Below are 72,089 nucleotides of genomic sequence, written 5' to 3' on the forward strand. Positions count from 1 at the left end.
ACGTGGCATTTACTTCCTAAAATCCATCTGCCCTTAGCGCAGGCATGCAGGTAGGAGGGTGTACTTAGCTGAGAATACCCCTCCTTCAGGTGAAGGAAAAAAATGCTCACGAAGACTTCTGGGATGTACATTTTTTTTTGGGGAATTTCATATAAAAAAATGTGAAAAATATTGTTATTTTTGCAAAATTGACGCTGTTTTTTTGTTTATAGCGCATGATCAAAAAATCGCACAGGTGATCAAATACCACCAAAAGAAAGCTCTGTTTGTGGGGAAAAAAAGGACGTCAAATTAGTTTAGATACAGCGTCGCTCGACCGCGCAATTGTCCATTAAAGTCACGCAGTAAAAAAAAAAATCGCAAAAAACCCCATGGTCAGGAAGGGGGTAAAATCTTCCAGGGCTTAAGTGGTTAAAGCTACAATAAACTATCAGCATTTCAATGGTGATTGACCATGGATCATTGTAGCCATCTCATGTTCCAGTCCATGCATAGCCTTTGAGCGCATGTCAGCCTTTTGTTATTCTCAGTTTCCCAGCATTTTATTCCTGTGCTTTTTGACAGCAGCACAGTTGAGTTTAGACTACAGTATTGTACTTTTGTTGCACATGAATTTTGTGAGTTCTAAACTGCCCACTAGATGACACTTGCAATTCTTTGCAGTGAGATTTGCGCCAACTTTTTTTGTATTGACGCAAATCGCACCACAAAGTACCGATACTTGGTATCGGTGAGTACTTGACTGAAAGTATCGGTACTTGTACGCGCCAATAAAAACCCGGTATCAGTGCAACCCTAGTGGGAAGCTTGTTGCTGTAAAAGGTGCAGGAGCTGCTTTTGCTCGACAAGCTTCTCACAATGCTGTTTGTTGCGGTTGCAGCGCGATTTATTCTGGACATTTCACTTAGTTGCATTATAAATAACAGGTTAACTTAGCCAAGAAAAGAATGATAAAACAGCAAATTGCAACCTTGTTTAGCTTAATCCAATGTAGGCCTCTGACAACATTTAAAAAAGTCTTGTTTTTCCTCCCCCTCCCCCACCCGGAGGCAGCCATGTCTGCACTGTGCTCTGAATGCAGCTGCAGGCTAAAGAGAAACTGAAAGTAAGTGAAGGTGCAAAAATCTTTTTTTAGTTTCTATTCTTGGGAGCGGTCGAGAAGCAGGAAGCTTTTCAAAGTCGTCTTTTAACTTCTTAAATCGGACCTATAATTCCGTGAGTATGAAATTAATCTATAGGGGATAATAGCATATAGGACTTGTAGCGTCTGTGTTCTATGGGATCTTTGTTTTTTCTTTACTTCCTCTATATCTGCTCGTCTCTGGTTTCCTTTTCTAATAGGTGTTATTTGATAACCTTCGCATAGGCCCCTAAACTCTAATCCGGATAGCATACCTCCCAGGCTCCCAACTGTCACTCTTTCCTGCTTAGTTGTCCCTCTTTTTTGGTCTGATGTATTGACTGTTAGAAAAATATGTACTATGTAACTACCAAAAGTATTTTATTACACAAATCCTTTCTCCCCACCTCGGCCTCTTTCACACGGCCGCTCCGTATGTCCGTATATCACCCCATCCGTTTGCGGGTGATATACGGACATAATGCATGTCAATGGGATTGCGGATGTCAGCGGATGACCATCTGCTGGCATCCGATTTGCGTCCTTTCAGTTCTGTTCCGTTTTTTTGGAAAGGAACAGAACCCTATTTTTCTTGCGTTTAAAAAACGGAGCGGATGCAAAATCGGATGTCAGCGGATGATCCCCATAGACATACATTATGTCCGTATATCATCCGCAAACGGATGGGATGATATGCGGACATAGGGACTGGATGACACAAATGTCATCCGTGTCCGTGAAAAAAAAAAAAAAAAGTGGGAGATAAAAAACAGAGCGGCCGTGTGAAAGAGGCCTTAGTTATTGCATTTTTTATTTTTAAAAGCTGGCAGTATGTCCTTTCCTACATGCTGTGTGCTAAAAGGTGGGAAGTATGGGATAGTAATCTCTGAAAGTGAGCAAAAAAAAATAATTAAGTGAAGTGTATTTTTCCCTAAAAAACTGCTTTTGAAAGACCGCTGTGCAAGTACAGCGTGGCATAAAATATTGCAACGACCGCCATTTTATTCTCTACGGTCTCTGCTAAAAAAAAATAATTAAAAAAAAAAAAAATATATATATGTATGGGGGTTCTAAGTAATTTTCTAGCAAAAAAAACAGATTTTTACTTGTAAGCAACAAGTGTTAGAAAAAGGCTTAGGGCTCTTTCACACATGGAGTCCCTCGGACAGACTCCGTTTTTCTCAGCGGCGGATCGATACGCTGATCCCCCGCTGAGCAGGAGGATGACAGCTGTTCTCCGTGCTGTTTACGGAGACAGAGCTGTCAGGTCCCCATGCATCTCTATGGGGGAATCGGATGGGAACGGACCGTCTGTCCGTTCTCATCCGATCTGCTGGACGGATGGAAAATAGGGTTTCCATCCGTCCAGATTTGACGGATCGGATGTCAGCGAAAATGTCTCCGCTGACATCTGATGCCCCATAGAGATGCATGGGGTGACCATTCAGATCTGCCAAAAAACTGACAGGCGGATCCGAACGGTCCGCTAGTGTGAAAGGGGCCTAAGTCTTTAAATAGGATCCCCAGGCACCTGTCAAAAAAAAAATCAGTCAGCAGCTACAAAAAGTGGAGCTGCTGACCAGGGCAGATGCAAGGATTTTGTCGCCCCCCCCCCCATATGCTCTCCCACCCCCCATCCCAAGTTGCTGAAGGGGTTAAAACCCCTTCAGTGACTTACCTCGGCATTGGGTCAGGCTCCGCCTACTCTCCTCCCCCGCCGAGGGCTCCTGACTTCTACCACCTGCTGAGTGCCCCCATAGTAAGCCATTCTATGCATTAAGGTAAAAAAAAAACCTTCTGTGTGCAGCAGCCCCCCCCACCCCCCCCCCCCCCCAATCCAGCGATGTCCACAAGAGACTTGCCTCTCCGGGACTTGCACTCTTGATTGGCTTTTGTTAGTAGCTGGAGTCATTGGCTCTCCCTGATTTCAATCACAGCCAGTGAGCAAATCAGGAGATGGAGGGGGCAGAGCTGAGCCAGAGCTCCGTGCGTGAATGGAAACACAGAGCTACGGATCGGGAGGACACCTACTTGGGTGCCCCCAGAGGAGGCTGCTTGCTGTGGGGGCAACCGGCAGGAGGGAGGGGCCAGGAGCACCAGCATTGGACCCAGGCAGATGAGATTCCAAGCTGCTTTGTGCAAAACCAACTGCAAAGAGTAGGTAAGTATAACATGTATGTTATTTATATTAAAAAGAAAAACCAAGGCTTTAAATATAACTTTAAAGTTATTTTAATGTCTCATTTAAAAAATAATAATAAACATGTTTGGCTGCATTCACATGTCAGCGTATGGATCGCGGGCAGAATCGCCGCGATTCCGCCCGCGATCTGGAGATTATTGCAAATCGCGGGACGCCTGTGCGTTGCCCGTTGATTTGCAATAGCCCCCCAAATGCTGAGCGATGTTGCCGCGATTTCCGCCTGCCGAATCGTGGTAACATTGCGCGCAAAAAAAATCGCGGGACGCGTTACGCCCAAAAAAGAGAGCTTCTTTGTAGCGTATTGCGTCCCGCAATTTTTTTTGCGCGATGTTACCGCGATTCGGCAGGCGGAAATCGCGGCAACATCGCTCAGCGTTTGGGGTGCTATTGCAAATCACGGGCAACGCACAGGCGTCCCACGATTTGCAATAATCTCCGGATTGCGGGCGGAATCGCGGCGATTCTGTCTGCGATCCATACTCTGACATGTGAATGCAGCCTTATACTTACTTGCTCTGTGCAGTTGGTCTTGCACAGAGCAGCCCTGATCCTCTTCTCCTCGGGTTCCTCTTTGGCTCTCCCTGGCCCCTCCCTCCTGTTGAATGCCCCTACATCAAGCAGCTTGCTGTGCCCATTCAGATACAGAGCTGTGACCCAGCTCTGTGTACAGCAACCCCCCCCCCCCTCCTTATACTTACCCAGCCCCGCCCCTCTCTCTCCTGATTTGTTGAATGATTTTGATTAACAGCAGCGGGAGCCAATCGCACCATGCTGTTATCTCAGCCAGTAAGGAGGGGAGTCCCTGGCAGCTTAGACACTCCTACAACATCGCTGGATAAGGACAGGTTCAGGTAAGTATTGCGGGGGCTGCTACACACAGAAATTTTTTTTTTTCCTAATGCATAGAATGTATGAAGATAAAAATTCCTTCTGCCTGTACAATCCCTTAAAGAGGTTGTAAACTCGTTTAACTTTTTTTTTTTTTTTTTTTACAACCTGAAAGACAAACACATAATGAACTAGTATGCATCACATACTAGCTCATTATGAAATACTTACCTTACAACGAGCCCCCGCCGTGCCGCTCACTCACCTGTATGACGGGCGACATGTTCAGTCGCCCGTCTTCCGGGATCGCGGTATCCAGCCATCTGATTGGCCGGAGCCGTGGTGACGTCACTACCGCGCACGCGCGCGGGAGCGGACGGTCACGGCATGGGACTCTGAAGGAACGGCACCAGCGGCCGTTCCTTCAGAGCGCATGCGCCAGTGACGTCACTGGCTGCATGTAAGGTAAATATCTCCTAAACGGTGCATGTTTAGGAGATATTTACAGTACCTATAGGCAAGCTTATCATAGGTTTACCTATAGGTAAAAGTTACAGAGGAGGGTTTACTTCCTCTTTAAAGTACAAGGGGGGGGGGGGGGCAAGGCAGGATCTGCATGCAGAAGGTTTTTTTATCTTTATGTAAAAAATGCATGAATGTGAAAAACCTTCAACATTTATAACCGCTTTTAAATATTATTAGTATCCCTTGCTGTTGTGGTCTATTTATTCATATGAGTTGAACATTAAGGGTCCATTCACATGAGCAGTCCGCCCGGCGGACTCAGTTTTGCTCAGCGGGAGATCGATCCGCTGAGCAGGTCTGCCTGCCTGTCCGTTTTCATCCGATCCCATCAGATCTGATCCTCCAGATGGATGGAAAATAGGGTCACCATCCGTCTGGATTTGGCAGGCAGGATCGGATCGGATAGCGGTAGGTGTCAGCGGAGATGTCACCGCTGACATTCGCTGCCCCATAGGGCTGAAAAACTGACAGGTCGATCTGATCAAAAAGCCAGTGGTGAAAGGGCCCATAGGGGTACAGTGGGTACGGAAAGTATTCAGACCCCCTTAAATTTTTCACTCTTTGTTATATTGCAGCCATTTGCTAAAATCATTTAAGTTCATTCTTCTTCCTCATGAATGTACACATAGCACCCCATACTGACAGGAAAACACAGAATTGTTGACATTGTTGCAGATTTATTAAAAAAGAAAAACTGAAATATCACATGGTCCTAAGTATTCAGACCCTTTGCTCAGTATTTAGTAGAAGCTCCCTTTTGATCTAATACAGCCAGGAGTCTTTTTGGGAAAGATGCAACAAGTCTTTCACACCTGGATTTGGGGATCCTCTGCCATTCCTCCTTGCAGATCCTCTCCAGTTCTGTCAGGTTGGATGGTAAACGTTGGTGGACAGCCATTTTTAGGTCTCTCCAGAGATGCTCAATTGGGTTTAAGTCAGGGCTCTGGCTGGGCCATTCAAGAACAGTCACGGAGTTGTTGTGAAGCCACTTGTGAAAGAGGCCTTTAATAAATAAACTCCACATTATTTAATTAGACGTTTAACCTATTGAATACTATTACTTTTTTATGATTTCAGAAAATTAAATATGAGCATGGAGGATTTACAGATATTACAAGAAGAATTAGAGCAATTAAAGGTATTTTCCTTCTTTTTTTTTTTTTTGTAAAAGGGGGTGTGCTGTTATTTGTGTTTCTCTGGTAAAAGTGATGATTTTACTAAATTTTAGGTTCAGCCAGTGTTAGATTAAGCAGTATTAAGTCCAAAAGCAAACATTTATTATATATGTCAGCTTACAATTTCTATAATGTGATGGCTGCATTAGTTTCCTTTTTTAGGCTTTCTTTATTTTCATCTGGTGATCCAGGCAGCAAGCTTTTCACAGCAGAATGTATCAGTTTACATGGATGAGACAAACCATTTAACGCTGACAGAGGTGATGAAAATAATCAGTTTTTATTTTATCATTCAAAACTTTTATCCCAAAAGGAAAAACAAAAATTGTTTGCTGTAACTAAGTTTAGAGTGTGAGCTAAAGTTTTGGCTTGAATTTATTATTTTTTTTTTTTTTGTGGTTTTAAATCTGCTAATACATTTAAGCTACGATCACATCTAGGCATTGCTATTTTACATGCGTTTTACAATCGTTGTGCAGGTTTTTTTAGTTTGACAAGTAACCAATGAAAAAAAATAAAAACGCCTGTAATCTAAGGTGACCAGATTTTTAAAATGAAATCCGGGAACATTTTTTTTTTTTTTTAATTGGCAAATTGCACAGGACTGCACAATACACAGAGCGCTGGGCACAGGACTGAATAATACACAGAGCGCTGGGCACAGGACTGAATAATACACAGAGCGCTGGGGACAGAACTGCATAATACACAGAGCGCTGGGCACAGGACTGCATAATACACAGAGCGCTTGGCACAGGACTGCATAATACACAGAGCACTGGGCACAGGACTGCATAATACACAGAGCGCTGGGCACTGGACTGTATAATACACAGAGCACTGGGCACAGGGCTGCATAATACACAGAGCACTGGGCATAGAACTACATAATACACAGAGCCTGGGCACAGGACTGCATAATACACAGAGCGCTGGGCACAGGGCTGCATAATACACAGAGTGCTTGGCACAGAACTACATAATACACAGAACCTGGGCGCAGGACTGCATAATACACAGAGAGCTGGGTGCAGGATTGCATAATACACAGAGCACTGGGCACAGGACTGCATAATACACAGAGCACTGGGCACAGAACTGCATAATACACAGAGCGCTGGGCACAGGACTGCATAATACACAGAGCGCTGGGCACAGGACTGCATAATACACAGAGCGCTGGGCACAGGACTGCATAATACACAGAGCGCTGGGCACAGGACTGCATAATACACAGAGCGTTGGGCACAGGACTACATAATACACAGAGCGTTGGGCACAGGACTACATAATACACCGATCACTGGGCACAGGATTGCATAATACACAGAGCACTGGGCACAGGACTGCATAATACACAGAGCACTGGGCACAGAAGTGCATAATACACAGAGCGCTGGGCACAGGATTGCATAATACACAGAGCACTGGGCACAGGACTGCATAATACACAGAGCACTGGGCACAGAACTGCATAATACACAGAGCGCTGGGCACAGGACTGCATAATACACAGAGCCCTGGGCACAGGACTGCATAATACACAGAGCGCTGGGCACAGGACTGCATAATACACAGAGCGCTGGGCACAGGACTGCATAATACACAGAGCGCTGGGCACAGGACTGCATAATACACAGAGCATTGGGCACAGGACTACATAATACACAGAGCGTTGGGCACAGGACTACATAATACACCGATCACTGGGCACAGGATTGCATAATACACAGAGCGCTGGGCACAGGACTACATAATATACAGGAAGGTGTTATTGTCCAGCAGGGGGCGTCTGCATCTGAGCCACCAGGCGGTTTCTCAGCCAGCATGGGATGCCTTGTCTACATTGGACTGTCCTCGGAAATCGGGGACGTCTGGTCACCCTACTGTAATCTGCCAAAAAAGAAGCTCATGTACTTTTTTGAGCGACGGGCGTTTTGCTTAAAGAGGAAGTAAACCCTCCTCTGCAACTTTTACCTATAGGTAAGCCTATGATAAGGCTTACCTATAGGTACTGTAAATACCTCCTAAACATGCACCGTTTAGGAGATATTTACCTTACATGCAGACAGTGATGTCACTGGCGCATGCGCTCTGAAGGAACGGCCGCTGGTGCCGTTCCTTCAGAGCCCCGTGCCTTGACCGTCGGCTCGCGGGAGTGATGTCACCGCGGCTCTGGCCAATCAGATGGCCGGATGCCGCGATCCCGGAAAATGGGCGACTGGACATGTCGCCCGTCATACAGGTAAGCGGGTGGCACGGCGGGGGCTCGTTCTAAGGTAAGTATTTCATAATAAGCTAGTATGCGATTCATGTGTTTCTCTTTCAGGTTGCAAAAAAAAAAAAATTGTATGGGTTTACAACCTCTTTAAGGCGACAGAACGCTCAGATGTGAACAGGGACCTATGAAATGAATGGGATCTGTCTTGTTGGGCGTTTTTAGAGCTGAGTCTTAGAGCAGAAAATCGCCCAAAAATGCCCAGATGTGAACAAAGCCTTAAACACTACCCCCCCCCCCCCCTCAGACTGACAAAGCTGCTGTCTGTTGTATCTCCCTGCTCGTTCCTCCAGAGTTGTGTCTCACTAATAGGTGTGTTACTGGCCAGATCACCAAGTGAGAACAAAGGTAAAAAAGCCAAAGAAAAGAAACGAATGCAGCCACCACATCTAAGGATTGATACGCTGCAATATAATACACTTTTAGTTGTGGGTTTAATACTCCTTTAAGTAGCGTTTTTTTAAATGGTCTGGTTCATGGGCTTAGTAAAATTTCTATCTTGGACCATTGTAAGTATCCATATCTAAAACCTAATAGATTGCTGGGAAAGCTGACAATTATTGTAATATTTGGCACTACTACAGTTGCCTTGATCCCATGGGTGCTGTGTTGAGCATGTTCCCCACCGCATACTGACCACAGGGGATCGCTCGTGACACCACCGCCTTTCACAGAATGCCTTGTATTTTTTTTCAGTGAGTACAAGGTGGTCTATGTTTGGATGAGGCAGAGATTGTGATGTCACCGCCCTTTTTCTCCACCTTGTTCAATCAGAGAATGCCTTGTATTTATTGAAAGAAGAGGATGACCTCTGTCCTGTGGGTAGTATGCAGGGGCGTTGCTGCGCAGCACAGGGCCCAGAAGATCGCTGCAGTAACAGCAGTGATTGCCAGCCTTCACGGTGAACACTGAGGCATGAGATATGCATACTTACATAGGTCCAAGCTGAACCAATGAAACTTTACCATTACAATCATTTAAAAGCTTTAAATTAAAAATGCTACCTCCGAACAAACACCACAACATGCCTGCTGTTACCATTAATACCCAGAAAAACATTTGCACCCCCCCCCCCCTCATTTCGTTTCACTTTGTTACTGGGATCTTACTTTATGGCTGAGCTCCACCTTAAAACATAGCCCAGATTCCCTTTAAATATGTATGTATGAGCAAAAAAAAAAAAAATGGTGATCCTGCCAGAAGTCCAATGAGGTGCTCGCTTCATGTGGTGAACTAACAGCTTCTGCTGCACTAAAATGTCAAGCAGTAATAAAGTGTTTGTTACCCCAGCATTTCATATTCCTGATATGTGCCTGCTGCACCATGTACTTGTATGAAAAAGTATCCTGTTCTCTTTGTATTGCTTCCTTTGTGTGAAATCCCTGGTGTTCCTGCCAGTCCCTCTGCTTTCCTATTAGAAACTGACCGCACTTAGCAGAGAAGCAGAGTGGTCAGTTCTCTAGCTCTACTGAGAACTCAGCCTGCTCTCCTCCAAGGATCACTCTTGTCCTGACACGCCCCCACTGCACAGCCATTCACTGGGAAGCTCAGTGTGCTGTTTTTTTTCCTCCCCCCAGCTCTTATGCAACTGAGAGCAGAGGGAATGTGATCACTTGATGGGAAATGGGAAAAAAAAAAGATATTTATAATGTTTTTTTTTTTTTTTTAATATCTATACACAAATGTTTTGCCTTTCATTTCATTTTTAAATGGCTTGTTTTCCAAGGTGATCGTTTAAAATCACTTTAAGATTATAGTTCCGGTCGTCGCCACCCACAATCAGCTTTAGGATCCTGGTGGAGTGATATCTGCCTCGGCTTCGATCAACAGAGTGGCACAGCTGCTGAGAGCGGGAGATTATCAGGTGGTGGCAAGGGGCTTTGTTCCTGAAACACAGACTCCACAGGGTAGATTATTAGCAGTTTTTTGTGGTAAGAGAGTAATGGGCCATACACACTATACAATTGTCTTTAGATTTTTTCCTTTTACCAAAACCATATAATATGAGGTCAAATCTAAACACTTTCAATTTGTATGCAATCAGGCAGGCCCTCGCACTACATAGAAAAGGTAAATCCAAAGGAAATCTAACAACAAAAGTTGTATATTGTGTATCCAGCTTAAAGCCCCGTTTACACGTACTGATCGTCGGCCGAACGATCGGCCGTCTTTTGTCCAGGGCTGTCGTGTCTGTTGAAAACTGCAAAAGACTGCACACGAATTTTGTCGGCCAACAACAGCCGACTGCAGAAGTGATGTCATGTGATGGTTAACTTTCCTTGTCATTTTTCTTTTCTGAGCATGCCCAGTCTTGCTAATCTGCTGTCTGTCGGCCGAAATCTGTACTGACTGGCGAACAATCGGCCGTTCTGGTGTCGGCCAACAAAAATTTTAATGCCTGCACACCAGATTCTGTTCGGCCGAAAATGCGCTGTCGGCTGTCGGAAGCATCATACTAACAAGCCTACAATCGGCTGATCGGTTGTCGGCCGAATATTTACGGCCGACAATCGGTACGTGTGTACGGGGCTTAAGACTCAATTATGTGTATGCAGACAGTTTTTTAAGAGTTAATTATGTGTAAATGGGACATAGGCTGCACTGTATTTTCTGTACTATTACTATTCCTGACAACAGGAGTAGTAATAGTATATAGTGCAAGCACTGTCTGCAGCCATAGGACCCATGATCCTAATGATTTCATAGTACAGCCTGGATGCAGTACATGAGGAAGCAGGCTGCAGAAAGTGTTTTCGTCCCTGATTCGCTGGGATCATCCCAGGATTTTATGTAAGTCCCAGTGTCCTGGCGAATCAAGGCTGAGTCCCAAAGCAGAGCTCATTTGGCTCCATTGACTTGGCACTTGGCTCCAGTGACTTGCCCAGCACGGGCGTGCTAGTGACACTTGCCTGCAGCTTGTACAGGGTGTTTGGGGTTCCACATGCCTGAATTGAACCTCTCAATGCCAGTCTGCATTTCTCCTCCACTGCACAGCGCACTGAAGCCGCCTCTCCCTGCTCGGCTCTGATGTTTTCCTGTGTGCAGAGGAGGAGGAGGAGGGACACTGCTGTCCATGTGCTCCACTGATCTGAGGTCTGTAGTAAATACAGTGGGGAAAATAATTATTTAATCCCCTGCAGATTTTGTAAGTTAGCCCACTTACAAAGAAATGAAGGGTCTATCATTTTTATCATAGGTGCATTTTAAATTATAGAGACAGAATATCAACCAAAAATCCAGAAAAAACACATGATATCAATTTTATAAACTGAGTTGCAGTTTAGTGAGTAAAATAAGTATTTGATCCCCAAGCAAAACGTGACTTAGTACTTGTTGGCAAGCACAGAGGTAAGACATTTCTTGTAGTTGGTGACCAGGTTTGCACACATCTCAGGAGGGATTTTTGGTCCACTACAAATCTTCTCTTTATCCTTTGGCTGTCGCTTGGCAACTCAAAGTTTCAGCTTCCTTCATAAATTTTCGAAGGGATTAAGGTCTGGAGACTGACTAGGCCACTCCATGACCTTAACGTGCTTCTTCTTGAGCCACTCCTTTGTTGCCTTGGCGGTATGTTTTGGGTCATGCTGGAAGACCCATCCACGACCCATCTTCAGTGTTCTGGCTGAGGGAAGAAGGTTCTCATCCAAGGTTTTACAATACATGGCCCTGTCCATTGGGCCCTCAATGTGGCTACGTTGGCCTGAACCTTTAGCAGAGAAACGGCCCCAAATCATAATGTTTCCACCTCCGTGTTTGACTGTAGGGATGGGGTTCTTAGGGTCGTAGTCAGCATTTTTCTTCCTCCAAATACGGCTAGTCGAGTTAATGTCAAAGAGCTCAATTTTTGTCTCCTGACCACAGCAATTTTTCTCACTCTTCTCTGAATCATTTAGATGTTCATTGGCAAACTTCAGATGGGCCTGTACATGTGCCTTCTTACAAAGGAGGACCTTGCGGACGCTGCAGGATTTCAATCTATGGTGGTGTATTGTGTTATCATGGTTTGTTTGGTGACTGTGGTCCCAACTAGCTTTAAGATCATTCAAAAGCTCCTCCCGTGTAGTTCTGGGCTGATGCCCCACTTTTCTCATGATCATTCTTACCCCTAATTATTGTTGGTTGCTAGGGGATCAAATACTTATTTATCATGTCCGCTCTAGCACCTCCCTTACAGGCAATTTAGTGGAGCCAAGTGCCAGAACCTGTTAATATCTTGGAAAGGTCCCACCAAAACTGGGACAGTTGGGAAGTATGGATTCACATTAGAAGGTGGGAGGATTTGTTTGTGTTTTAGGTGGAAGGATTTGTAATGGAACTGGGAGGGGACTTGTGTTGGCATGGGGGATTTGGGGTAAACAGGATGTTTGCTGGGGAGGATGCAGAGGGAGAAGATTTGACCCAGTATGGGAAGAGAATTTGTGCTGGGGGAGGGATTTTTCCTGGGGTGTTTTGAAGAGGGGGAAGAAGGGTTTTTGCTGGGATGGGGGGTGGGTTTGCGCTAGAAGTGGGGAAAGGATTTGTACTGGGAAGGGATTTGGGGGGAGGATTTAAACTGCGAGGAGGATCTGTGCTACAATAGCGAATAGGGGGGGGGGGGTATTTGTACTTAAAGAGGGAAGAAAATGCTTGCTGTAAGAGGAAATTTGGGGGGATTTGTTGTGCAAGAGATGGGGTACGGGAGGGATAGTGGATTTGAGCTGGGGGGATTTAGACAAGTCAGGCGGGAGAGAATGTGTACTGGAATGGGGGGGGTGTCGGGAAGGAGGACTTGAGGGGGGTGAAAGAGGATTTATTCTGAGAGTGGTATAGGGGGGCATTTGTTCTCGAGGAGGAAAAGGATTTGTTTTGGGAGGGAGAATTGAGGGGATGGGGATAGGTGTAAGGATGGGGAAGCATAAAGAATTTAGCTGGGACTGGGAATTTTGGGAGAGTGGAGAAGGACTTGTGCTGAGGAAAGGGAAATAATATTTGTGTTGTGATGGACGATTTGGGGGGGGGGGGTTTGTTCTGGAAGGGGGAATGAGTGTGAATTTTTGCTGAAAGGGTAAAGTGGACTCTCCTTACCCCTACACTGTGCCCTACACACCCCTGCACCCCTGCATTCCTGTCTCCGAAATTCTGTGCCTTACACACTCCTGTCTCCTGAATTATGTGCATTACACACTCCTGTCCCCTGCATTCTGTGCTTTCTGTGCATTACTTACTCCTGACACCTGCATACTGTGCATTATGTACTCATCGACCCTGCTCTCTGTGTGCCATGTACTCCCAAACCCAGCACTGGCTACAGCCCTCTGTGTTATATACTCCTAATCCTTGAACACCATGTATTACACACCCTGGACCTGCAATCTGCATTAGGTAGTAAGTAAATATGAAAAAACAGGTAAAGATGCGCTGAATAGAGGTGGGGATTGCTGCACTTAAAATTCCTGAATAGTGGCAAAATAGTAGTGAAAGATATATATATAAATATAAATAAATATCCTGAATATGCATAAATATAATCAAATACATTTGATGAAAAATAATGTATGAATAAATAATGATACTTTAAAATCAAAAAATGTATCCAACCTAAAAACACACACAAGTGAATAATGTGATAGTGTTGTAAAAAAGAAAAATATGAGTTCCTAAAAAACTGAATGTAAAAGACAATAGTGAATTCTTAAAGTACAGTATATTCAAACTTAGTCCCATGTAAAGTCCCACTCAGTGACACATCTAAAAATAGGTTGATAAAAATCCAGGTGCTCTGATTGTGAATAAAGGTAGTGGCCGCTTACCAGCAAGCTGCGGGTAAGCAGCTGTGAGTGAAATGACTTCTTAATGCAGGAATGCGATCCCCCTCCGTTTTGGTTCTCAAGCCGACATCCTCTTCACAGAAGCAGCTGATGTAAAGGTGAACGAGCAGGCTCTTCAGAGTACAAATCCAATCCCCTTTCGCTCTCTGCTCAAGCTGACATCGTCAATGCAGCAGCTGGCGGTGCTCCATAGGCAAGAACTGTGTATCGGAAGAAAGAGGACTCATAGTGCATTATCCTCTAAATATTAGTTTATTTAAATAAAGGTACACTTACATCAGGTCATGGAAAAGGAAGCAAACAAAGTGGATAATGAACAGACACGGCCGCCTGCAATGTGGACCATGTAAAGTAACAGGCGCTGGCTACTCTGTCCGACGCGTTTCCCCCTCTGGCAGGCGCCAACTAGGAGTGCCTGTCACTTTACACGGTCTGCACTGCAGGCAGCCGTGTCTGTTCATTATCCACTTTGTTTGCTTCCTTTTCAATGACCCGATGTAAGTGCACCTTTATTTAAATAAACAAATATTTAGTGGATAATGCACTATGAGTCCTCTTCCCATACACGGTTCTTGCCTATGGAGCCTCGCCAGCTGCTGCATTGTAGATGTCAGCTAGAGCAGAGAGCGAAAGGGGATTGGATTTGTACTCTGAAGAGCCTGTTCGTTCACCTTTACATCAGCTGCTTCTGTGAAGAGGATGTCGGTTTGAGAACCCAAATGGAGGGGGATCGCATTCATGCATTAAGAAGTCATTTCACTCACAGCTGCTTACCCGCAGCTTGCTGGTCAGCAGCCACTACCTTTATTCAAAATCAGAGCACGTGGATTTTTTATCAACCTATTTTTATATGTGTCACTGAGTGGGACTTTACATGGGACTAAGTTTGAATATACTTTAAGAATTCACTATTCTCTTTTATATTCGGTTTTTTAGGAACTCATATTTTTCTTTTTTATGCTATTACACTGTTCACTTGTGTGTGTTTTTAGGTTGGATACATTTTTGCTTTTAAAGTATAATTATTTGTTCATACATTATTTTTCATATAATTTATTTGATGATATTTATGCATATTCAGGATAGCACACTTTACATATATCTTTTTCATTGTTGGGTATCCTAAACCTGACACTGACTGCAGCACCTGCGCATTGCACATCGCCAGCCCCAGAGCTCTGCTTTACACACTCCTGCACTTTATTCACTCTATTGTACATTACATACTTCTCACCAAAGTGTTCATTGTCTCAACAGTTTCTGGTTGCTATGCAGTCCCTGACTATTTTAAAGTTCTCCTTTAAGGTAGGCTCAGACAAAGTGTTAGTTTTTTTTTTTTTTTGCTGACTTTGGTGGAGTTTATATATGTCTGTGAGACTCTTGCTTGTAGCACAGCTATCAAAGCATATTTTATAGGTACATGGAAGCCTAGGTTTTGTTTAGCCCCCGTTCACATCAGAGTGATCGTTAATGCGATTTGACAGTCAAATCGCATGCCAAATCACAGCCTATTGCTGGCCACAGCACTGTCCCAATCAGTGCTGCGCCGCACTGATTTCCAAAAGTAGTTCCTGCGCTACTTTTGGTGACTTCGGGGGCGATTTCAATAGACATCTGTGCAGGAACTCACACAAATGTCATTCAAATCACCCTCAAACTCGCACTGAAATATGGGTTTGAAATTGTGCGAGTTTGTCTGAACACGCACTATTTCAAACCCGCGTTTAGTGTCAACATTCCCCTAGCCAAGCTCCTTAAATACTTCCCACTGTTATTCCTTTGGTCACACCCATTTTTCGTGTGCGCCGCAGGTCACTTCCTCCCTCAAATGTCCCTCATTCTGAACTTCAAATGTTAGGAGGTATACTATTATTATTGCGCACCAGAGATGTAGCATGCGGAACTTTTGGTGTGCTTTCAGACTACGAACAAAAAATGCCCAATCTAATGGAAGTCTATGGAAAAGTGCAGGGAACTGGCATGCAAATCATGGGTTCAATGTAAAAGGGGCCTCATAGTATACAGTGCAATACTGCCTGCAGCCATGAACAAAGCATGCAGCCACCACAGGTGTCATCATCCTCACGTAGCACCCTCCTAGGTAGGTGCTAGAGAGTGAGTATAGTTTGGCCTATCAGAGGAGCAGCAGGTAAACTCTAATTGCACTCTGCTTATCAGGGAGTTAGGTCTGCTCAGTATGTGATTAATCTGGTCTAAGGGAGTGTCCCCAGCTGATCCAATGGGGAGGTACATTGGATAGTGTAGGAAACCGGGCCAATGACACACAGACTTTTGATACAGCCACAGGGATTGGCACAGACCGTTTGTCTCGGTGCATTGTGGGGCAGGGTATAAAAAGCCAGGGGCACATGAGGTAGAGGTCTTTGGCGGGAAGCAAAGTCCCAGAAGGAGGGTGACGGCTGTATCAGAATAGAGGTACTCACCGAGGCCGAGATGCCGAGAGCGGTTGGCTGTTGCGACTAAGAGCACTCCGCCCCTCTGGAGGTGATACAGAGGGTGGATGGCACAAAGAGGCACAAGCTACCAGCAGGCAGGGTAGAGCTTGCGTGGAGGTCCTGTAGAACTGGAGCAGAGACTGATCAGGATCCAGCAGAAGAAGTAGGTAGGAAGTCCGGAGCAGGCTGAGGGTCAAATACAGGTTAGCAGACAACCCAGGTCACAGGCTGAGGGTCAAGGCACTGGAGATAGGAGGCAAGACTGAGTCACAAGCAGAAAGTCAAGGCACAGGAGACTGAAGGTGAATCCGGGTCGCAGGCAGAGGGTCAAACACAGGAGGCAAGAGCAAAGTCCGTAAAACAAGCCAAGGTCGGGTCCAGGAGAAGAGCAGAGTAAGTCAGGGTCGATCCGGATCACAGCAGGTAGATGATCAAACAGCAAACAATAACTCAGGAACAGGAAGCTGAAAGACAAACCAGTAATTTCTCTGAGCACTTGCTCAGCTTTTATAGGCAGCCAGGAAGTCATGTGAAAGTCATGTGGTGTGTGTCATGTGACGGCCAGTCTGCAGCTGAAGGTTTCTCTGACAGGCTGCCTCTTCTTCTGCAGCAGGTGATGGTGGTCATAGGCAGTCGGCCTGGTGAACCAGTGGTGTGAAGCTGAACCCAGAGGTGCAGGAGAAGCTGACTGGAGGAGTTGGGGCATTGTGAAAATCTGGAAAGCAGTATTGTGAGTACAGAGGATCTTGCCCAGGGGTCTGCCCAGGAAGGGGACCACTCCCGAGTGTATAGTCAGTGGAAGGGTGTCCGCTGGTACTGAGAAAGGGAGTACTGGGGGAGTACCCTGAAGAGAAACACAAACAGGAACATTTACCTCATCTTCATTCAAGTGGCAGGATGAAGTAGCGGCCTTGCCGCATCCTTAAGTGAGATGTCCTCAGAATAGTGAATAGTTCAAGGTTGGAGTATCCCACTCATCCCTTCTCCCATCCCAATATAAAAATAAAACAACAAAAACATTGAAAAATAGACTGATCATTGACTGAGCCAAGAACATAAAGTGTTAGGATTTCTGCAAGCAGTTGCTATGGGTAACCCAGGGGAATCCCTAAAGTGTGGAAATCCAGCAGTCCTCTAGGGGGCATTGCTACACTCCTTTTTAGGATGATCGCACAGTACCATTTAATATAGTACAGTACTGTACATTATAAAGAAATATGTCATCATCATCATCATGATCATGTAAGCATAGCAAGATAATTCCTTTTAGGCCTCTTTTACACTTGTGGTTGGTGGGGTGGTAAAAACATACAGCTCTGCTGTGCATTTTTAATACCCCCCCCCACCACCCCATCTGGTCTGTATATGTCGTAGCCACTGTTTTTATTTGAAGTAGCTGATTGGTGTAGGGTTGGACAGATGACATAACGAACCCCGCCTTAGCCATTCAGAGGAAGCTTTGTATTCATTCACTGAATACAAAGCTTCCTGTGAGCACTCAACTCAACTCTATTTTGCTCCAGGAGTGGGCCTGGAAGTCCCCATCCCACTGCTGGAACACATGCTGTATACTGGATGTAACTGAGGCTCCATACAGTTAATACAGTGCACCTGCTAGTGCAGTAAACAGTTCATTTGTGCCAGCTTGGCGCAAATGAACTATTTAACCATTTAACCACTTGCCTATCGGGCACTTATACCCCCTTCCTGCCCAGGCCAGTTTTCAGCTTTCAGGGTTTTCACACTTTGAATGACAATTGTGAAAATGTTATCATTTTTTTTCACACAAATGGAGCTTTCTTTTGGTGGTATTTAACCACCATTGGGTTTTTTTTTGCTAAACAAACAAAAAAAGACAGACAATTTAGACCCCGTTCACAGTGGGGCGACGCTACTTGCCGGGGCGACCTCACAGGTCGCGGTGCGCAGCTCGCACCGCGACCTCGGAGCGGGCCGGCATGGACTTCATATCATTGAAGTCAATGCAGGTCGCTTCAGGTCGCCCCAAAGAAGCTCCTGACCCTTTTTCTAAGTCGGAGCGACTTGTGTCGCTCCTATTAGAACGGGTCCGCAGCTTCTCTATGGCAGGCGATCTACGGCGACCTGTCAGGCGACCAGGTCGCCCCAGTGAGAACGGGGTCTTAAAATTTAAAAAAAATATATTTTATATTTTCATAGTTTGTTTATAAAATTTTGCAAGCAGGTAATTTTTCTCCTTCACTGATGGGCACTGATGAGGCTGCACTGATGGGCACTGATAGGCAGCACTGATGGGCACTGATAGGCATTGGTAGGTGGCACTGAAAGGCAGCACTGATAGCTGACACTGATGAGGAGGCACTGATAGGTGGCACTGATCAGCACTTATTGTTAACACTGGTATACACTGATTGGCAGCACTAGTGGGCACTGTTGGGACTGCTCTCCTTATCAGTGCTGATGTCCTTTGGACTCAGCAGATCATAGATCGGGGTAAAGGGCCAATCACAGCGGCCCTATACCATGTGATCAGCTGTGTCTAATGAGGTAAGCACAAAAATACAAGCCAGTTATCCGCTCTCTTTTTCTCTCCTCACACTGTCAGTGTGAGGAAAGAACAGCCAATAACCAGCTTGTGTTTACATCCTTTTTGTGCTTAGATCATTGGCCACAGCTGATCACATGGTAAAGAGGTGCTGTGATTGGCTCTTAATCCTGATCTATGACCTGCTGAGTCTGAAGGACTGTGGCACGGAAGGGTGTCCATGTATGCCCTCCTGGCAAAGTAAGCCCACGCTGTAGCCCTCTTTTGGCTATAGCATGGACAGTAAGTCGTTAACCACTTGACCTCTGGAAGGTTTTACCCCCTTCATGACCAGGCCGTTTTCTTGCTGTTTAGCACTGTGCTACTTTAACTGGTAATTGTGCGGTCATGCAACACTGTAACAAAATTACATTTATATCTTATTTTTTTCTCCCACAAATAGAGCTTTCTTTTGGGGGTATTTCATCACCACTGGGTTATTATTTTTTATTATATAAATAAAAAAACAAAAAAAACAAAAAAAAAAAAACAATATTTTCTACTTTGTTATGAAACATATCCAATAAAATCAAATTTCTTCCTAAGTTTAGGCCAAAATTCTGCCATATGTCTTTGATAAAAAAAAAAAAATCCATTAAGAGTATATTAATTGATTTTTGTGAAAGTTATGGCATCTACAAAATATGGTATATATACTGGAATTTATGCAGCTATAGACACTAGTGATGGGCCAAACACCCCCCTGTTCGTTTCGCACCAGAACATCTCGAACAGAGCTAAAGTTCTAGCAAACTCTATTAAAGTATTATTTTAAAGGCTTATATGCACGTTATTACCATAAAAAAAGTGTATGGGAACCCGGGTACTGCCCTGGGGGACATGTATCAATGCAAACATTTTTTTTTTTCTATAAAATTATTGTTTTTACAGGAGCAGGGATTTTAATGATCCTTGAAGTGAAACAATAAAAATGAAAAATTCCTTTAAATATCGTGCCTGGGGGTCCCTTTAATGTGCCTGTAAAGTGGCTCACTGTACAATGTATTGAGCCTGCTGCAGCAATACTGAAATTTTAAAGGTAAAAATGTAATTTAAACTTGCTCGCGGCTGTAATGTATTGTCGACTCCCAACAATACAGATAGATAAGATGAAAAAAATGAGGTAGGGTTCCTCCCCCACATGCCATACCAGACCCGAGAACCCCACGCTAAAAAAAAAAAAAAAAAAAAAGCGTGGGGTGCCCATGTCCACATGTTAATGGAGACAAGGGCCTCTTCCTGACAACCCTGGGCTGTGGTTGTGGGGGTCTGCGGGTGGGGGGCTTATCAGAATCTGGAAGGCCCCAGACCCCCCCCATGTGAATGGGTATCTGGTGCATCGTACCCCTACCCATTCACCAAAAATGTGTAAAAAAAAATTAAAAACCACAGAACACAGTTTTTGACAAGTCCTTTACTAAAAAGAAAAAAAAAATAGTGTCCCTCAATGTAAATTCATTGCCCGCTGCACCCGAAAAATAGAAACAAATTAAGAAAATGCTTTGCCTCTTCAGAGGCTGCCCGCCGTATGCCGTTCTTCAGCTTTGACAGCTCTTTTATAGGCAAGGGGCGGGGCCACCCGGTTACCTCACCCGGTGGCGGCACCCCTTCTGACGTCACATTCTTTGCCAGTTAATTTCCATACGCTGGGACTCTGCTTCCCGCCCAAGACACCCTGTCATGTGCTCCCCTCAGACTTATACCTCATCCCAGGATGCATTGCAGCAGATTCTGCCCTCTGGGATAGATACAAGCCCTGGTGTGCTATTGGTAAGGTTTCCTCCACTGCCCAATAAGAGCCCTCATTGGACTCAGTGGGGAGACTCCCCAAGCTCAACGGGCACACCTGGGAACACATGACAGCCTAGCTGAACAATCAGACCCTCCCGATAAGCAGGCAGGCCCCCCCCTATGGGTTTTTCTAGCACCTACCTAGGAGGGTGCTACATCAGTAAAAAAAAATATAAATAAAAATGACATGAATCTTTCCCCTAGTTAGTAGACGTGATAACTTTTGTGCAAACCATTTAAAATATGCTCATTGGGATTTTTTTTTACCAAAAATATGTAGCAGAATACAAATTGACCTAAAATGATGAAAAAATTAGATTTTTTTAAAAACAATTTTGGGAATGTTATAAAGCAGAAAGTGAAAAATATTGTTTTTTTTTTCAAAGCGTTGTCGCTATTTTTTTGTTTATAGTGCAAAAAATAAAAATTGCACAGGTGATCAAATACCACCAAAAGAAAGCTCTATTTTGTGGGAGGGGGAAAAAAGGACATCAATTTTATTTGGGTACAGCGTTGCACGACCGCGCAATTGTCTGTTAAAATAACGCAGTGCTGAATCGAAAAAAATGGCCTGGTCATTAAGGGGGAAAATCTTCCGGTCCAGAAGTGGTTACGTTTATACAGCATTGAGTTGGACAATATGCATAAAAATTATGATTTCTGCAAAATACCCACTTGCCTAATAATTGTCCACACAGTGTACTAGTAATGGCGGTGATCAGTGACTTATAATGTGAATGTTATAGTGTGGTGGGCAGTTTGACACTAACTGACACTGGCTGGAAGGGACACAAACTAACACTGGCGTTGCTAGTGACACTAAAACAGTCATCAGATATAATACTGTAGACTGGTACTATTGATACTGGCTGGGTGACAGGGTGATCAGGAGAGCAGGAGAGCAATTAAAGTGGAGTTCTGGCCTATTTTGCAACTTCAGTGATTCCTGGAGTGCTCGCTATGCTGATCAACAATTGGGCATTTTCAATTTTTTTCATGGGTCCCTTACCTTATTTTCAGGGCATTTTTAATTGTACTTCCTCCTTCTCCCCCCTCTGTGGCCACTGCCACCGACATCACTTCTGCCTTTGCATTGCATCCTGGGAGCTGTTTGTCATCACTCCCAGGAGGCTGGAATCAGGAAGAACTCCCAGAACACTCCCTGGAATCAGGAAGAAGGACACAGCAGATTACACTAAGGCTTCAGATGCCCACGTCTAAGATGGCCGCGCCCAGACAGCGTTTTTAAAAGTAAGATTTTGACTAAAATCCAATACTGTACACCTTGTAAGTATGAGAATAGCGATTCTGTAAAGGGCAATGGATTAGTATTATAGGGGTATTTTTAGTTAAAAAAAGGTATTTGAGGCCGGAACTCCGCTTTAAGGTTAAATGTGTGCTACGGTTAGGAATAAATAGCCAGATTGCTGTTCTGTGTGTTTGCAAACACAAGCCGATGAGCATGTATAGGAGAAAGATTCACACTTGGCATCTTTGCCTTGTTCTGCACTGCACATTCCCTATTCCACCCTACCACATTTTGCACTTTGTAAGTGTCTAGTGCCCCACTCATTTCATAAAATGCCCCTGCTTCAGGAAGCTGTCTGCTGTGGATACCATACATCTCAAATTAAAGTAGAAATAAAGACCAAGACTTTTTTTTTTCATTTTGAATAGAGAAAGGGAGGGTTATAACCTCTGGCAGAATTATTTTGCCAACTGTATCTCAATAGGGAAACTTCCCTTCACTTCCAGTCCCATAGCCACAACAGGAAGTAAGATGAAATCCCTCAAATGTGAGAGAATCCCTGGTTGTGAACAGAACTAATGTCTCAATTGCAATATTACCCCTGTTCTCCTGTTCTAGTGACAACCTGAAATTTGGGATTCTTTGGGATTTCTTTCTCTTTCACTCTCGGTGATAACGGTAAACAGGTCAAATCTCCCCAATGCAAATACAAACGGTAATCAAAATCTGACAGATGTTCTAATTCCTTTTCATTCTTTTCAAAACTGAAAACAAGTTTTGCTCTCAGCAGGTCCATCTTACTGAATAGGCACGTTGGGAAGTTGCCCGGAGGCCCCACTTGCCCGGGGAGGCCCCACCTGCCCATGGACCCAGTCCCAGCCAGGCATTAGTCCAGATTACTGTGTGCATCCCGCCGCCAAACTTAGCAGGTGGTAAGCGCCTGTCGGCCCTGCGCAGCTGTCAGGTCACTTGGGCCGTGGAGGGGGAGCCCACAACTGAAGGAAAGCCTGTCCGCCACCACCGGAACAGGCACACACAGGACAGTCGAGTCTGACACCCGTCCGTGTGTGTGTTCACCGGACCCAGCCACCGAACTTGGAAGCTGTCATTAGCCTTGCACTGCTGTACCGATAAATATAGTCTTATTGATAATTTACATTTTTTTTTCTCATGGGTGATTGTGTAGGCAGGGCCCCAGTGCCCTGCATTGCCCAGGGCCCTTTAATGCTCTTAAGATGGCACTGGCTTTCAGCTATACTTTAAAGGATACGTCCAGGCAAAACCTAACTAATGCTAAACTTGCTCTGTGTCACATTCTAACCCTAACCTATCTAACCCTGTAAAGCAAAAATCATTGTATTTACCTATTCTGCAGCCAATCTGGTCTGGTCTCCAGTGACGGAAGCTCTGTGCAGGAGAGGACCAACAGCGACTGTGAAATGCCTGGTAAGTAACGTCACCCATAGACTTACTATGGGTCTTCCGTTGTTGAGTGCCTCTCTTGCACCTGCCTCCATGCTGAAGCCACCGCTGACAGCTGATGACGGGACCGGATCGGGTGCAGAATAGGTAAGTACAGTGATTTTTGCTTTACAGGGTTAGATAGATTAGGTTTAGAATGTGGCACAGAGCAGGTTTGTTGTTAGTTAGGTTTTGATTTTGTACTCCAGCCCTTTCTAGGTTCTCAAGAGGTTCTCCATCTCCCTTCTGGATTTTTCTTTTTTCTATTTTTACTATACATAAAATGCAGCAATACAAGTGAGATTCATGACACTGAAAGTATAGCCAAGAGCAATGATAATAGGTAGATGAGATATAAACTGTATTGGATAGAATGGTCCTTTAAATATACCGGTATTCAAATTTTGCAGGCCTGGTCCAGCCCTGGGGTAAAATGTTTGATTCCGAAGGTTTGGGCACCTCTATCTTTCAATAATAAATAACTGGCAAACACTCTCTCTTTGTTTTGCTCCTAGAGTCAGTGTGAGCAAGCAGCCAAACAGAAAACAGTTAAAAAAATAGAAAAACAAGCAGTGAAAGAAAAATATGAGGAATTGGAACAAGAGCTGGATGAGTTGGAGGCGAAAAAAAAGAAACTTCAAGATGATTTAAAAGATCGACAGAAACTTTTCAAGGTAAGTCAATCGTTTTCATTGCCTCCTGTATGAATTAAGTAATTATGAGTAGCCACATGACCTCCGTAAGATTTACCCCTCTTCATGACCAGGCCATTTTTTTCTTTTTGGTACTGCATTATGTTAACTGACAATTGCATGGGTCATGCAACGCAGTACACAAAACTGAAAATGTTATACTTACCTGACGGTAAGTTCCCTTTCCTGATGCATAAGCATGACAGCATACACATTTGTATGGGTATAGGCCCCGCCCCTCGCCCAATCGGGACTAGTTATACTATATAAATGAGTCGCCTCCCCTAAGGCGGCATTCTCGTAATTAGACTCAAATGCAAAACCCCCAAGGGAGGGACCTGTATGCTGTCATGCTTATGCATCAGGAAAGGAAAATTACCGTCAGGTAAGTATAACATTTTCAGTTTTCCTGACAGAAGCATAACAGTATACACATATGGGATGTAGCACACCAACAAAACCCATAAGGGAGGGCCTTGCTAAAGTGTTTTAATCAACATATCTTTAGACTTGTTTAGAACTGAAGTCAACTCCCCTGTTTCCAGTGTTGCTTGATTACCTTTGTAATAGGCTTTTTTTTAGTATATAAACCTACTTGGTATCCTGTAAAAATAATTCTGGATCTATGAATTCTGCCCATGAGCACACCACCCATCTGATGGAATCTGACAGAGGGAATCTAACATGGAGAGTCCAGGTACTACTATGAATCACCACTGAGATTCATTCAGTTGGGGCCTAATCGCTTTAAAGCTTCCTATTGCTTGACTATTTTTGTTTCGTGAAGGATAAAGCCAGAAGATGCCAAACAGGCAGCCAAAGTGGCAGATGTTTGGGTTATTATCTAAACGCTTGAACAGTGAAAGTTTGGTCGGCTCACCCCTAGTTGGCATGGTAATTGTTTTAAAAGAAAATGTTGCACTTTAACCATTCAGAGCAGAATTCTTTTTAAAAGAACAACCCCCCATGCACCTTTTTCGCAATCCCCTGCCATTCTATTCCAAAGTATTCAGTAAATAACCAGTACTTTTAGGCATGGAAAGCATAGGCCTGGGAAAGGAGTGGGGCGGCTCTGACATGCGTATGCATGTCCCCTTTGCAGTCCACCGGCATATGACTTCACTTCTGGCCTGACGCTTAACTCCACAGAGAGCTATGCTTCCTGCAGAGTTGTATAAAGTACTCGAAACCCATACTTGAGTAAAAGTATATGTGCTTGATCAAAAAGTGACTTGAGTAGAAGTGGAAGTGCTCGATCAAAAAGTGACTTGAGTAGAAGTACTAAAGTATTCAACATTTTTTCTACTTAAGTATTGCAAGTAGTTTTTTTTTAAATTTTGCTACTCAAGTACTGAAAGTAAAAGTACCAGTAGTTTTTTAAAAAAATTTGCTACTCAAGTACTGAAAGTAAAAGTACAAGTACTGTGTTATGTAGTTATTAAAGAAAGAAGTCAAAAGTTTATTACAATTAAAGTTAAAGTTATTAAAGTTAAAGTTATTAAAGAAAGAAGTAAAAAAAAGTCAAAAGTACACATGACATTATACACATTTTTTGGAGCTTCATGAAACCTGCCATCTACTGTTCTGGCAGTGGTCATTTTTATAATTGTAACGAGTAACTATGCTGCACAAAAAAAAAAAATATCGGAGTAGAAGTATTGAAATCATCGAAAAAATGTAGTGAAGTAAAAGTGGAAGTAGTAGAAAAAAATTCTACTCCAGGAAAGTACAGATACCGCCTTTCGGTACTTAAGTACAGTAGTGAAGTAGTTCTACTTAGTTACTATACATCTCTGGCTTCCTGGATCCATTTGTTTCATGGTTTCTTTGCATCACCTGGCCTGGGGTGGTGACACAGCTTCCTGGCCTGGAGTGGTGGATATCCTTGGACCACTGAGCTGCTGGTTCCATGGGATGACAGGCGATGATATGTGAGTTGCCACTTGTCTTTTTATTCATTAAAGGTTTTGTACACAGTCTGCACAACTGGCATCTCCACATATGCTCCTAACCTACAGCAAGCTTTGTTTAGGCTTGTTACTTTCTGTGAGAGGTCTGGACCAAACTCAGGAGTTTAGAGCCTGGTGCTGGGACCAGTGGAAAAAAAGCCAGAACCACATTTTGTAAACCAAAATGCCAGGCAGTGTGTAGGTGTTGATCTTCTGTGTCACCAGTGATAACCAACCAATGGCTCCCCCAAGGAATGGTTTCTAAGGGAACCTGGTCTTCACCATGGACCTCCACATAGATTTGGATTTGATGCATGACTCTCCTTGGTATCAGCTCTTGGCTTTGCCCCACTGGTGACATCTTATATTGTAACAGGCAAGCAAACTGAACTGCCATATTTTCAGGCAATAGTTCAGAATGAAAGCATGCAAGGAGACAGCGATCAGGCTGTCTTGCATGTAGAATGTTGAGGCAGAAAGTCCAACAACTATAACCAGATTGTAGTAGAAAAGTCTGGGTCCAATCCAGAGTATCAATCAGAAGTCTCCAAACAGCATACTGAAATGATTCCAGGTCCAGCATTAAATGTAAGCTCAAGTGCTGATACGGTGCATTGAATTGAATTCGCCTTTGATGCCAGATGATGCCACTGGCATGCTGAAGTGTGCCACAACAGCAGTATTTTACCTCAACCAGTAGGTGAAACAGGCATGCTTTTTCTAATCTAAGAGCAGTTGTGTAATTTATATGGTATCTGCTCTTCTAGCTGTGTGGAAGGATGGCAGAAGGTAGGTGGGGGTTGCCAATTCTTTACCATATCTGCTGTATTTTACCTATGTGACCCCTTTGTAATTGCTAAATTGCTGCGTATTTTACCTACGTGACCCCTTTGTAATTGCTAAATTGCTGTGTTTGTGTGGTATAAGGACGAAATGTTGGAGCTAAGATCACAGCATGACGACCTGAGAGAGGAAGAGTCTGAACTTCAGAAGAAATTAATTGAAAGCGAAAAAATGTGTAGAAGGATCCAGGATAACCTAATGGTAAGTCACACATAAAAACTAAAACCAAAAATATTTTAAATGAATAAGGTAAAGTAATTACAGTAATCTAGTCTGGATAATTAAGCTCTAATATAGGTTCCATAGAATGACAAAGTCTCAGAGAGAAAAGTAGCTGCATGGCCTCTCCCTCATTTATGCATTCCTCTAACTCCTTTTTAGGCTCCGTTCACATCTAGGCGTTTTGGGGCGTTTTTGGGGCGTTTTTCTGCTCTAGGATCAGCTCTCAAAACGCCCAACAAGACAAATCCAATTCATTTCAATGGCCCCTGTTCACATCTGAGCGTTTTGAAGCTGTATACAAAACGCCCAACGCTCAAAAAAGTACATGAGCTTCTTTTTGGGCAGATTACAGGCGTTTTCCATTGATCTCTATTCAATCTAAAAACGCCTGCACAAAAATCGCGGTAAAAATCGCGGTAAAATCGCGGTAAAAAACGCTGCAAAAATCGCGGTAAAATCGCGGTAAAAAACGCGCGAAAAACGCTACGCTCAGGTGTGAATGTAGCCTTAATACACTGTATCTTTTCCTATGACAACTAAAAAAAAAAAATCTTTTTATTATCCTTTGTTTTTTCCATCAAAATAGTTTATTAAAGAGTAAGAAAAAAGGGGGTTTACAAACATTTGCTCTAATGAGCGCATGAAAATATAACACAAAAGTTTTTTCAAAATTGTAACAGCAACATGTGTACAATGACAAGTCAGGTAGAAATGTCCAAAGCATGGGACACATATAGTGTCCATATGAGCAACAATCAGAGTACAGATAGCCGTGCTTATATAGTGTGATTAGAGGGGGGGCATTGTGACAGGTGTGACCACTTGTTACACTGCCCCCCTTCACCTGTCACACTGCCTCCCTCTTATCACACTGCCCCCCCACCTGTCACACTGCCCCCCACCTGTCACACTGCCTCCATCTTATCACACTGCCCCCCCCTCTTATCACAGAACTGCCGATCACCCCCTCCACTGTATAGTTAGCTGCCAGCCGGAGATACAGCGGGAGGTGTTTGGTCTTGGGCCCCCCCCCCCACAGTGGTGGAACACCAAGGCCCAGTCGCAAGTGCAACTGCTGCGACCCTGGTAGTTCCGCCACTGAAACTTGCTCAGTTTGTTGTGTATTGCTAGAGAGTTTTTGTTTTCTTGGGAGAGTGCATCTGATCTGATCTGAGGGCCAATCAGCACTTTCCAGACAGAGGGTCAGGGGTCCTGCAGCCTTATAGGACAGTCAGAGGAGAATGAAAATCTCAATCTTTAACCAGACACTGATAGAAGTCACAAGCCTGCTACAGTATCTCACAAAAGTGAGTACACCCCTCACATTTTTGTAAATATTTTATTATATCTTTTCAAGTGACAATACTGAAGAAATGGCACTCTGCTACAATGTAAATTAGTGAGTGTACAGCTTGCAAAACAGTGTAAATTTGCTGTCCCCTCAGAAAAACTCAACATACAGCCATTAATGTCTAAACCACTGGCAACAAAAGTGAGTACACCCCTAAGTGAAAATGTCCAAATTGGGCCCAAAGTGTCAATATTTTGTGTGGCCACCATTATTTTCCAGCACTGCCTTAACCCTCTTGGGCATGGAGTTAACCAGAGTTTCACAGGTTGCCACTGGAGTCCTCTTCCACTACTCCATGATGACATCACGGAGCTGGGGGATGCTAGAGACCTTGTGCTCCGCCACCTTCCGTTTGGGGATCCCACGGATGATCAATAGGGATTAGGTCTGGACACATGTCCATCACCTTTACCCTTAGCTTCTGTAGCAAGGCAGTGGTCATCTTGGAGGTGTGTTTGGGGTCATTATCATGTTGGAATACTGCCCTATGGCCCAGTCTCTGAAGAGAGGGGATCATGCCCTGCTTCCGTATGTGGCAGTACATGTTGGCATTCATGGTTCCCTCAAAAAACTGTAGCTCCCCAGTTCCGGCAGCACTCATGTAGCCCCAGACCATGACACTCCCACCACCATGCTTGACTGTAGGCAAGACACACTTCTCTTTGTACTCCTCACTTGGTTGCCGCCACACAGGTTTGACACCATCTGAACCAAATACGATTATCTTGGTCTCATCAAACCACAGGACATGGTTCCAGTAATCCATGTCCCTAGTCTGCTTATCTTCAGCAAACTTCTGGGGCGACAGCCATGCAAACCAATTTGATGCAGTGTGCGGTTTATGTTTTGAGCACTGACAGGCTGACACCCCCCTCACCCCTTCAACCTCTGCAGCAATGCTGGCAGCACTCATATGTCTATTTAACAAAGACAACCTCTGAATATGACACTGAGTTCTGTTTTGTTCTGAGTGGAACCTGTCCTGTTAAACTGCTGTATGGTCTTGGTCACCATGCTGCAACTCAGTTTCAGGGTTGTGGCAATCTTCTTATAGCCTAGGCCATCTTTATGTAGAGCAACAATTCTTTTTTTCAGATCCTCAGAGAGTTATTTGCCATGAGGTGCCATGTTGAACTTCCAGTGACCAGTATGAGAGAGTGAGAGTGATAACACCAAATTTAACACACCTGCTCCCCATTCACACCTGATACCTTGTAACACCAATGAGTCACATGACACTGGGGAGGGAAAATGGCTAACTGGGCCCAATTTGGACATTTTCACTTAGGGGTGTACTCACTTTTGTTGCCAGCTGTGTGTTGAGTTATTTTGAGGGGATAGCAAATTTCCACTGTTATACAAGCTGTACACTCACTACTTTACATTGTAGCAAAGTGTCATTTCTTCAGTGTTGTCACATGAAAAGATATTATAAAATAGTTACAAAAATTTGAGGGGTGTACTCACTTTTGTGAGATACTATATAAACTGCTGATGAGAAAAGGTATTTTGCAGTTTATATTTACTAAAATAATTGCACTTCCATGTTCTGTGTACTGTGGGAGACCAGATATAGTGAATGCAGGCTCCTGGGTTTAGTAACTTTAAAGTCTATACAGAACTTCAAGTCCATCTAGGAATATCCTGTCTAAAGGGTGACAACACTGCTGCGTGATTTCACTTCACAATGATCAGCGTTGTCACCCTGTTAAAGGAAGTGGATAAATAGTAGATCTACTGGAAGAAAACAGGTAATACAACTGTTACAATGGGAATTTACAACTGCTGTGTTATTGCTAGTGAATATCTTCATCATATGTGTCATTTTTTATTTTGCCTATAGTTAAATTTCCAGTCCCAGCTTCAGTAGGAACCAAGTGCTGACTCTCATACATTAAAATATACCTGTGGTGCTGATAAAAAGGGCAATCCAGTTTTCAGTCTTTTCCAATATTCCCATCAATCCTTTGTTTGTTACCTTGGTTTTGTTTTTGCACCAGGTTAACAGTCAATTGCCTCTAAAGAATATAAATTTTAAAGAGTCTCTGACCACTGCTGAAAATGAAAGAGACGATGCACCTATGGACATCACCTACACTTGTTTCATGACTTCAGGTCGCCCCTTTATTCTGGGGGCTGGACAGGCCCTGCTGACATTTGAGGAAGAGGAAGGTATTTTTACTCAGTTCTGAAAAAGTATTTTTATATGTTGTTGATCTACCTCATTATAGAAGGATTGTATGTGGATGATCTTGGTACCTATATGGTGATGGTAAGTAAGACTTCACCATTTTTATTCTGCAGCAGGTTACAAAATAAAATAAAATCTGTGGTTGGCTGTTATGTCTACACTAGTATATTTCTTCACTCTCTCTTGTTTTAAAAAAAAAAAAAACATTATTTTAGGGTGTTTGTGTTTTTTGTTCTCCGTGTCCTCATTGGGGAGATTTTCCCTCACTTCCTGTGCCAGGGACATGCAAATTCCTATGTCCTGGGCCCAGGCGGCAACAAAAACCTGACAGAAATTCAAACCCTTCCCCATTTAATCAAAACCTATATTTTACAATGTAAACCCTTGTTGGTAAACCTTTTTTGCAGCATAAAATGGCTAAAAAAAAATTCTAGGATTTTGCAAAACTTAAAGCCCAACTTCAACCAAAACATTGCATTATGTCTTGGAGTGGAGATCTTTTTTTTTTTATTATTATTTTGTTTATTTTAAAATCTGATTTTCATTGCTGTCTGATTCCTTTTGAGATATTTTTTGGGAAGGGATGGAAAATCTTTAATGGGCACATTTACAAACCCAATTATAGTATCTATTTTTACTATTTATTACAGATACTTGTATAGCGCTATCAATTTACACATCGCTTCACATATATTGTTTGTGAATACTTGGTCTAGTGACCAAAATACAGCGCTTGCTTAAATTTAAATATAATAAATACTAAAATAGTAGGTAAAGTGCAATAGTGTGGGTTAAGTTAACACAAGTGAAAATAAATATATAAATTCAATGGTTTTGAATAAAATCGTGCATAAATCTTATAAATAGCAATTCATCATATAAACAATAATTAATGATAAAACAATAATAATCCTTTCAAAAAAATGTCCACCGTTCATATAAAGTGCTTCTGCTCAGACTTGATATACAAGACTCAGATGTTCCTTGTTCCAAATAGATAATAAGGTTGGGTCACTTACCAAATGATGTGGGTACTGAATGCCTTACGGCACCAGAACCAATCAGGCTTAATTAGCCCCCTGGGCTCAACGGATCTCCTCGAGATATCCCCTGGGATGGCAACAATGGCAGCGGATATCCCCTGGGATGGCAACAATCCCTCAGGCTTCCGTGTTAGCCATCCGATTTATATGTATGAGAAAGAAAAGAATGCTCCGGATAGTGCAGTATAAGGTTAAGTTTATTTACCCTAAGTAGGGTTATCAGCTTTAAAAAGTTTTCCAGTCGTTTGCATTGGTGGTCAGCGGTACGGTGCGGGCTGCACGTCCTCTCGGAGCAGCTTCCGACTTCCGGTTCCGGCTAGCGATCCAACCAAACGCGACGTGCCCTCGCTATGCGTTCCAAGCTAACGCGTTTCGTCACTTCCGGTGACGTCTTCAGAGCTTAGGAGGCATAGCGAACCGTAGGACTTATATAACTCGAACTCCGCCCCTAATCCCGCCCGCAATTATGTAAATTGGCAAGCCGGAAGAAGAGTTACTGCGGAAGTGTCCCCATGTTGTGTATTCCCTTATCGGTATTTAATTTTTCGGACAATACCCATATAAAAATGTCATCTCAAGGAATGGTGCAGCCACGCACTATATACCTATGGTGACCAGGTTAAAAACACATGTATGTTCCATATATAGCAATAAACTAAGACTACATACATAAATTTTGTTGAACCTGAGAGTCTCCCCAGTTAATCTCAACCATATAATAATATTAAAAATACATATTTTAGTTCCTTTAGCAATATGCAGGTTATCAATAAATAGATTAACCACCTCAATACTGGGCACTTAAACCCCCTTCCTTCCCAGACCAATTTTCAGCTTTTAGCGCTGTTGCATTTTGAATGACAATTGCGCGGTCATGCAACACTGTACCTAAACCAAATTTGTGTCATTTTTTCCCCACAAATAGAGCTTTCTTTTGGTGGTATTTGATCACCGCCAGGTTTTTTCTTTTTTGGTGCACAAATAAAAAAAGACCTAAAAGTTTGAAAAAAAAAAAAAAGTTTTTTTGTTTAGGTTATAAAATTTTGTAAATAGATAATTTTTTTCCTGCACTGATGACACCACACTGACAGGCACTGATGAGGAGACACTGATGGGGTGGCACTGATGGGGTGGCACTGATGGGGTGGCACTGATATGCAGCACTGATGGGCACTGATAGGTAGCACTGATATGCAGCACTGATGGGCACTGATATGTGGCACTGAGAGATAGCACTGATATGCAGCATTGGTGGGCACTGATAGGCAGCACTGATGGGCACTGATCGGCGGCACTGATGGGCACTGATGGGCACTGATAGGCGGCACTGATGGGCACTAATGGGTGGCACTGATGGGCAGCACTGATCGGCACTGATGGGGGCACTGATGGGCACTGATAGGCAGCACTGGTGGGCAATAATGGGCACTGGTGGGCGGCACTGATAGATGGCAATAACGGGCACTGGCGGGCAGCACTGATAGATGGCATTGGTGGGCAGCACTGATAGGGGGGCACCACTGGCAGGCTCTCTGAGCCCTGTTTGCCATCCCTGGTGGCCATGGTGGGCATCCCTGGTGGTCATGGGTGGGCATCCCTGGTGGCTCTAGTGGCATCCCCTCCCCCCAGGGCTGCACTGGTAATCAATCATCTGATTACCAGCACAGACCCCCCCTGTGATCAGTGAGTAATTAGAAATACTCACTGATCACCCCGGCTGCAGAATCGATCCTCTGATCTTCTCCTCACTGACAGGATCTGTCAGGAGGAGAAGAGATCGAAGCCGTTACAACGGCTGTATTGACATTACATGACGGCTGTGATTGGTCACAGCCGTCATGTGATCAGGAGGGCCAATCACAGGGCCCTCCTGCCGAGGCTTGTTGCTCTGTGTCCTAGGGACACAGGCACATCGAGATCGCGCCGCTGCGCGCGCCCGCGGCGGCGCGATCTCTCTCCTTCTGAAGGACGTTCCGGAACGTCCATTCAGAAGGACGAGACTCCCACCCGGCCGTATATGTGCTATGGCCCGGGTGGGAGGTAGTTAAAATAACAAATATTGGTTAAAATAATTACATATACCTGCTTTAAATTTAGGCTAACAGTACGCAATGGATATATTAAGTTACATATTTTACTTACCCTACAATATTATTGACCATACACCTCTGAATAAAAATTATCATATTCCATCAATATATATCAGTTCATGGACCGGTAATAAAAATTATCATAATTTGTCAATATATATCAGTTCATGGACCGGTATTAATAAATTCTGTCTCTAAAAGGTTAGGTCGCTGAGGTTAAAGTGCCTGGATCTAGTGATCTCTTTTCCTTTTGGAACCTACTCCCTCTATAGCCTCTCAACCTTTTTCCCCCCTCTCTTCCGGGTTGGGGTGGTGGGGGGGTAGGGTTTATAATAATGTGGTGGGGGTGGTGGGGGGGTTGTTGCCAATAGCCTCCCCTTCCCCCTCTTCCCCTCCCGTAATAGGGTCGGTCCCAATTTTTATTTCCCTTATAGGGCTGTTGATAATAGGGTTCCCTATATTGGGGGTAATTACCCGAAGGGGGTTCCCTGGGGGGAAGGGGAGGCTATTGGCAACAGAATTTATCTATTTCAATCACGTCCCCGATGTTTTTACTAATTGACATAGTATAGAATTAATATAAATTTATTTTATCTGATACATCCTCTCCCTAAATAATTTAATATATTTTAATGTATTTTAAATGGTTTTATATTAATACCGGTCCATGAACTGATATATATTGACAAATTATGATATTTTTTATTACCGGTCCATGAACTGATATATATTGATGGAATATGATAATTTTTATTCAGAGGTGTATGGTCAATAATATTGGGGGGTAAGTAAAATATGTAACTTAATATATCCATTGCGTACTGTTAGCCTAAATTTAAAGCAGGTATATGTAATTATTTTAACCAATATTTGTTATTTTAATCTATTTATTGATAACCTGCATATTGCTAAAGGAACTAAAATATGTATTTTTAATATTATTATATGGTTGAGATTAACTGGGGAGACTCTCAGGTTCAACAAAATTTATGTATGTAGTCTTAGTTTATTGCTATATATGGAACATACATGTGTTTTTAACCTGGTCACCATAGGTATATAGTGCGTGGCTGCACCATTCCTTGAGATTACATTTTTATATGGGTATTGTCCAAAAAATTAAATACCGATAAGGGAATACACAACATGGGGACACTTCCGCAGTAACTCTTCTTCCGGCTTGCCAATTTACATAATTGCGGGCGGGATTAGGGGCGGAGTTCGAGTTATATAAGTCCTACGGTTCGCTATGCCTCCTAAGCTCTGAAGACGTCACCGGAAGTGACGAAACGCGTTAGCTTGGAACGCATAGCGAGGGCACGTCGCGTTTGGTTGGACCGCAAGCTGGAACCGGAAGTCGGAAGCTGCTCCGAGAGGACGTGCAGCCCGCACCGTACCGCTGACCACCAATGCAAACGACTGGAAAACTTTTTAAAGCTGATAACCCTACTTAGGGTAAATAAACTTAACCTTATACTGCACTATCCGGAGCATTCTTTTCTTTCTTATACATATAAATCGGATCGCTAACACAGAAGCCTGAGGGATTGTTGCCATCCCAGGGGATATCCGCTGCCATTGTTGCCATCCCAGGGGATATCTCGAGGAGATCCGTTGAGCCCAGGGGGCTAATTAAGCCTGATTGGTTCTGGTGCCGTAAGGCATTCAGTACCCACATCATTTGGTAAGTGACCCAACCTTATTATCTATTTGGAACAAGGAACATCTGAGTCTTGTATATCAAGTCTGAGCAGAAGCACTTTATATGAACGGTGGACATTTTTTTGAAAGGATTATTATTGTTTTATCATTAATTAATTGTTTATATGATGAATTGCTATTTATAAGATTTATGCACGATTTTATTCAAAACCATTGAATTTATATATTTATTTTCACTTGTGTTAACTTAACCCACACTATTGCACTTTACCTACTATTTTAGTATTTATTATATTTAAATTTAAGCAAGCGCTGTATTTTGGTCACTAGACCAAGTATTCACAAACAATATATGTGAAGCGATGTGTAAATTGATAGCGCTATACAAGTATCTGTAATAAATAGTAAAAATAGATACTATAATTGGGTTTGTAAATGTGCCCATTAAAGATTTTCCATCCCTTCCCAAAAAATATCTCAAAAGGAGTCAGACAGCAATGAAAATCAGATTTTAAAATAAACAAAATAAAAAAAAAAATCTCCACTCCAAGACATAATGCAATGTTTTGGTTGAAGTTGGGCTTTAAGTCATGTCCCTGGCACAGGAAGTGAGGGAAAATCTCCCCAATGAGGACACGGAGAACAAAAAACACAAACACCCTAAAATAATGTTTTTTTTTTTAAAACAAGAGGGAGTGAAGATATATACTAGTGTAGACATAACAGCAAACCACAGATTTTATTTTATTTTGTAACCTGCTGCAGAATAAAAATGTTAACTTAACCCACACTATTGCACTTTACCTACTATTTTAGTATTTATTATATTTAAATTGAAGCAAGCGCTGTATTTTGGTCACTAGACCAAGTATTCACAAACACTATTTCACCATTTTTATACAGCAGCTGCTATTGTCACTAATTTTATTTATTTATATATTTATTTATTAATTTTAGATTGCACTTTATCACCTATTCAACCCTTTTCCAGAGGCGCGTGGAAATACACCTGTATTTTTTTTGCGCTTCACATATATTCAGTGCTGGGACAAGGTCATCTAGAGCCCTGGCAAAGATGCCAAACTGAGCCCCCCTCAAGATGCATGAGCATTATGTGTCAGCAAAAATCCTCCCCCTCCCCCCCAAAAAAATTAAAAATTGAACACTAATCGGCATGCTTACCCCAAGAGCATAAATTCCCCCTCCTCCCAGTACAACCCCCCCCCCCCCCCGCTGACATCCCCCCTCCCAGCACAAATCTTTGCCCCCCCATCCCTCAAATCCCCCAAACACAAATGCCCCTCTCAAAAAAGTCACCCCTCCTACGATAAATCCTCTACCACTCAAATTTCCCTTCTGAGTATTCATTACCCCCCCCCCCCCACTCCAAATTAACACTTTGAATTGTCCCTTCTAGCACAAATCCCCCCCCCCCCAGCACAACTCTCACCTCATTCACCATAACAACTCTTCTAGCTCAAATCCCCCAACCCCCCCCCCCTTCTAGCACAAATTATCTTCCCCCATCCCCCCTCGCAACACAAATCCCCCCTAAATTACCATTCCTAGCAATTATCACCCCCTGCCACCCCCCTAATAGCCCCTGCCAACACAAATCTCCTTCCCCTTCAATCTCCTCACAGTGCCCCCCCATCACATGAAACCACAGTGCCCACGGCAGCTTCCCCTCCTGCCCACCCCTTGTACCAGCCCTGCATATATATTGTACATTCACATCAGTTCCTGCCCTCAAAGAGCTTACAATCTAAGGTCCCAAATTCACATTCATACACACACATACTAGGGCAAATTTACACAGGATCCAATTAACCAATCAGGAAACCGGAGTACCCAGAGGAAACACACGCAGGCCAGGGAGAACATGCAAACTCCAGGCAGGTAGTGTCATGGTTGGGATTCAAACTTGCGACCTCAGTGCTGCCAGGGGGAAGTGCTAACCACTTAGCCAATGTGCTGCCCGGGAGTGGTTGGGAGTGGTTAGGAGTGGTCAGAAAGGGTTAAAACATCTGACAATATTTGTATTGCTGCGTTTGCCTTCCTTTCCCGTTGACAGCCGCTCCCTTCATTTCCTATACAGTTGTTATAGAAACAGGAAGTCACCAATTTGGTCAAAGTAAGAAATAAAAATCTGAGGAAATAGACCACTTTTGAGGAAAAATAAAAAATAAATTGGATAAATGATAAAAATAAATAATAAAAAATAAATAAATAAAAAAAATTAATAATAAATGGATTTGGGCCTCGACATCACAGAAAAATGGCTAATACTGTATATAAGGGGAACTTTTCCACACACATTTGTGAAATAAATTAGTAACTCTTGACAATAAAACGTACATTTTTCTGTTTACTTCTCTCTTCTAAATACTTTTCTAATAGTTGCTGAATCCGTTATTGCCAAAAAAAGACATTTTCTGGAGATCGGTGGTACAAGAGTCAACGTGGAAGCTCTGGAACCTAAATTAGACAAATCGGTGAAATTTGAGGTGAAATATGTATTTCTCATTGTATTTGTATGGATGGATCATGCTATGGTGTTTCTTTTTTTTTTTTTTTTTTTAGACTGATTTTCTGCCTTCTTTGCTTTTTAGGTGTGCATGAATATTTCAAGCAAGAAATTAAAAATTTCCAATCTGCCTGAGGATATTCCTGAAGAGACCCTAAAGGACAAAGTGGAGCTTACCTTCTATAAACCTAGTATTGGAGGTGCAGAGATGGAGGAGGTTGAATATGACAGGAATGAAAACACTGCCTGTGTCACCTATTTGCAGAATGGAGGTATGCTGTAAACTTACACCTAGTTTATTTAACTTGGAAATTAAAGCAATATTAAGCCCAAACGCAAACAGTTATTATACTGCAGGCTTTCTTTCTTCCATTTTAATCTGGTGATCCAGCAAGTAAGTTTATTGTTTTTCAACTGAACAAGCTCTCCTACAGATGTAACAGTTAGAGCAGGGGCGTAACTACAGGGGTTGCAGGGGTTGCAATTGCAACTGGGCCCCATGCTCCAGGGGGCCTGTGCAGCTCCCCTGTACATCTGGATAGGAGGGGTGGCGGGGCAACATGTAGAGAAATCACTGTCCTCCTTTTTCCTCCTGTAGCTGAGAAAAATGGAGGAGATTGGTTCCTCTGTATGCTGCCCCTGCCACTCCTCCCATCCAATTCACTTGTGTTCTGCTGCCTCTGTGCCCCTGTGTGCTCCACTGGTCCCCCCCCCTACTGTGCTGCCCCCCCCCCTTCCCACTGTGCTTCCTTCCCTCTCCTGCCGGCTGCTGCAGGGGATGTGTCACAATAGAGAACCAGGAAGAGGTCGGTAAATATGTAATTTACCAGCTCCTTCCTTTCCTAAATGGACAGAGTCATAGTCAGTGACATTGTTAAAAAAAAAAACCAGTGGGTGAACTTTCAGGATCACAAAGGTCACACTTGCAACCGGGCCCTGACATTCCACCACCATGGGGAGGCCCCAAGATGGCAGGAAGGGGGCCCACTGCAGAACTTGTGAAAGGGTCCCGCTGCGGGACCATAATAAAGGGTAAATAATGAGAGTAAATGGCCCCAGGATCAGTGAGAAGAGCCCCAGGCTTGAAGGGAGGGCCCCGGCCAGGGGTCCGGGGGGCCCTTCATGGTTTCTTGCACCGGGGCCCTGAAGGTTCTAGTTACGCCTCTGAGTTAGAGGGTTGAGACAAACCATCTAACACTGACAGGGGTGCTTAAAATGATCAGCTTTATCCCAAAAGGAAAACATTGCTGTAACTGATTATAAAGTATTAGCTGGAGTTTGGCCTCAGTTAGTGAATGTAAATCTGCTGGTCCATTGAACACTCTCCTCCACCCAGACTGACAATGCTGCTGTCTAAAGGTGCCCCCTTTGCTCCTTCATCCAGTGGTCTACCTCTAATACAGGAGGTGTGTTGCTGGCCAGATCACCAGGAGAAAACAGAGGGAGAAAAGCCTAAAAAAATAAAACAAATACCACCTCTAATGATTGGTAAACTGCAATAATATTATATTTTTGGTTTGGGGGTTAATACCGCTATAAAGCTCATCTCCAGGCTATTTTTCCTCAGAAACTTTAAAAAAAAAGAACTTGCGTACATGCATGTTTGGATCCTGGTCCAAATCCACCTAAGTGGGCCCGCCAGGAAGCTGTCACCTGTACTGGGCCAATCATAAGAGATCAAGGCATTTTCTGCCCCACAGCCACACGTATACACGCCCCTTATATCTGTGTGGCTGCAGGGCAGGGAATGCCCTGGGTACAGATGATTGACCCAGGACAGATGACAGCTTCCTGGTGGGCCCACTTAGGTGGATTCGAACAAGGATCCAAACACATCTGAGCTCATCCCTAATTGTTACGATGCCCCAGCAGTAATTCCTTTGTGCCACTAGTTATTCTCCATCTTCCGGGTTAAGGCCTGGTTCACACTGATGCGGTATGGAAATTGCAGCGAATTCTGTGCAGTTTCCGCACCGCATCAAAATCACACCCCGTTTATGCAAACTGCTGCAGGTGTGTATGTTCAGTTAATGACACTCAAAAATCGGTTCACAAAACGCAGTGCGATATACAGAATCGGATGGCACCCATACCACCCGATTCTGCTGCGGCAAGAAAAAAGGGTCCTGCTGTGAATGCAAAGGGTCCTGCTGCAAAATTGCATGTGATTTGAACAGGAATGTGGTACAATTCATTTCCAAATCACATGCGGTTCCCGCACTGAATCCATTGTGAACCGGTTCTAAATTATGCCATAGTGTGAGGGCAGGCCATCATGGATGCAACTCCTGCGGGAGTAATAGGCCACATTCACATGGCCGGGTAGCTGCGGCCACCGGATTCCAATCGTAAGAATCAGTGGATTGACTGGGGCATGCGATCAGCCCGCTATTAGCTGCGGCTGATAGGCTGAGTGGCCGCTGCTGTTCAAATGTAGACGCACAAAGACCTGACAGCTGCGGTTATAGATGGCTGTCCAAACCTGGCCGCTGTGAGCTGCATCCAGACTCCGACATCTTTCATTAATGGCCGCATGCAAACAGCAGTGTCTGCTGTCAATTTTTTTTGTAGTTTTTCTACTATAAACCTAAAAAAATCATTTAATTATTCTCTTTTATAGTGGCTCAAAGAGTTCTAAAGAGGGATCGGCACCAGTTCATGGCTGGAGAAGTCACATGTGAAGTTGAAGTGATGCCGTGTGTGAATATAGAACTGAACAAGCTGCAGGTAAAAGAAACTATATCTATATTAGCATGTCTTGGTTTTGGTTGGTGCAGTGACCTGTTACAGTTCCCATGCAGGGAAAAGTAAGAGTGCTTTTTGGACGCCATGGTCGTTCTCTATTTTGCAGGCACTAAGCACTGGAAAAGCACAGGCAGGGCACTGGAAAAGTCACCAGGTGAATTCCTGTGGTGAAATGGCATTATACAGTGTAATCCGTTAGGATCACAGCTTTGTATCATGTCATTTAGTGTATTTACACTTTTGAATTTGCCGCCGGTTCCACCCCCCTGCGTCGCAACGCTTGCAGGGAAGGGAACCGGAAGACAGGTGTCGGCACCCGCCGAGCACAGAGCGGGAGGATGGCAGGGAGGACGGAAGGGGATCGCAGGGAAGGTGAGTGTCATTCTGGGGTAATCCTCTGGGTTACCGCTTTTGGTACTGAAAATAAACCCCAAGCCACACTCGGGAATACCGCTAGGGAGGTTAATACCCCAAATGGAACTTTTACATTTTCACTATGGGCCTTCTTTATTTGTCGATGATTTGTCTTTACTTATGATAACAGTTGTTTTCTGGGGACAAACTAGGCTTTCTTTTGGCAAAATTGGTTTGCAAAATGTTATCTGTAGACAAAAAGATGTATAAAGGCTTTTTTTCTATTTTGACCAGTGTTTAGTTAAAAAAAAAAAAAGTAGTTTTAGACCCCGTTCACACTGGGGGGTCGACTGCCATAGAGTAGCTGTGGACCTGTTCTAAAAGGAGCGACACAAGTCGCTCCGACTTAGAAAAAGGGTCCGGAGCTTCTTTGGGGCGACCCGGAGCGACCTGCATTGACTTCAATGATATGAAGTCCGTGCTGGCCGCTCCGAGGTCGCGGTGCGAGCTGCGCATCACGACCTGTGAGGTCGCCCTGGCAAGTAGCGTAGCCCCAGTGTTAACGGGGTCTTATTGTAAAAAAAAAAAAAAAAAAAGTATATATTTTATTCTGTAAGCGTTCCTGTATTGACACTAAAATGATACTGTATTTCTTGTACAAAGCACGGCAAAGCTAATTTCAAATGTTAAAAAGACGCTTTTTTTTTTTTTTATGTGACACTGAAAAAAAGGCAAAACATGTGTAAAAGAAAAATAATTAAATGATGTTATGTTCAATAAAAATGAATATTTAATATTAAAAAATGGAATAAAAAAAAAAAAGTAATAGATTTAAAAAAAAATCAGTAATAGGTTAGGAGATTATTTGGTCTGATTAGGTTTAACAAAGGGTTAATAAGGGATTAAATAGGTTTTATATACATTTTATTAATTTTACAATATACTTGTTACATACTTTAATTTGAAAAGAAAACAAGTCCAAGAAAAAAAAAAACAGTCTTTCTTGCAAATATAACTAATACAAGTATAATAAATACCCACCTCCCCCCAACCCACCCACTTCCTCCTACTCCCTCAATCTGTTCTTAAATTCTATTCCCTCCTATGCTCTTCACATTCCCCTTTCAACTCCCCTTTTTACATACCTCCCACTTCCACAAACTTCTCTTTACCTTTAGGCCCCTTTCACACAGGTGGACCGTTCAGATCCGCCTGTTAGTTTTTTTGGCGGATCTGAATGGTCACCCCATGCATGTCTATGGGGCATCGGATGTCAGCGGAGACATGTCCACTGACATCCGATCCGATCTGTCAAATCTGGACGGATGGAAACCCTATTTTCCATCCGTCCAGCGGATCGGATGGGATCGGATTGGGATCGGATGAGAACGGACAGACGGTCCGTTCCCATCTGATTCCCCCTTAGAGATGCATGGGGACCTGATCCTCCTGCTCAGCGGGGGATCGGCGGATCAATCCCCCGCTGAGAAAATCAGAGTCCGTCCGACGGACTCCATGTGTGAAAGAGCGCTTAAATTCTTTCCAGTCTTTCCAAATTTTCAAAAATGTTTCTAATTTATCTTCTCCTCTTTAGTACAACTCTTCCAAATCATATGTAATATCAACCTTCCTTATCCAATCTCTTACCATAGGACTTTCTGGTACTTGCCAAAACTTTGGGATTAGATATTTTGCAGCGTTTATTAACTAAGGTATCACTGTCATTTTATATTGTTTTATTGTTAATTTGGTATTATGAAATTAAAAGGTTTCAGGGGTATTTAACATTTTGAGTCGGTTCCCAGTGGGGCGGCACGACTCTGTACTACTTCAGGGGCGACTTGTGCAGTCCCGTGCACGCGACTTCGGCGCGACTTGCATGGACTTCACATAATTGAAGTCTATGCAAGTCGCTCCGAGGTCGCCCCGAAGTAGTACAGGACCCTTTTTCTAAGTCGGAGCGACTTGTGTCGCTCCTATTAGAACGGGTCCTGTAGCAGTCAATGGACTGCGAGGGACCGCGACTTGTCAGGCTGACAAGTCGCCTGACAAGTCGCTCTAGTGTGAATCAAGTCTTTATCTCCCGTTATTTCCTGTATGAGTTGTATTATTTCCTCCCAGAATTTATATGATTGGACACTCCTACCAAATATGTGACATATTTCCCCTCATCCCAAATCCCCTTCAACAAAGTGGCGATTTTTCAAGTTGATAAACATTTACTTTACTAGGAGTTATATACCATCTTGACAAGCACTTATAATTCATTTCCCTCGTTTTTATATCTATTGCTGTCCCGTGTGCTAAGCTCATTATTTTCTCCTTTTCTTCCTCATTCCATTTTACGTTAAGCTCGGCCTCCCATTTTTCCTGGAAATGGCGGATCCACAGGGTCCGCCATTCTGGTAAGAATCTTATAAATCTGAGATGTGCTTTGCTTCGGCGTGGTTTTTGAGCTCAATATTTTTTCAAAAGGCATTCAATTTTCTCCTGATCTTATTGGGTGAGGCAAACTTTTTATAAAATGCTTTAGTTGATGGTATCTCCGAGCATCTATCAACAGAGTAATTTTTTTTACATCTTAATTCATTAATTGTGTATATTTCCCCTCTTTTTATAATATCCTTTATCTGTACTTTTTATCCTTTATCCACCCCCCCCCCCTCCCCGGTGAAAAATAATTGGTTCCTACAAATGTGATTGATGGTGAATTATAGTCCCATTTTTTTTTTTGTCTGCGTAATAAATCCCATTCCCTGAATACTTCCCGTGTTAGTGTACTAGTGTGTTTAGAAAAGTGTCGAAACTTATGTGGGACCCATATCCTCTTACTGTGTTTTCTATTTTTACCCAGCTTTTCCTTTGTGCATTGAATGTCCAATCTATAACTCTAGTTGGTAAAACTGCTTTATAATATCTTTTAAAATCTGTACCGCTAACCCTCCTTGTGTTTTATCTTTACTTAGTACATCATATTATATTCTAGGTTTTTTATTCTGCCAGATAAACCCTCCTATCATTTTTTTAACTATATTAAAATAACTCTGTGGGATATGTATCTGGAGCATATAAAATATATAGAGTATTTTTGGTAAGATCCTCATTTTTATCATATTAATAGGTCCTAACCAGGATATGGGTTTATATAAATCTTCCCTTAAATCAGTTTTAATTTCCTTTAATAGCAGTATATAATTTATATAATATATAAATCTTTCTGATTCTTTAACTTTGATGTTAATTTTAACCCCCTAAATAACTTAAATTTTCTTGCCACTTATTTGGGAATTCTTCCTGTAATTTTTTCCCTTCTCTCTTATCTAAATTTATATTTAGGATTTCTGATTTTTGGGGGTTTATTTTAAAATTTGACAGATCTCCATAATGTTTCAAAAGTTTGCTTATATTAGGTAGGGTAATTCTAGGACTAGAGACATAAAATAAAATATCGTTAGCATATGCTGCCACTTTGTGTTAGTTTCCTTCTAGTATCAAACCCCTAATGTCTGTACAATTCCTGATAGTTGCCAATAAGGGCTCCAATGTCAGAGTGAACAATAGTGGGGATAAAGGACATCCCTGTCTCGTGCCATTTCTCAGCTCAAAGGCCTGTGACAGAGCCCCGTTTATCTTGACTGCTGCCGTTGGACTTCTATATAACATTTTAATCCACTGAATCATTCTCGGTCCAATGCCTAAATCTTCCCATGTTGCCATCTTAAAATTCCAATCCACTCTATCAAAGGCTTTTTCCGTGTCTACTGAGAAAAGGAGAGCTGATGGGCCTTCCTTCCTTTTCCACTTTTTGAATAAGTAACAAAGATCTTATCCCATTGTCTCTCCCTTCTCTCCCTGGTACAAATCCCACTTGATCCTTTTGTATCCACTCTGACATTAGACCCTTCATCCTTGTGGCTAATATTTTTGCGTATATTTTTATATCAATATTTAATAATGATATCGGTCTGTAATTGAGCATTGTGTGGGGTCCTTATCTTCCTTTGGTATTACTGTAATATGGGCTAATGCTGCTTCCTTTCTCATCCCCCTTCCGTCCCTCAATGAGTTCCAGTATGTCTCTAATTTGGGGACAAGTATATCTTTTAAATTTTTATAATAGGTTGCTGTGTAACCATCCGGCCCTCTTTCCTATACCTAAATCTTTCACAGCTGTTAAGATTTACTCCTGAGAAATATCTCTTTCTAAATCCATCATTTCTCTCTCTTTCAATTTAGGTAAATTAACTTCTTTTAAATACTCCTGTATCTTTACCTTTCTTTCTAAATCATTAACCTTTCCCCTTTCCGATCTAACTGCATATAACTCACTATAGAACTTCTGGAATTCTTCAGCTATTTCCTTTGTTGAGTACGCTAACTCTCCCCTCTTATTTTTAATTCTCTCTATATACCCCCTTGATTTCTTCTTCCTTATTATACAGTATTTGCTAAGTGTTTCCCTGGTTATTTCCCCATTGATATCTCTCTTTATTTGCTCTGTTAAAGATTCTCCTAACTTCTTGCTCCCTTAGTATCTTTAATTCATCTCTTTTTAGCACAAGCAACTGTTGAATTTCCTTTTCATTCTCCTTCTTATGCCTTTGTTCAAGCTCAAAGAGCTCCTTTAAAAATGTTTTTTTTTAATCTCATTCATCTTCTCTTTTTATGGGAATACCTTTTATTAAAAATTATTTTTTATTACTTATAAGGTTTCTTTAACCACTTAAGCCCCAGCCCTATTTTGGACACTTTTTGTTTACAAGTTAAAAGCAGTATTTTTTCCTAGAAAACTACATAGAACCCCCAAACAATATATATATTTTTTTAGCAAAGACTCTGGAGAATAAAATGTCGGTCGTTGCAAAATTTTTTGTCACGCGGTATTTGCGCAGCGGTCTTTAAAATGCCATTTTTTTGGAAAAAATTAGAAAAATCACATTTCACTGCATTTAAAAAATACTAAACAGTAAAGTTAGCCCATTTTTTTTGTATATTGTCACCTGAGGCCAGTCACTTCACTGGGTATACATACCTTCCAACTTTTTGAATCGGGAACGAGAGACGCCTATTAGCAAAAGTATGTAGGCAAAGTTCCAGCCTCGGGGGTCAAATTTAGATAAAAATACCCCCGGGACAGTCAGGGCTAGTGCATTCCACAATGGATAGCCTCTGTACTGTCCCGGGTCGCACTTACCTGTAAGAAGAAATACTTACCTTGAAAAGTTCTTCTCCAGCGCTGCCATCTCAGGGTGTGGGCAGCTGAAGCCAGCGCGTCCTCTTCTGCGGCCTCTTCGGTGACGTCAGAGTCCCACAAAGCACTGCACCGGCCCCGCTCATCACTTCCGGTGCAAGCGTGGCATCCCTGCACAGCTTCTGGGCATGTCCAGAAGCTGTTTAGCAGGAAATGCCGCGCCTGCACCCGAAGTGACGAGCGGGGCCGGTGCAGGTGCATTGACTCCTGGGAGCGATGACGTTCAGCTCCCAGGAGTCATCGCAAGCCGGAAGTGACGGCGCGGGCCGTGGCCGCCGAGGGAGGAAAGTTTAAGGAAGGTGAGTATATTTTCTTCATCAAGGTAAGTGACCAAAAAAAAAATAAATTGGGAGCATCCATTTCTTTTTCAGGTGGCCCTTAGCAAGCGGATTTCCCAAAAGAGATTTTTTCGATTTTGAGGCCGGAACTCCGCTTTAAAGGAGAAGTACTGTATACTAAAAATGAGTAGTTAAACCCACAAGTTTTTTTTTCTTCCTTTTTTTTTTTTCTTTTACAACTATTATTCCTTTATACTGGCTTTTGACATTTACAAATGCATTATTTTAGAAATTGAATTAAAAGTTTAGCACTGGGAAACACTTTTTGAAAGCAAAATAGTGCATTGTATATACAGCTATATAGATCAGACCAAAATGAGGGACAAATTAGGAGGACAGAGGGACAATATTCCAAATCAGGGACAGTCCCACGAAATCAGGGACAGTTGGGAGCTATGGGTATATGAAAGGTTTATACTAGAGATCGACCGATTATCAGCAACACTGATATATCGGGGGCCGACATGCACTTTCCCCGATATATCGGAATCGGCCCCTGAGGTTACCGATATTGCCGATATTTATGGAAAGTGCATGTGCCAGGGTGATGCCTGCAGCTAGAGGCATCCCCCCGTACCGGTGTCCATAGCCGATAGTCGGCTGACTTGTAATGACAACCGATGCGGCTGAGAAGCCGCTCGACTGTCATTACAAGGAGCGGGAGGGGACATCCCCCCCCTCCCGCCGCCTTCCACAGCTCACCTGGGTCTCCCGTCCCACCGGGAGACACGGGCATCCTAACTCCACCACCGCCGCCGAAGAGAAGACCCGGTGTAGCATGAAGATGTGTTCCCGTGAAAGCCGGTATTCCTGCCGCAAGTGCGCATGCGTCGTTCTCCATGTAAAAAACCCAGAAGGGAAGTCATGACATCACTTCCGGGTACTCGGCGCTGAATTAAAAAAACTGACCGCATTCAAAACAGCCAAACTTGGCGTTTTGAATGCTTTTCAGTGCCGAGGAGGGGTTTGGGGTCTTTTAGACTCCCCAGATCCCTCCACAAGGAGTACCTTTAGAAAAAAAAAATAAACATTTTTACATGTCCGAAGATATCGGCCGATACCGTTATCCGATGACCAAAATATCGGTATTAGAAAAACGATATCGGTCGATCACTAGTTTATACCCACTTTAAGGTAAAAACTACAATATTAACTCAAAATGCATCCAATGAAAATGCAATATACGTTTCCTTTACATGAGACATTCATATCCTCATGAATTGTTTTATATAATTATGGAAGTAATTTTGCTGTGTTTCATTGCAGATGTTTTCTGCCGCTTCTTCAAGGTCAGTGCTATTAACTGGCATCAAGAATGCTGATGATGAAGATGAGGATGATGTTCAAGATGTCATTCAGATCCACTTCCAGAAAGAAAGCAATGGTGGGGGTGAGGTGGAAAATACTGTGTTTTCCCATGATAGGAAAAAAACACTCGTATTCGAGGAGGATTTAAAATAAGGTGTACGGTCTCTCCCTATTTCCTAATACATAAAGCTGCCATGCCAAAAATTGATGGCACTGCAATTACTCTGGAATTGCGTTTGCTGTCTTGTGACTGTGTTATAAATCATATTTAATAAAGATTTCCAGCTTTGAATCAACACAAAGGGAACCCCCTTGGCTTCTAGTCTTTTTTGGTTATTTTATGTGACTGTGAGAGCTGTAATTTCAAATATCCAGTAGAATTTGGAATTGCAGTTCTATATTAAAGCTCCACACACTGGTGGAATCCAGTAGTGCAGCTCTTATTGTCAGACACAATACATATTACAGGGAAAGATTGTATCCATCCTGGCACCGTAAATAGCAGCAGGCCTGGACTCCTAATGATGCTGGGGGAGTACCTCTGTTGTTTTTGGGCTCTTACTAACAGTGCAGTTTCTAATTCTGTATTTGCCATGCTGTAATTGCTGTAATCTCATTTGATTAACTTCTCCTGGCCCAGTCCCAGTGTCCTTTTAAGTGGATCTGTACAATTGGGGAAATGGCTGTCACAGTGGTCACATGATCAAAAGCTGACTATGACAGCTCAGTCCTTGAACTGGGAGCATGCAATGAGCTCAATTTCAGCACAGAAGTCAAGGCTGTCCATGGACACATGTGCAGCATGTGGGCTTTCAAGCCATCCCTCCTTGCTGTTGCACATACGCGTTATGTGGGCGACAAGATGTTAACAGAAATTTCCCTTTTGCATGGCCTCAGAATACCCTCAGCCCACCTTTAAGGTTAACTCCAGGAATTCAGGAATTTTTTGAAAACTGCAGCCATATCACGAGTTAGGAACATACCACCTCATGGACTTATCCCTTTAATTTACATCTGACAGTTTTATTGTGCTCCAGGAAGATAGCTGATGGAGCTCCAATGCTGAACACTCTGGCCTCAGTTTCTTCAAATGTCGCTGCTTCTGTTATGCCCCTCCCCTTCTTTTGCCCAGTCACAGAATACTTTGTATTAATTAAACTCATTTACAAAATACAAAGGCTTCTGTGAATGGGCAGCAGAAGCGAGAGGAGGGGAGGGTGGCCATAGCTGCTCTGTGTGCTTAACTCCTCTCAGAGCCCCGGTGTCCCCTCCAGGAGTGCATCAAACCGCTTAGATATACAAGTCCAGGAGTTGGCATGCACCTTGTTGGACTTAACTCATAATGTGCCTGCACTTGTTATAAAGTGGCTGAATTCCTGGAATTTAGTTTTAATATAAAACTTTCCAAATTTCGTTAGCAGGTATGCTTGGTATACAGCTCTTGCAGTCAGTTATATATTTCATTAAGGAAAAAACAGAGCGCACAGGCTCCTTGTGCAATACAGTTTTACTGAGTAAAAAATAAAGATTAAAAACAAGTTGCACTCACAAAAGTTGTGTAAAGCTGAGTGTTCATTCAAGTAATAGTGGCCGGAATTCAGGGTGTGATCCTCTGGAGGATAAAAGAGCTGATGGCAGAGAGGAATGGTATCCAGAATGCAGCAGCCGAAAGGCTGCATGTGAGCCGCTCATCCTAAACAAGAATTCTGAGTCCATGGAGAAGCTGCTCTCGCCTCCATGATCACGTGACTCCAAGCTGTGCCAGCTGACAAGAGATGTTTTGGGCTTGCCAAGACAATGCGTTTCAGAGGGTGTGGCCTCCTTCTTCAGGTCCTGAATCCAAGATCACACCCTGAATGCTGGCCACTATTATCTGAATGAACACTCAGGTAATAAGCTGTGCGCTCTGTTTTTTTCCTTTATGTCTTCACAGCTTCCAGTGTCCTGCTGGCAGATGGAGCTGCATGGCCCTGTGCTTTAGCTGTGATTAACACTTTATTTAGTGGATTATAGACTCTATGGACAATGCTCACTTTAACTTGGGGTCACTTTGGGATTCTGGTGCTTTTACTGGAGCTTTACATATATCTTTCTATAAGCATTTTTAGGCAATTGTACTCCTCCTGGAACTGTAAATGGCACATAAATGCCAGAGATAACAGTCCAATTTCTGTGTTTCATGGGACACATAACATAACCTTAAAGCAATATTCAAAATAAGAGTTTAAAGTGTAAGTTCACCTTTACAAATTATCTGTAAGGTGAACTTACACTGGATCCCCTCCCCATCCCCCCTGGTCCTCCTGTACCAGTGTCCCTTGATCGCCCTCTTTCAGACACTGGGAGGCTGCCTTACCTTACAGATTTTCTGTAAAGATGGACTCTCCCTTTAAACAAAAACAACCAATAGACCATTAAAAGATAAAATATAAAAATCAGCTTTTGCTACAGTACTCACATATATAAATGCAGAGGTGATGCACCTCTCACTGTGCTTCTAAACAATACAAAAACAACTGACTATGGTTATATCCCTCCATTAATTTATTAAAAAAAAAAAAAAAAAAAATTGTCTTTAGTTTGACTTTAAGGCACAGTATCAGGAGTATTGTTTTCAACAGCATGCTTTTTCAGGAGGACTAATAAATACATGAATATTAAATGTAATGTGCAATAAAACAACAAAGAGATTCAAAATTGGTAAAAAACAACAAAGTAATTTGGAAGGCTGATTTATAAAAATAATGTATGACCTATTTTTATTACATGTTTGTCTGTACTGCCTCTTGAATTATCTATGGAGAAATGGGTCTTCTTAGTTTGCGTTTTTCCCAACATTTTTTTTTTCTATACAGAACTTGTATGGCAAATAGTTGGGCACTGAATATTCTTCTGCCGTATGTAAATGAATAATTAAAAGTTGAGTGACTAATAAAAGTTATTTCAATGCTTCTTTGTGTACCTCATTTTATTAAAGGAAATTTCCACTAACAACAGATCATTTTAGCTGGGAAGGGTGAGGAATATGTTTTGTAGCTTTTTCCCCTAGCCTTGTCCTAAGCCTATTGTTTTTCATTATTATTATTATTATTATTAATATTAATATACAAGATTTATATAACGCCAACAGTTTACACAGCACTTTACAATATAAAAGGGAGACAGTACACTTACAATACAATAACAGAGTCAAGAGGGCCCTGCTCATAAGAGCTTACAATCTAAGTGCCCGTTCACATACGAGCGACGCTACTTCGCACCGCGACCTCCTTCATAATATTGAAGTCTATGGCGGTCGCCTCCGGGTCGCCCCCAAAGAAGCTCCGGACCCTTTTTCTAAGTCGGAGCGACTTGTGTCGCTCCTATTAGAACGGGTCCGCAGCTTCCCTATGGGAGGCGACCTGTGAGGCGACCAGGCCGCCTTAGTGTGAACGGGGGCTTAGACATATTCATGGTATTGTTTTAAAAAAGGTGATAAGATGTGAATAATACAAACAATGCCATTTTTTAATACTTATTGATGGAATTTGCAACATCCAGTGTTTCATAATCTTTTCACAGACACTAGGAAGTGTTTTATGAAACAAAACAGAGGAATGAAATTCCTCTAAAGAGAGAACTGATAATGAAGCAGACAGTATGCTGTGCAAACTTATAGCTGACCACTAGAGGTCCCCATAGTACAAAAAAAAATTAACATTCTGTAAATGTTCAAATAAAATCATACATCAAAATAAAATCAATAAAAGCAGAGGTATTTTTTATGACAAAACATGTAATGGTTAATAATACCCATCATCAAGATCGTGATTATTATGCTGATAATTGATATTGTTACTTTTTGTCATATGCACATGCACATCTATCCAATTTAGATTGAGCTGCTGTACATGTATGCAAGGTTTGAATGTTTTAGAACAAATGTAAATAATGAAAATTAGTACAGTGAGTATACATGGTCAGGGAGTTGTGGGCTGACATCTGGGGAGATGGCCTGGGTCACTGCACAGGGGGCCACTCTGGTTGGACTTCACCTAGACCTGTGACCATCATAATTTTAGGATTTTTCTTTATCCCCATATTTTTTAAGAGTGGTAGTGGTTGCTCGGGGCTGGAACTTACTGTTTTTTTAACACAGTGCGAGGTAAAGGTAGTTAAAGAAGAAAATTGTGGTTGCAAGACATTGGTGATTCAGTGATTTTCATGAGTTTTTACAAGATTCCCCAGGCAGGCCATAAAGCTGAGGTGCAATATATGCGTATCATGCCTCTCCTGCCAACCCCCCCTCCCCCCCATTATTTAGCATGCATTAACATTTTTAAAATCAAATAATTTTGCTTTTTAAGAAATATCTATTTTGAAACCCAGTGACATCATCACGAAGTCTGTCTGCTGACCTATACTTCGCGATTGGTGGGAACGCCCTGCAGTTACAGCACCCTGCCTCAGATTGTCCTTCAAGAGCTTTATATGAAAGCACTCATCCCTGGCATCCCTTTAAATACTTGTTTTAGGGCTCTTTCACACGGTCGCTCCGTGTGTCCGCAAATCATCCTATTTTTTTGTGGATGATTTGCGGACATAATGTAAGTCTATGGCATTGCGGATGTCAGCGGAATACCATCCGCTGACATCCGATTTTCTTCCTTTCAGTTCTGTTCCGTTTTTTTGGAACGGAACAGAACCCTATTTTTCATCCGTTCAAAAAACGGAAAGGAAGGAAAATCGGATGTCAGCGGTGTCATCCGCTGACATCCGCAATGCCATAGACTTACATTATGTCCGTATATCATCCACAAACGGATGGGATGATATGCGGACATACGGAGCGGATGACACAAATGTCATCCGCTCCGTGAAAAAAAAAAAAAAAAGTCCTGCAGCGGAGCTTTCACACGGAGCGGCCGTCTGAAAGAGCCTTTAAACTTCATATTTTTTTTATATTTCTTCAGTTTCTTCCTGGTTTCTAGCCTAAGTCAAAATGATGTCATACATCCCAGAAGTCTTCGTGAGCATTTTTTTCCTTCACCTGAAGGAGGGGTATTCTCAGCTAAGTACACCCTCCTACCTGCATGCCTGCGCTAAGGGCGGATGGATTTTAGGAAGTAAATGCCACGTGAATCATCTGCCCTTACACAAGATGACCATGGCTAGGGTGTTTTTCAAAGGTGTTTCTCAAAAAAGTAAAGCATGGAGACAGGGATGGACGGGGGAGTTTGCATATTAACTATTGACTTTGAATAATAAAAATAAATGAATTTGCATTTTCAGTTTGTGGTGCTCAGATAGAGTTTAATTCAATTTTATAGGGGTTGTAAAGTCAGAAGGTTTTTTTATCCCAATGCATTCTATGCATTAACCACTTAAGCTCCGGAAGATTTTACCCCCTTCCTGACCAGGGCCTATTTTGCGATTCGGCACTGCGTGACTTTAACGGACAATTGCGCGGTCGTGAAATGCTGTACCTAAACGAATTTGACGTCCTTTTTTTCCCACAAACAGAGCTTTCTTTTGGTGGTATTTGATCACCTGTGCGATTATTTGATCATGCGCTATAAACAAAAAAAGAGAATCAATTTTGAAAAAATAACAATATTTTTCACATTTTTTTATATGAAATTCCCCCAAAAAAATGTAAAAATCTAAATTTTTTAACATTTTCGGCCAATTTGTTTTATGCTACATATGTTTGGTAAAAAAAAAAATCGCAAAAAGCGTATTTTGATTGGTTTGCGCAAAAGTTATTACGTTTACTAACAAAGGGAAAGATTTTTGTCATTTTTGTTGTTTTTTTTTAATGCGTAATGGCGGCGATCTGCGATTTTTTTTTTGCGGTACTGCGACATTGGGGCGGACAGATCGGACCCTTGACTGACATTTTTGACACTTTTGGGGTTACCAGTGACATTACTGCAGTAATCAGTGCTATACATATGCACTGTTACTGCAAAATGACACTGGTAGTGAAGGGGTTAACTTTTTTGAGAGGGAGGGGCTGTGTGTGTTCCTAGGGGTGTGATTCTAACTGTGATTGGCTGTGGCTTGAGCTGTAGAAACAGTGATCAACGGTCCTACATAGTAGAACTGTGTGATCACTGTTTCTACACAGGGGAGAATGACAGGCGGCTTGTTTACATTAGCCGCCTGACTTTCTCCCTCTGCAGCGACAATCGCAGAGTGACCGGCGGACATCGGGTCCGCCGGTCACACGCGCAGGGGGGTCCATGACCACGCGGGAGCGCGCTTCCGGGGGCGCACGCTCGCTCCCTAGACCCTCACAGGCTACCGACGTAGATCTACGTCACTTTGCCTGTGAGGGGCTGACTGCAGAGGTAAATAGTCGTGCGGCAGTCGGCAAGTGGTTAAAGTAGAACTATGGGCAAAACTTTTTTTCCATTTTGGATGGAGTAAAGAAGTGTTATAACCCGTGGCAGATTTTTTTTTTTTTTTTTACCATCAGTGTCCCATTGCAGAGATTTTGCTTTGCTTCCTGTCCCATAGTCAAACAGGAAGTGAGATAAAATCCCCGCAAATGAACAGAATTCCTTGGGGATCCCCAGGTCACCAGAACCAGTGTTCCCATTGGAAGATTTCCCCTTTATTACTTTTCTGGGGACAACCCAAAATTTTACTTTCACTTTTAATTATAATGGTAAACAGGACAAATAGAGAGGGTGAATCTCCTTAACGGGGGGCACAGACAGCAATAAAAACTGACAGAGGTTCTGATCCATCTACACCAGCCAAATTAAAAAAAAACGTTTTGCCTTTAGTTATACTTTAAGATAAAAAGCCTTCTGTGTGCAGCAGCCCCCCCCCCCCTCAGCCCCCCTAATAATTACCTAAACTCCATCTTTATACAGCAATGTCCACAAATGCCTCAGCCATTCTGGACTCTCTCTTCTGATTGGCTAAGACACAGCAGCAGTACTATTGACTACCGCTGCTGTCAATCAAACCCAGCCAATCAGGAGAGAGAGGGGGCAGGGCCGAACAGCAGTTCTGTGTCTGAATGGATACACAGAGCTGTTATTCGGCTCGGGTGCCCCCATAGCAAGCTGCCAGGAGCTCCAGCCAGGGACCTGAGAAGAGGAGGATTGGGGCTGCTCTGTGCAAAGCCAACTGCACAGAGGAGGTAAGTATAACATGTTTGTTATTTTTACCACTTGCCATCCGCCAGCAGTAGAAATACTGCGGCAAGTCGGCTCTCTCCTGCACAAAGACGTAACTGTATGTCATTTCATGAGACCACGCTGATTGGCTACAGGGGGAACAAATCAACGGATCCAGTGTCCGCGATTGCCGCTGGGCACCCACGATTGCTCCTTGTGGAGACAGAACAGTGGTCTGCTGTTGTAAACACGGCAGACCGCTGTTCTGTCAGTACTGAACAGGGGGATCCTGTGTTCCTCCTATTTAGCAACACTGGTCCCTGTGTTCATGCAGCAAGTCCATTTCTCACACAGTTAGAAAGCACCCCCTAGGGACGCATTTAACCCTTTGATCGCCCCTGGTGTTAACCCCTTCCCTGTCAGCGTCATTATCACAGTAACAGTGCATTATTTTAGCTCTGATTACTGTAGTAATGTCACTAGTCCCCCAAAAGTGTCAAAAATGTCAGGTAGGTGTCTGCCTGCCCACTAAAAATCGCTGATCACCGCCATTACTAGTAAAGAAAAATAAATAAAAATGACATAAATCTTTACCCTAGTTTGTAGATGTGATAACTTTTGCGCAAACCAATCAATATACACTTAATGCAATTTTTTTTTACCAAAAATATGTAGCAGAATACAAATTGGCCTAAAATTATAAAAAAAATTAGATTTTTACATTTTTTTTATTGGTAATGTTATATAGCAGAAAGTAAAAAATATTGTTTTTTTTTTCTCAGAATTGTCGCTCTTTTTTTGTTTATAGAGCAAAAAATAAAATCGCAGACGTAATCAAATACCACCAAAAGAAAGCTCTATTTGTGGGAAAGAAAGGACATCAATTTTATTTGCATACAGCGTAGCATGGACGCGCAATTATCAGTTAAAGTAACGCAGTGACGTATCGCAAAAAATGGCCTGGTCATTCAGGGGGAAAACCTTCCGGTCCAGAAGTGGTTAATAGAAAAATAAACAAGACTTTACAATCACTTTAGGTAAGAAAAAATGACATCCCTAATATAGAGGTTAACAAAAAGTGTTAGATACTAATCTTTCCCACTAGAGGGCAGCAAATACCTACTTGTCAACTTACAATCAGCACACAAAAACCCATGAAACCTACAGTTCAAAGGCCAAATACATAAACTGAATATGATAGGCTGAGCCCAACACTGCTTACATTTCATTTGTTTAGCAAACTTTACAAATAAGTGTGTATCACAAAGCCTGGCTTTAACAATCCTTTTAATTTAAAGTGAACCAAGTAGAGTCCAGGGATCAACAAACTACGGCCCTCCAGCTGCTGCAGAACTACACGTCCCATGAGGCATTATAAAACTCTGACATTCACAGACATGACTAGACATGATGGGAATTGTAGTTCCTGAACAACTGGAGGGCCATACCCTCCAGACCCTTGTGTTACATCATTGTTGGTCAATTTTGCAGATCGAAAAGATTATTGGGTTGATTTACTAAAACTGGAGAGTGTAAAATCTGGTGCAGCTCTGCATGGTAGCCAATCAGCTTCTAACTTCAGCTTGTTAAATTAAGCTTTGACAATACGTTTCCGTTCACATTGGTGCAATTTAACATGCCAAATCGCAGCCTATTGCTGGCAATGGCACTGTTCCAATTGGTGCGACGCTGACTTTGCGGCGCTGCACCAGTTTCCAAAAGTAGTTCCTGCATTACTTTTGGCGACTTCGGGGGCGATTTCAATAGACATCTGTGCAATTACTCACCCCAGAATTCGCACTGAAATGCGAGTTTGAAATTGTACGAGTTCAGCTGAACGCGCGTCATTTCAAACCCTCGTTCAATGTGAAAGAAAGCTAAAACCTAGAAGCTGATTGGTTTCTATGCACAGCTGCACCAGATGGCGCACTCTCCAGTTTTAGTAAATCAACCCCATTGAGTGTAAGGAATGTCTACCAACATACAGCTGTATAGTTCCTTCTGCACATAACTATTACATATTGATGAACTTGTAGGCAGACCATTTCCTAAAATGTGGGATGCTCTGTTTTTTTTTTTCAGTATAACATTAACCACTTGCCGACCAGTCACTGGGACTGTACTGCGGCAAAGGGGCTCGATTCCGTCCAGCGACATAGACCTACTCGCTCCCGCTGTGTTCAGTCACAGCGGGAGTCAGGCCAGGGGAGGAGCAGCAGCGATCACCGCCGCTCTTCCCCGATCGTCGGGGAATCGAGTTTGGAGATCCGCCTGCTTGTGTAAACAAAGCGGGCGGATCTCCTAAGTGATAGGCAGGGTCAGATTGCAGGGTTCAGCATAGCTGAACCTGCGATCTGTCCCTGTGTCACTCAGTCACCTCCCCCCACACACGTCAGTAAGCACCAGGCATACATTAACCCCTCCCTCTCCAATAAAATTAACCCCTTCCCTGCCAGTGTCATTTTTACAGTAACAGTGCATATTTATAGCACTGATTACTGTAGTAATGTCACTGGTCCCCCCAAAAGTGTTAAAAATGTCAGTCAAGGGTCCGATCTGTCCACCGCTATGTCGCAGTCCCGCAAATAAAAACGCAGATCGCCGCCATTACTAGTTAAAAAAAAAAAAAAAAAAATGACAGAAATCTTTCCCTTAGTTAGTAAATTCAATAACTTTTGCGCAAACCAATCAAAACACGCTTATTGTGATTTTTTTTTTTACCAAACATAGGTAGCAGAAAACAAATTGGCTAAAAATTTAATAAAATTTTGATTTTTACATTTTTGGGGGGGGGGGGGGGAATTTCATATAAAAGAATGTGAAAAATATTGTTATTTTTTCAAAATTTATGCTCTCTTTTTGTTTAAAGCGCAAAAAGTAAAAATCGCACAGGTGATCAGATACCACCACAAGAAAGCTCTGTTTGTGGGAAAAAAAGGACGTACATTTTGTTTGGGTACGGCGTTGCACGACTGCGCAATTGTCAGTTAAAATCGCACAGCGCCGAATCGCAAAAAGTGGCCTGGACGTAAGACAGCAAAATCCTCCGGTGGTAAAGTGGTTAAATGTAATTGGACAAAATATCCAGCATCTTCCACTGATTTGTGATTAATGGGGATGGCCACACCGTTTAGTTTAGTGTAATAGCTGTTGCCCCAGTATTTTATATACATAGAATGGAAATGTTTCAGAGGTGGGGGTGTAGCAGTGTACTGTTTTCTAAGCTGTAGTAGTAAGTGTTCCATGATATGTCTTCTGATTCACATGGGCCTACCAATCCGGACCCCTGTGCATAGGACTGTCTACAGCTGCCTGGGATGCACAGGTGATCTATGCAGGGCTTTGCAGGCAGCCGGTTTAAATCAATGACAGACAGCTAGCTGCACGAACCTCCATGTACATCCATGAGTGCACATCTGTGCAGGTCCAATGCACGAATGAGGACACAGTCTGACCATGCATCAGACAGCCAGCCGCCTGTCATTATTTAGTAGTATTAAACCCAAAACCAAAAATGTAATCTATTTCAGCATACCAATCGTTAGATATGGTGACTGCATTCGTTTTCTTTTCTTTGTCTTTTTCCCTCTGTTCTCACCTGGTGATCTAGCCAGTAGTACACCTTCTGTATTAGTGAGGCACAGCTCTGGAGGAATGAGAACAGGAGGCAGTGGCGTACCAATGGGGGGGGCGGGGGGGCGGGCCGCACCGGGTGCCAAGCTCTGGGGGGTGTCAGCCGGTGTCCTGCCCTGTGTGTTCAGACAGATCCCGCAGTGTGAAGGCAGCTGCAGTGGCAGCTCCTTCAGTCCGTGCTGCTAGCGGGGGGGGCTGCGGAGCCGCGGCGGGAATACGGGGGCGGAGCCTCGGCGGGAATACGGGGGCGGAGCCGCGGCGGGAATAAGGAGGCGGAGCCGCGGCGGGAATGAGGCGGAGCCGCAGCGGGAATAAGGAGGCGGGGCCTTGGCGGGAATAAGGAGGCGGGGCCTCGGCGGGAAGAAGGTGAGTGCCCATTGCCCAGGTGTGTGTGCTGCATAGGAGGGGGATGGGGCTGCTGCATATAGAGGAATTCATCTTTCTCTATTCTTCCTGCAGCTGCCTGCTGAATAACTGATTCTCCTCCTCTCCCTCCTGCAGGAAGAATAGGGAAAGACCAATTCATCTATATGCAGCTGCCCCATCCCCCTCCTATACAACTTCTTTTGCTGGCCCCCCTCCAGTGCTCCTAATCTCCCCCCCTCGGTGCTCTTAGCCCCCCCCCCCCAGTGCACTAGACCCCCCCCCCTGTTCTTTAGCCCCCCCCATGCTCTTCAGCTCCCCACAGTGCTTTCTCCCACCCCCCAAGTGCTCCCTGTCCCCCTCAGTGCTCTCCACCCTCCTGATTTTCCCTGCCCACCCCCCCAAGTGCTCCCTGTCCCCCCCCCCCCCAGTACTCTCCACCCCCCTGGTTTTCCCTGCTCACCCCCCCAGTGCTCTCCACCCCCTGCACCTTCCAACCCCCCTACAATGCTTTCCAAACCCCCTCTTAATTCTCTACAGCCCCCCCCCCCCACTGTGCCCTTCAGCTCCTCCAGTGCTCCCTGCTTCCCCTGTGCTCTCCGGCCCCCCTAGTGCTCTTCTATCTTCTATCATGTCTGCAGTCTCTGACCATCTACTGTATCATGTCCTCAGTCTCTGACCATCTCTTGTATCATGTCTTCAGTCTCTGACCATCTCCTGTATCATGTCTGCAGTCTCTGACCATCTGTTGTATTATGTCTGCAGTCTCTGACCATCTGTTGTATTATGTCTGCAGTCTCTGAGCATCTCCTGTATCATGTCTGCAGTCTCTGACCATCTACTGTATCATGTCTGCAGTCTCTGACCATCTCTTGTATCATGTCCGCAGTCTCTGACCATCACTTGTATCACGTCTGCAGTCTCTGACCATCTACTGTATCATGTCCTGAGTCTCTGACCATCTACTGTATCATGTCTGCAGTCTCTGACCATCTACTGTGTCATGTCCTCAGTCTCTGACCATCTCCTGTATCATGTCTGCAGTCTCTGACCATCTACTGTGTCATGTCCTCAGTCTCTGACCATCTCCTGTATCATGTCCTCAGTCTCTGACCATCTCCTGTATCATGTCTTCAGTCTCTGACCATCTCCTGTATCATGTCTTCAGTCTCTGACCATCTCCTGTATCATGCCCTTAGTCTCGGACCATCTCCTGTATCATGTCTGCAGTCTCTGAATATCTCCTTTAGCAAGTCTCCAATCTCTTACTCAAACTTAAACACATTGCTAATAATATTAGCTATCTATTTATGCTGAAGGTAGGACTGTGCAGGGGAGGCAGAGAGTGCAAAAGGGGGAACTGTGATTAGAGAGACGGAGGGCAGACTGCAAGGGGCACTGTGATGGGGGGGGCTGTGAAATTTGTGCAAAAAATATTCTTGAACACATTACAATTTTTTGTGGGTGTTTTTACATTTTAAAGTGTGTGGGGGGGGGGGTGCCAGATATAGGATCCGCCCCGGGTGCCAAATGCTCTAGGTACGCCACTGACAGGAGGCACAACATACAGCAGCATTGCCAGTCTGGGGGGTGGGGAGGGAAGCGGTAAATGTACAAGCAGATTTAGAACCACTAACAAACTGAAACCAAACTCCAACTCACACTTTATAAGCAGTTACAGCAAAAAAAAAAAAAAGATTACCTTTTGGGATAAAGGTTTTACATGAATAAATAAAAGCTGATCATTGGTATTAGTGAGAGGAATAGTGCATCATCATTGGTATTAGTGAGAGGAATAGTGCCCCATCATTCCCCTGCCAGTGTTAAAAAAAAAAAATCATGTTATACTTACTTGCTCTGTGCAGGTGGTTCTCCTGGCTCCTCCTCCTTGACCAGTGCCTCCAATAGCAAGCTACTTGCTATGGGAGAAATGGTGCGTGCTTGCTCCCAAGCACCACTCTATGTGTCTATATGACGCTCCGCCCCCAAGCTCTCCTCATTGGCTCACTGGCTGAGATTGACAGCAGTGGGAGCCAATGGCACTCGCTGCTGTCTAAGGTAATGAGGAGAGGGAGTCCCAGGACAGCCGAGTTTCTTGTGCACATCACTGGACCAAGAGGGGGCTCAGGTGAGTATTAGGGGGAGCTGTGGGGGGAGCAGCACAGAGAAGGTTTTTTACCTTCATACATAGCATGCATTGAGCACTATTCCTCGTATTGATACCTATGATGGGGCACTACTACTACTCCTAATACCGATGATGGGACACTATTTCTCCCACTGACATTAATAATGGGGCACTATTCCTTCTTCTGACACCTATGATGGGGCACTATTCCTCCCACTGACACTAATAATGGGGCACTATTCCTCCCACAGACATCAACGATGGGGCAGCATTCCTCCCATTGATGCCAATGATGAGACACCAATCCTCCCACTGATACAAACAATGGGGCACTATTCCTCCCACTGACACTAATAATGGGGCACTATTCCTCCCACTGACACCAATAATGAGACACTATGCCTTCCACTGACACCAATGATGGGGCACTCTTATTCCCCCCAATACCAATGATGGGGCACTATTCCTTCATGCATAGAATGCATGGAGCACTATTCCCCCCACTGATACTAACAATTGGGCATTTTTCCTCCCGTTGATACCAATGATAAGACAATATTCCTCCCACTGACACTAATGATGGGGCACTATTCCTCCCACTAATACCAATGATGGGGCACTCTTACTCCCCCTAATACCAATGATGGGGCACTATTTCTTCATGCATAGAATGCATGGAGCACTATTCCTCCTATTGATACCAATGATGGGGCAGTATTCCTCCCACTGACACTAATAATGGGGCACTATTCCTCTCACTGACACCGTGATGGGGCACTATTCCTCCCATTGACACCAATGATGGGGCACTATTCCTCCCACTAACACTAATGATGGGGCACTATTTCTCCCACTGACACTAACAATGGGGCACTATTTCTCCCACTAATACCAATGATGGGGCACTATTACTGTCACTTATACCAATGGTGGGGCACTATTCCTCCCACTAATACCAATAATGGGGCATTATTCCTCTAACTAATACCAATGGTGGGGCACTATTCCTCTCACTAATACCAATGATGGGGCACTATTCCTCTCACTAATACCAATGATGGGGCACTATTCCTCTCACTAATACCAATCATGGAGCACTATACCTCCCACTAATACCAATGATGGGACACTATTCCTCCCACTAATACCAATGATGGGACATTATTCCTCTCACTAATACCAATAATGGGGCACTATTCCTCCCACTAATACCAATGATGGGACATTATTCCTCTCACTAGTATCAATGATGGGGCACTATTCCTCTCACTAATACCAATGATGGGGCACTATTCCTCTCACTAATACCTATAATGGGGCACTATTCCTCCCACTAGTACCAATAATGGGGCACTATTTCTCCCACTAATACCAATGATGGGGCACTATTCCTCCCACTAGTACCAATAATGGGGCACTATTCCTCCCACTAATACCAATAATGGGGCACGATTCCTCCCACTAATACCAATGATGGGGCACGATTCCTCCCACTAATACCAATGATGGGGCACTATTCCTCCCACTAATACCAATAATGGGGCATGATTCCTCCCACTAATACCAATGATGGGGCACTATTCCTCTCACTAATACCAATGATGGGGCACTATTCCTCTCACTAATACCAATGATGGGGCACTCTTCCTCTCACTAATACCAATGATGGGGCACTATACCTCCCACTAGTATCAACGATGGGGCACTATTCCTCTCACTAATACCAATGATGGGGCACTATTCCTCTCACTAATACCAATAATGGGGCACTATTCCTCCCACTAGTACCAATAATGGGGCACTATTCCTCCCACTAATACCAATGATGGGGCACTATTCCTCCCACTAGTACCAATAATGGGGCACGATTCCTCCCAATAATACCAATAATGGGGCACGATTCCTCCCACTAATACCAATGATGGGGCACTATTCCTCCCACTAGTACCAATAATGGGGCACTATTCCTCCCACTAATACCAATAATGGGGCACGATTCCTCCCACTAATACCAATGATGGGGCACTATTCTTCCCACTAGTACCAATAATGGGGCACTATTCCTCCCACTAATACCAATAATGGGGCACTATTCCTCCCACTAATACCAATGATGGGGCACTATTCCTCCCACTAGTACCAATAATGGGGCACTATTCCTCTCACTAATACCAATAATGGGGCACTATTCCTCTCACTAATACCAATAATGGGGCACTATTCCTCCCACTAGTACCAATAATGGGGCACTATTCCTCCCACTAATACCAATGATGGGGCACTATTCCTCCCACTAGTACCAATAATGGGGCACTATTCCTCCCACTAATACCAATAATGGGGCACGATTCCTCCCACTAGTACCAATAATGGGGCACTATTCCTCCCACTAATACCAATAATGGGGCACTATTCCTCCCACTAATACCAATAATGGGGCACGATTCCTCCCACTAATACCAATGATGGGGCACTATTCCTCCCACTAGTACCAATAATGGGGCACTATTCCTCCCACTAATACCAATGATGGGGCACTATTCCTCTCACTAATACCAATGATGGAGCACTATTCCTCCCACTAGTACCAATAATGGGGCACTATTCCTCCCACTAATACCAATGATGGGGCACTATTCCTCCCACTAATACCAATAATGGGGCACTATTCCTCCCACTAGTACCAATAATGGGGCACTATTCCTCTCACTAATACCAATAATGGGGCACTATTCCTCCCACTGATACCAATGATGGGGCTTTGTTTACTCCCACTGACGGCAGGACATTTTGTTCTTCCACTGGCCACAGTCCGGCCCCCCTAAAGTGTAAAGGACAGTAAACTGGCCCTTTGTGTAGAAGGTTTGGACACCCCTGCTCTAGTTCAACTGTATAACAATTTTGTTTCTTAGCAATTAAAATAAAACAATCTGAGAGGGCACAATGCCAGCCTACTGCTAATCTCTTCATTAATAGGACGTTACTAATAAGGTAAATGACTTCTCTATGCCGTTGGCGAGTCTGTAGTAAACACTCCGCTTTCCCTGGTGTCCTTTGTTTTCATACTTAATATTACTTTCTAGAGATCATAATAAAATCCCTTTGATTCACAGCGAGTCTTTTCTAATAATAAGGCCAAATGACATTTTTCTGGGGGGGGTTCTGAGTCATTCCCTAAAATAGCTGCTCATAACATGTCAACAGTATAAATAATTAAGTAAAACACCTGTCTCTGCTCCACGAAGGCGTCACGCTGTTCGAACAGCGCAGCAGCATGACTCGCAAACGACAAAACATTGCTTTTTAGCTTGTAAGATGCCAGCAAGATCACAGGCAAACGTTTTATTTAGAAATGATTATTCAATGCTAAACAAAAAAAAGGGAGAAACATTTGGAGATGAAAGGCTGAAACAAAATTCTATGAGATGTATTCAAATGTACAGCAATGCAGAGCTGTCATCTCTATTTTCTTTTTAGATTGTTCCTACTTATTTTAATGATTTATGTAGCAGAAAGATATTCGGAGGCATTTTATGGAAGGTATTGGACCTTTTATATCATTACCTTTCCGAATTAGCTGGAAGTGTAATGTGGAAGACTATAGGAGGACTATAGGAGGACTATAGGAGGACTATATAAGGACTATATGAGTACTATATGAGGACTATATGAGTCCTATATGAGGACTATAGGAGAACTATAGGAGGACTATAGGAGGACTAAAGGAGGACTATATGAGGACTATATGAGGACTAAAGGAGGACTATATGAGGACTATATGAGGACTATAGGAGAACTATAGGAGGACTATAGGAGGACTATAGGAGAACTATAGGAGGACTATATAAGGACTATAGGAGAACTATAGGAGGACTATATAAGGACTATAGGAGAACTATATGAGGACTATATGAGGACTATATGAGTACTATATGAGGACTATAGGAGAACTATATGAGGACTATATGAGGACTAAAGGAGGACTATATGAGGACTATATGAGGACTAAAGGAGGACTATATGAGGACTATATGAGGACTAAAGGAGGACTATATGAGGACTATATGAGGACTAAAGGAGGACTATATGAGGACTATATGAGGACTATAGGAGAACTATAGGAGGACTATAGGAGGACTATAGGAGGACTATAGGAGAACTATAGGAGGACTATAGGAGGACTATAGGAGAACTATATGAGAACTATATGAGGACTATAGTCATACACACCAGGAACACTTTTTTGGGCAGAAGCATTTACCTGGAACCATTATCACTTAGGCTTCATGTACACTACAGCTTCTAAACTTGAATTTAGGAGCTTATGGCGTTTTTTTGCCAAACTTCTAAACTCAACTCCATAAAAGCCTGGGTGTCCATGTATACAAAGGCTTTTATTAGAGTTTAGGAGCTACTACAGTTAGAGCAGCTTCAACCTCCCTCTCCTGAACGCGTAAGAATCGCTTTCAAGATAGGAATGTAGCAGGATTTCCCGGCATTGGGCCTGATGTGGGTCTGCCATGGTTACTGTTACCACCAACAGCACATTGTTGCCCAAGTGTGAGATTTAAAACAATGAACAGTCCGGCATCTTTGGTTTTTAGTTTTATTTTATATGGGGATGGGAGAAGGGAATGAGTGGGATACTTCTCTGGCTCAACTAGGTACAAAATTGGGACACTTGAGAAAAAATTCCATCTAGCGCTGTCTTGGCGTCAGCTGAATGCCGACCAACGCTTACCGACACTTGTGAATCTGACTTGCTGTCTGTGAATTGAAAGTTGACTTCTGATACTTCCTCACAGCACAAAAGTCCTTTACACTGCTCCCTGTAGTCTTCTCTGACTGAGATAGCTACTTGCAATGCTGCTGCAACACTTAACACTTTACACTGCAGGGCCCAACCGCTGGCACCCCTTATTCTTCAGGGTTATCACTGGCACCCCCTTTACTATAATTTCTGCACCGGCTAACTAGCTCCTGGATCCCTCTGACCTTCTCCGGAGTGGTCCCCTGTGCTAGGCAGACCCCCAGGGGCAGTGTGCAGTACTCAGGACTCAGGAATGCTTTCCTGAAAATGGGAGAAGGGAATGAGTGGGATAGTCCTCTGGCTCAACTAGATACAAATGGGACACTTTGTAGAAAAATGCCTGTCTTGACACCAGCTGGATGTCAACCAACGCTTACTGACGCTTGAAGATTGCTTTATTACTGAACTGTGCTAGAACTTGACTTGTAACACCACTGGTTAACTCAAAAGTTCCTGGACTGTAGTGAAACTTGACTCTTGACACTCTATTAAGTTCAAAAGTCCTGTGAGCAGCTCCCTCCAGCCCTTCACTGACTGAGGTAGCTCCTTGTAACTGCTTGTGCTGCTGCAACTCTCAACACTGTACACTGCACACTGCACGCTGTACACATTAACTCTTTAGGGCCCAACCGCTGGCGCCCCCTTTGACACTTTAGGGTCCTCTCACTAGGCACCCTCTCTACACTTCAGGGTCCTCTCACTAGGCACCCCCTCTGACACTTCAGGGTCCTCTCACTAGGCACCCCCTTTACCATTAGCTATCTCCTGGATCCCTTAGACCTTAACCGGAGCGGTCCCCTCTGTCAGCTAGGCAGACCCCCAGGGGCAGTTACAGTACTCATTAACTTGGAATGCTTTCCTGAAACTTGGCCCCCCTCAACTCTCTCTCTGTATCCTCAGGCAAGCCACCCAAGACACCCAATGCTTCTGACAGGAGGAGAGACAGCCGTACTCTCCCTCCTGGGACTCTGCTTCCTGCCAAAAACGCTGTGTCATGCGTTCCCCTCAAACTTATATCCACTCCCAGAATCCTCTGTGGCAGAATCTGCCTTTCTAGGGTAGATACAGGCCTTAATGTGCCACTGATTGGGTTTCCTCCACTGCCCAATCTGAACCCTTCTCATGGAGCCAGTGGGGAGACTCCCCAGTCTCAATAGCAACACCTGGGAGACATGACAGCCCAGCTGAAAATCATGGCCCTGCTGTTAGGCAGCCAAGGCTCACTATACTTTGCCTTAGCACATACCTTGTAGGGTGCTACACTAAGTATAAAGAACTTTCTTCTGAACTCTTTCTGGACTTTGTTTGAAGGCCCTCTTAGGGTTAAAATGGATATGGGCTTCTCAACTCAGGATGACCTCTGTCTTTTGAGAGGGGCTCATGTTTTTGTGGGGCACTGCTAAACACAAGTCACCTGGCTTTATAAGGACTTCTCCCATTATACTGTATATTGGGGATCCGGATCCAGCGTCTCATATTTATCTCTCCTAGGATAACAATTTTAGAGATTTGAGAATTCTAGCTGTCCAATTTTGTTCTCTCTGCCTGTATTATCTCAAATGTCTTATCAGCCCTCTTAGTTCTCATTTTGGAATATAAAACACGCCCCTCCCCAGTTTTCAGCTTTCAGCGCTGTCACATTTTGAGTGACAGTTGTGTGGTCATGCAACACTGTACCCATATGAAATGTATTTATATTTGTTTGCACAAATAGAGCTTTCTTTTGGTGGTATTTAATCCCCACTGGGTTTTTTTTTTCTTGCTAAATAAATGAAAAATACTGAAAATGTTGAAAACAAAAACATTTTTCTTAGTTTCTATTATAATATTTGGCAAATAAATATTTTTTCTTCATAAATTTAGGTCAAAATGTATTCTGCTACATTCTTTGGTAAAAACAACACAAAGTCCTCCAACTTTGGCGTAAACATCTGAAAATCAATCAGTTCTGATGTTTCTTGAGGCCCGAAAATACCAGAACAGTACAAATATTCCCAAATGACCACTTTTTGGAAAGTTGACAATCCAAGGTATTTAGTAAGAGGCATGGCAAAAACTTTTAAGTTGTGTTTTTTTGTCACAATTTTTTGGAAAATTAAGAAGTACAGCGTCATCATATAACTGGTGGGGCAGTGATCAGGGACACTGACTGTTGACAGTATGTAAATAAAAAAAAAAAAAAAAGTATTTTTATTTATTTTTTCATTACTTTTTTATTACATTTTATTATTATTGTATTATTGTGGCCAGTATGTACAGTAACACTGTACTACTCTGGAGAGGTGATCAGGATTTATTTATTGTTTACACACTATGATTGCTTATAACAGTGATAATCACAGTTATAAGTAACCATTTGTTGTAAATGAATCCATTCATCAAGTGTGTATTGTTGTGATAAGCTGTGATTAACCACAGCTAATCACATGGTACAGATGGGCTGTGATTGGCCCTGTCTGTACCATGTGGTCACTGTGTCCAATCAAAGCGAGCAACGCAATAGTACACAATGAATGGCTATGAATGGATGTTGGACTATGAACAGAAGCCATTCATTGTGTACAATTGCCATGTGATCTGCTGTGATTGGTCGCAGCCATCACATGGTACTGGCAGAGGCTCGATACACTGACCTGTCATCTGCCAATGGGTGACAGATCACTCCGCAGTGAGGCCCATGGGGAATGCGCAAGGCGTGATCCTGGGACAACGTCATATATCCTTTAGATTGTAAGCTCCATGAGCAGGACCCTCTTATTCCTTCTGTATTGAACTGTATTGTAATCATACTGTCTACCTTTATATTGTAAAGCGCTGCGTAAACTGCTGGTGCTATATAGATCCTATATAATAATAATAATATGAAGTCCACCCAGAACGGGAAGCAGTTAAAGTGAAGAAACATGGGGGAAATGTACCTGGATTGCAGAGATGTACAGCTTTGAGAGAGTAAAGGAAAAATCTGAGGCAGACACCAGTCCACCTGTAATCATATACTCTATATTGTCAAAAGTATTGGGACACCTGCCTTTACACGCACATGAATTTTAATGGCATCCCAGTCCCTTGTTTTGCTCACTCGTGCGCAGTCATGTTGCAACAGGAAGGGGCCATCCCCAAACTGTTCCCCACAAAATTGGAAGCATAAAATTGTCCAAAATGTCTGTCTTGTAATGCTGATGCCTTAAGAATTCCCTTCACTGGAACTAAGGGGCCAAACCAAACCCCTGAAAAACAACGCTACACCATAATTCCCCCTTCACCAAATGATTTGGATCAGTGCACAAAGCAAGGCATGAATGAGTGAGTTTGGGGTGGAGGAACTTGACTGGCCTGCACAGAGTCCTGACCTCAACCCGATAGAACACATTTGGGATGAATTAGAGGAGACTGCAAGACATCAGTGCCTGACCTCACACGTGCTTCTGGAAGAATGATCAAACATTACCATAGACACATTCCTAAAACGTGTGGACAGCCTTCCCAGAAGAGTTGAAGCTGTTATAGCTGCAAAGGGTGGGACAACTCAATATTGGACTCTATGGACCAAGACTAGGATGCCATTAATGTTCATGTTCATGTGCGTGTAAAGGCAGGTGTCCCAATACTTTTGACAATATAGTGTATGTCAATATCTGTATACGACTCTTGATGATTCAGTGGCATTCAGTGGCCTTTTTCTATAGAATTTTCTTGGTAAATATTTTATAAGGTAGGTTGCCAGGTCTTACCTCATCCCTCCCTAATTGCTTGGCTTGGGATTGGCATGCAGAATGTGATAACACACATTCATAGCCAATCTGTAAACACATACTAGGGCCAATTTAGGCAGCAGCCAATAAGCTTACCAGTATGCTTTGGCAACTATGCAACAGGGGGAACATGCAAACTCCATTTGTCCGGGCCAAGATCTGGACTAAGGACACAAGTGCTGACCACTGAGCCACCATTTATCCATAGTGTTCTACAAAACTCCACAGGTCATTTTTGCGCAGATTTGGAATTTTCTTTTATATATATATATATATTTGAAGAATATAGCATTTTTAAATGACACTTGTATTTTAGGTAGTCTACCCCTTTAATGCAAATCAGGATGACACATTCGAACCGTTCCCAGGTCTGGCCGCGCCATCACCAAACACGGTATAATTACACAACGGATCAGGATTTATGTGTAAAGTAAATATTGATGCGCATTTGTTTACACGAAATGTAAGTCATCTGTCTGAAAATGGTTTTGCCATTCTATTTTAATATATTTACAAATACATCAAAATTTAACACATAAACGCCATTCTCTGGCACGCTTGGACGGCAGATGGAGTCATTTAAGTCCTTTAGAAGCTTTGGAACAATGACAAGTTCTAGGGAGCCGCAGAAGTATCGTCCTCCATCTGGACTGGGACACGGCACAAAGGATGAATGGGAACGGGAACGGTCAATGAGATTCTGCGAAGGGATATGGTCGAGTCACATGACCTAACAATGAATAGACCCTGCAAGCTTGATGTGGGTCAAAGGTCATCCTTTATTTGGTGAATTATGTCCACTGATATTACTGTGTTGATGCTAATCTTTTCCAAGGGTAGAATATTTTTAGAAGGTGAGAAGCTCGCTCTGAGTACGAGGGTCACACCCAGGGCTGCTGTTAACCACTTCTTCCCCCTTAATGACCAGGCCATATTTTGCAATTCGGCAGTGCATTATTTTAAAGGACAATTGCATGGTCGTGCGACACTGTACCCAAATAAAATTGATGTCCTTTTTTTTCCCACAAATAGAGCTATCTTTGACCACCTTTTTATTTTTTGCGCTTTAAACAAAAAAAAGAGCGGCAATTCTGAAAAAAAAAAAAAAAAAAACAATATTTTTCACATTCTGCTATATAACATTCCCCCCCCCAAAAAAATTTAAGAATCTAAATTTTTTTACATTTTAGGCCAATTTTGGTAAAGGTAAATCGCAATAAGCGTATTTTGATTGGTTTGCGCAAACGTTAGCGCGTCTACTAACTACGGGAAAGATTTATGTAATTTTTATTGTTTTTTGTTTCTTTTACTAGTAATGCTGGCGATCTGCGATTTTTAGCGTGACTGCGACATTGCAGCGGACAGATCGGACCCCTAACTGACATTTTTGACACTTTTGGGGGGACCAGTGACATTACTACAGTAATCAGTGCTAAAAATATGCACTGTTACTGTAATAAAGACACTGGCAAGGAAGGGGTTAACGCTGTGGGTGGTCAAGAGGTTAAATGTGAGCCTAGGGGAGTGTTTCTAACTGTATGGGGGTTGGGCTTGTGAAATGATCATAGAGACCTGTGTTCCTATATAGAGGGATCACAGGCGCTCTGTGATCATTCCAGAGAGAAGAACGGTCAGCTGTGTTTACAACAGCTGACCGTTCTTCTCTCTCAGCGGGGAGCGATTGCTGGTGCCAGGCGGCAATCGGAGCCACCTGACCTATGCAGCGGAGTCCCCGCTGCCGAGGCGCTCGCCCCCTAGCTGCAGGAGCGCGACCAACGTAGACCTATGTTGTTTCGCGCAGGAGGGCCAGCCTGCCGCAGTAAATCTGCAGTGGGCGGTCTTGAAGCAGTTAAAAATCACACGGCCCCATGCAGCCTACCTGGCAGGGCCCCCCGAATATATCAAGACAATATTTTCTAAATATTTACTAAAAATCAAGACAATATTTTCTAAATATTCACTAAAAATACACTAACATTTAAATTAATAATCAATATATTTAATCTAATTATATTATATATTATATAAATATATTATTATATAATATATAATTTTTTTATTATATATTATATTATTATATTATATATTATATATTTATATAATTAATTAATATTATTAGCGGACACAAACATAACAGAGAACCTGTATGAATTAGCCCGTCTTAATTGTTTTTTACATTTAAAAAAAAAAAATTATATATTTTTTAAAAATGTTTACAATTATTTTATTTTACAATTTTTTTTTAAATGATTTATTACAATGTTTAAAG

At 43.1% G+C, this 72,089-nt stretch overlaps 1 protein-coding gene across 1 annotated transcript; it reads left to right on the forward strand.

Annotated features, from left to right (window-relative positions):
- Positions 1 to 1,065: 1,065 nt before the first annotated feature.
- On the forward strand, positions 1,066 to 48,727 carry NMI (N-myc and STAT interactor). Its single transcript, XM_082262280.1, has 9 exons — positions 1,066 to 1,215; positions 5,754 to 5,814; positions 23,972 to 24,130; positions 27,025 to 27,141; positions 30,514 to 30,685; positions 37,900 to 38,006; positions 38,112 to 38,298; positions 40,647 to 40,753; positions 47,981 to 48,727. The coding sequence occupies exons 2-9, from the start codon at positions 5,764 to 5,766 to the stop codon at positions 48,173 to 48,175; spliced, it is 1,095 nt and encodes a 364-aa protein (XP_082118406.1). The 5' UTR covers positions 1,066 to 1,215; positions 5,754 to 5,763; the 3' UTR covers positions 48,176 to 48,727.
- The last annotated feature ends 23,362 nt before the right edge of the window (positions 48,728 to 72,089 follow it).

Source organism: Pelophylax lessonae (genome assembly GCF_965119305.1).
Source record: "Pelophylax lessonae genome assembly, chromosome: 6".
NCBI classification, from domain to species: domain Eukaryota; kingdom Metazoa; phylum Chordata; class Amphibia; order Anura; family Ranidae; genus Pelophylax; species Pelophylax lessonae.

Excerpts from the sequence above, each read along its gene's own strand:
- NMI (XM_082262280.1), top strand. The coding sequence starts at position 5,764 with ATGAGCATGGAGGATTTACAGATATTACAAGAAGAATTAGAGCAATTA. Across the intron at positions 27,142-30,513 it reads GGATCCAGGATAACCTAATG|GTTAACAGTCAATTGCCTCT; the intron begins GTAAGTCACACA and ends TTTTTGCACCAG. Across the intron at positions 40,754-47,980 it reads TAGAACTGAACAAGCTGCAG|ATGTTTTCTGCCGCTTCTTC; the intron begins GTAAAAGAAACT and ends GTTTCATTGCAG.